This window comes from Medicago sativa, chromosome 3 (assembly GCF_051527215.1).
Source record: "Medicago sativa cultivar Bolivia chromosome 3, Bolivia_mono, whole genome shotgun sequence".
In the NCBI taxonomy this organism is placed as follows: domain Eukaryota; kingdom Viridiplantae; phylum Streptophyta; class Magnoliopsida; order Fabales; family Fabaceae; genus Medicago; species Medicago sativa.
This window is the reverse complement of record NC_140751.1, coordinates 70,905,600-70,976,442: the sequence shown is the minus strand read 5'-3', so window position 1 is coordinate 70,976,442 and position 70,843 is coordinate 70,905,600. Positions and strand designations below refer to the sequence as shown.

The 70,843-nt window shown below is 33.2% G+C and overlaps 8 protein-coding genes across 41 annotated transcripts in view; 3 read left to right on the top strand and 5 right to left on the bottom strand.

Moving 5' to 3' along the window:
• LOC146939777 ((S)-8-oxocitronellyl enol synthase CYC2-like) overlaps positions 1–1,012 on the bottom strand; it is a 1,275-nt gene extending 263 nt beyond the window's left edge. The window contains exons 1-2 of the mRNA XM_085753280.1: positions 774–1,012; positions 1–690 (exon numbers count right to left, since the gene is read on the bottom strand). The exon at positions 1–690 is cut by the window's left edge and continues 263 nt beyond it. Of these exons, the coding sequence (XP_085609406.1) occupies positions 262–690; positions 774–812 (468 nt within the window). The 5' untranslated portion in view covers positions 813–1,012 and the 3' untranslated portion in view covers positions 1–261. The remainder of the gene's footprint in view (positions 691–773) is intronic.
• Positions 1,013–13,840: 12,828 nt separating this feature from the next.
• LOC146939776 (tropinone reductase homolog At5g06060-like) lies at positions 13,841–16,842 on the bottom strand. The gene is made up of 5 exons (XM_085753279.1): positions 16,725–16,842; positions 16,419–16,626; positions 15,564–15,780; positions 15,351–15,457; positions 13,841–14,156 (listed from the first exon to the last, which is right to left on the bottom strand). Exons 1-5 carry the CDS (start codon positions 16,817–16,819, stop codon positions 13,962–13,964), a joined length of 822 nt encoding a protein of 273 aa, XP_085609405.1. The 5' UTR covers positions 16,820–16,842; the 3' UTR covers positions 13,841–13,961.
• Positions 16,843–23,463: 6,621 nt separating this feature from the next.
• On the bottom strand, positions 23,464–28,673 carry LOC146939775 (metal-nicotianamine transporter YSL3-like). Of its 31 annotated transcripts, none has more exons than XM_085753309.1 (14): positions 28,359–28,673; positions 28,160–28,232; positions 27,948–28,043; positions 27,803–27,855; positions 27,029–27,067; positions 26,803–26,917; positions 25,757–25,963; positions 25,494–25,668; positions 25,330–25,419; positions 24,910–24,966; positions 24,635–24,670; positions 24,313–24,520; positions 24,117–24,216; positions 23,464–23,947 (listed from the first exon to the last, which is right to left on the bottom strand). In XM_085753309.1, the coding sequence occupies exons 1-5, from the start codon at positions 28,382–28,384 to the stop codon at positions 27,049–27,051; spliced, it is 267 nt and encodes an 88-aa protein (XP_085609435.1). In that variant the 5' UTR covers positions 28,385–28,673; the 3' UTR covers positions 23,464–23,947; positions 24,117–24,216; positions 24,313–24,520; positions 24,635–24,670; positions 24,910–24,966; positions 25,330–25,419; positions 25,494–25,668; positions 25,757–25,963; positions 26,803–26,917; positions 27,029–27,048. The 31 variants fall into 31 exon arrangements, with proteins under 31 accessions (XP_085609435.1, XP_085609418.1, XP_085609412.1 ...); XM_085753292.1 differs by having other exon boundaries at positions 25,494–25,963; positions 26,803–26,849; positions 26,881–26,917; positions 27,803–27,867; positions 28,359–28,496; XM_085753286.1 differs by having other exon boundaries at positions 25,494–25,963; positions 26,803–26,849; positions 26,881–26,917; positions 28,160–28,181; positions 28,359–28,380.
• Positions 28,674–33,544: 4,871 nt separating this feature from the next.
• Positions 33,545–36,501, bottom strand: LOC146939774 (tropinone reductase homolog At5g06060-like). The gene is made up of 5 exons (XM_085753278.1): positions 36,156–36,501; positions 35,617–35,824; positions 34,656–34,872; positions 34,445–34,551; positions 33,545–33,895 (listed from the first exon to the last, which is right to left on the bottom strand). The coding sequence occupies exons 1-5, from the start codon at positions 36,257–36,259 to the stop codon at positions 33,701–33,703; spliced, it is 831 nt and encodes a 276-aa protein (XP_085609404.1). The 5' UTR covers positions 36,260–36,501; the 3' UTR covers positions 33,545–33,700.
• Positions 36,502–37,862: 1,361 nt separating this feature from the next.
• LOC146939773 (Tetratricopeptide repeat (TPR)-like superfamily protein) lies at positions 37,863–42,282 on the top strand. The gene is made up of 8 exons (XM_085753277.1): positions 37,863–37,996; positions 38,082–38,216; positions 38,490–38,585; positions 38,717–38,789; positions 38,891–38,952; positions 39,834–39,915; positions 41,897–41,957; positions 42,046–42,282. The coding sequence occupies exons 1-8, from the start codon at positions 37,883–37,885 to the stop codon at positions 42,095–42,097; spliced, it is 675 nt and encodes a 224-aa protein (XP_085609403.1). The 5' UTR covers positions 37,863–37,882; the 3' UTR covers positions 42,098–42,282.
• A 3,128-nt stretch (positions 42,283–45,410) lies between these two features.
• LOC146939772 (ARF guanine-nucleotide exchange factor GNOM-like) lies at positions 45,411–51,650 on the top strand. The gene is made up of 3 exons (XM_085753276.1): positions 45,411–45,725; positions 46,304–47,101; positions 47,515–51,650. Exons 2-3 carry the CDS (start codon positions 46,361–46,363, stop codon positions 51,193–51,195), a joined length of 4,422 nt encoding a protein of 1,473 aa, XP_085609402.1. The 5' UTR covers positions 45,411–45,725; positions 46,304–46,360; the 3' UTR covers positions 51,196–51,650.
• A 1,453-nt stretch (positions 51,651–53,103) lies between these two features.
• On the top strand, positions 53,104–60,493 carry LOC146939771 (ARF guanine-nucleotide exchange factor GNOM-like). Of its 4 annotated transcripts, none has more exons than XM_085753275.1 (4): positions 53,104–53,235; positions 53,610–53,683; positions 54,210–54,984; positions 56,283–60,493. In XM_085753275.1, exons 3-4 carry the CDS (start codon positions 54,244–54,246, stop codon positions 59,964–59,966), a joined length of 4,425 nt encoding a protein of 1,474 aa, XP_085609401.1. In that variant the 5' UTR covers positions 53,104–53,235; positions 53,610–53,683; positions 54,210–54,243; the 3' UTR covers positions 59,967–60,493. The 4 variants fall into 4 exon arrangements, with proteins under 4 accessions (XP_085609401.1, XP_085609398.1, XP_085609399.1 ...); XM_085753272.1 differs by having other exon boundaries at positions 53,596–53,683; XM_085753273.1 differs by having other exon boundaries at positions 53,324–53,683.
• Positions 60,494–61,602: 1,109 nt separating this feature from the next.
• On the bottom strand, positions 61,603–65,561 carry LOC146939770 (uncharacterized). The gene is made up of 5 exons (XM_085753271.1): positions 65,255–65,561; positions 64,987–65,120; positions 63,004–63,850; positions 62,379–62,909; positions 61,603–61,923 (listed from the first exon to the last, which is right to left on the bottom strand). Exons 3-5 carry the CDS (start codon positions 63,832–63,834, stop codon positions 61,816–61,818), a joined length of 1,470 nt encoding a protein of 489 aa, XP_085609397.1. The 5' UTR covers positions 63,835–63,850; positions 64,987–65,120; positions 65,255–65,561; the 3' UTR covers positions 61,603–61,815.
• Between the last annotated feature and the right edge of the window lie 5,282 nt (positions 65,562–70,843).

Below are 70,843 nucleotides of genomic sequence, written 5' to 3'. Positions count from 1 at the left end.
TTTGGCCCCCTGATCCATTTTTGACTTAGTCGTTGATGACGTGGCACCCAAACCCCTTATGTTTGGTGCCACATGGATATTATTTTTATTTTTTTATTTTTAAATCTTGCATGCTTTTTTAAATTGGGAGGAAATTGAAAAAATAGAACAAATTAAAAAAAAATGGAAAAAGAAAAAGAAACATCAACAAAGTAACCCCTTTCTTCTTCTTCTTCTTCCTATCGGAAAATTCCCCAAAACCCTTTCGAATTCAACTCCGATCTATCCATGGCCGACGAAGCTAAAGCCAAAGGCAACGCTGCATTCTCCTCCGGCGATTTCGCAACCGCCATCCGTCACTCCTCCGGTGAGGACATTTTTGAGCATAGCGCCATCGATTTCACAGTTTTCAGCTTCTCTGGGACGGCTGGCCCAACAGACGTAGAAGACATGTGTGACGTCGGTGAGGATGGAGAGTTTGGTGGTGGCGTCGTTTGGATCGGTTATGTCGTATTGGATGTATTCCACAGGGTGATCTGCATTCCAAGAAGGTCGTGGACGGCGAGCAACGCCGTAAACCTTCCATCTACCGCCTGGTGTGTCTGCTTGAGGTAGAATTTCAGCGAGGCTGTTGCCGACGATGCCGGTTACGCCGACAACTAAAGCTACGTTCTGGAAGCTTCTTGGTGCTTCATCTTCATCCAGTTTCTTCTGCAAAGTAATAACAGAAAATCAATATCAATAAATGAAACTAGAAAAAAGAAGAAGAAGAAGGGGAAATTGAGATAGTATACCTTGGCAGCACCAATAGCACCAGACCACCACCAGCTCATAGTTGAGATTCAGAGAAAAAAACATAGATAAGAAAGTGACAAAGAATTACACTGACGCTTTAATCCGTTTGGTGATGCTTTTTCTGGACCGGAGATGTGGGCCGATGGAGGTCGCTGATGAGGAGAAGGAAGTGAAGCAGAGGAAGGCTGAGGTGCAGAAGGGGTTTGGGTCAATGGAGGTCGCTGCTGAACTTGATGTCTTTTTCTTTTTCCTTTTTTTTTTTTAATTTGTTCTATTTTTTTTAATTTCCTCCCAATTTAAAAAAGCCTGCAAGATTTAAAAATAAAAAAATAAAAGTAACATCCATGTGGCACCAAACATAAGGGGTTTGGGTGCCACGTCATCAACGACTAAGTCAAAAATGGATCAGGGGGCCAAAACTGACAAAGATTCAATACTTAAGGGGCCGTTTTGTATTTAAATTAGTTAGATGGCTGTAACCGCAACTTTTGAAAAGTTAGGGGGCCAAAATTGCAATTAAGCCACTGAAATATGTAAATTTTTTTATTTATAACAATGTCAGGATAGTGTATGAAAAATTCAAAATCTAGAAGAAATGGGTCTCGTTCAACTTAAAGGCTTTGGTTAAGCAGCGCAAGACTTTACACGTACGTGTTTTTTCTTTTGGTGGTGTACACGTACGTGTTTTCTGAATTAGAGGAGAAATTTCTCGCAACACATCTTCAATTTTGTGCCGGAACTTTCAATTCAACTCTTTCGTGTACACGGTAGGCATTAGCCTTTAATATTCCAATTAGTCTCTTCTCTTTTATATTTCTTCTGCCTCATAAAACCCAAGCTCCACATCATGCAAATACACTCTCGTTATAACTTAAAAATTTCAAATATCATTTTCTTTCTACTTTGTTTGAATTACTCACCCATGCCCATGTTTTTTTTTTTTATATTGACTAATAATTTGAAACAATAAGAGTAACAATTGGTATTAATAGTGATATTGCAATTTACAAGTATAACGTCACTCAACCATCTCCCACCAAGACTGGAAGGAACGACACACGTACCTCAACAAAACAACCATGAGTTAGAGATTCTTTCACGATACAAAGTACCTTATGGTCTTCAACTCAACAATATATGAATATATGTAGTTGTAGCAACATACACCTAAATGTGTATTTATCAACTTTTTAGTAATAACTTGTTAAAACACTCGTACATAAAAATTAGTAGGTGTGTTCTAGCAAATCACACACACACACACACACACACACATATGTCATCTCCGTCACTTATTCTAAGATATTTGAGAATTTTTTCCTCCTTTTTTGTTAAGACCGCTTTGGTATTTTTATAAAGCGGGCGTGTAACAAAGCGCTGCTAAGCATTTTTGAATGACAAAATTATGGGTAATAGTCATTTTTCGATCTTGAATTTGTAACAATTAGTCACATTAATGTATCAAAATTATAAAATAGTTCATGAATCCTGATGTTAAAATGCTTCCGTTAACACCATGACATTAGAGCTCTTGGAGGGTCGAAATGTGGCGGGTTAACGCGTGGAGGGTTAAACAAAGGGAGTACACATGAAAGATGTAAACATTTCTTAATTGGAAATAGGAGTGTTTGTTTTCATCAGAGATTCGTATAACTAACGAAATGCAACATCATGAATTATTTTGTAATTTCGCAACATTGAAGGACTATTGTGATTACTCGTTACACATTCGAGGATGAAAATGTCTATCTACCCCAAAATTAATCATTGTAAATATAACATTCATCGACTTAGAAGATATAACATTGTTAGTTTTAAAGAGATCTAACATAGTTATACATGACCGTTTGTTGTTATGTAAGTACAAACACATTTCTAGTAAAAAAAAAAAAAGAAGGACATACCCATTTAACACCCTCACAAGAAAATAATTGGTTCAAAACTTAGACATGCAATAATCGTATGAAACTTTTTACTGTAAAAAAAATTACCATTTATTTAGGTCCCACAATGTTTGAGGGAGAGTTCATACATGAACACACACACTTCTATGTAGGTGTTTGGAATTACGTCAAGTATGCACTAAATGTACCGTATAATTGAAGCTCCAATTGGTAGCTTCACTCTAATCGTGCATTTAATTGGTTCTAAACGCGGAAACTAACGCACAATATTTCTTTTAAAAAATAAGGGTTAAATATATTTTTGGTCCCTTTAAATATGTCAACTTTTCGTTTTAGTCCCTCTAAAATTTTCCTTCAACATTTAGTCCTTATAAAATTTTCATTCACTACTTTTGGTTCCTATTTTTAATTTAATTTTTGTATTTTTTAATGAAATTGTGCAGAAATGTGTAAAATATTCTAAAATAATTTCCTAAAAAAAATTAGAATTTTTTAACAAAACACAAATTAAATATGAATTTTTAACCGTAAAAAATATAAAAATTCATATTAAATTCATGTTTTGTTAAAAAATTCTGAATTTTTTTTTGGAGTGATTCTTATAATATTTTAAATTTTTCTCAAAAATTTTATTAAATAATATGAATTCCACATATGAGTTTACTTTAAAAGAGGGATCAAAAGTGAAGATTGAAAATTTTATAGGTACTAAAAGTTGAAGGAAAATTTTAGAAGGACTAAAACGAAAAGTTGACATATTTATAGGGACCAAAAACATATTTAACCCAAAAAATAATGAGCGAGTGTTGTTACTACCAACAAATGGTTGATTTAGGCAAAAGATTATACTCTTACAATGTACGATGATTTGAAATTCAAATTCGATTGAAATCTGATATGTTAAATTCAATTCTCGATAGAAAGAGAGATTACTGTTTCGAGTCCCACATCGGATAAGAAATGACCTGACAATTTGTTTATAAGTGGGGGGCATTCTTCACATCACAAGTCGATTTTGTGGGGTTGTATTAAACACAACCACCATTTATAAGAATTACTTTTTTGACTGGAATTTCATGGTTTTTGTGGGATTGAGAACTAGGACTTTTATGGTGCGACTAACGTCCTCAAAACCGCTTCAAACAAAGTAGTAAAACATGTTTTAATAGTAAAACATGTTTTAAAAATCAACATATTTTTCTACCATGTACATTTGACATTTTTGACTTCTTAACAAGAGTGGCTTCTTTTGAGAAATTGATTACACAATTTCTGATACAAAAACTATTATATTTGCTTCTTTAACCAGTGCCCCGGATGCACCTTTTAACATTTCCCTTTATCTTTTATACAAAATTCAAAGCCCCATGCATAACCGTATCGTATCTGTTAGATCTATAAATAAATATTACGTCTGGGAAGATTATTTTTGCTACTCAAAGAAGTTTAACAATGCAGTTTGTTGTTGTTCCTTCATGAATAAATAAAACTTTAGAATATATGAAAACTATGAAGAAAAAAGTCTGTTACCCGAGTTTGGGACACACAGATCCAACCATATACGTGTCCATCTGGTCAGAACCCTCCCTATGGTACTTCTGAAACTCTGAAAAACAGTACAGATGACGTGACCGGAGGCTCTTGCCACGTGGTTCAGTCAGCGCTTGCATATGTTATTCACAATCTGAATTTTTCAGTATTTTCACCAAAACCAGCCACATTGATTCATGGCGTACAAAATTTCTGGGAATTTACGCTAATGAATAAGGGAAGAACGGATGATTTAAGATTATCAAACCTTGAAGATACGTCATTATATAACAATTCAATTTTAATAAATTAATTTAGTATAAGTAACTTTAGGTGTTTAACAATGAAAACTATAACTTCCTTAAAAAAAAAAAAAAATGAAAACTATAACTATTTTGTCTCTTTTTAAATATTTTTTGAACATTTGTTATTTTCTCGTATCTAACTTTTTTATTAACATGAGTAGAAAACTTTTCTCGTATCTAACTTTTTGTTAAAATTCATTGTCATGTTAAAATATACGAGGTTCTTTTTACGAATTTGGTGAAACTCAAATGCAATAAAGAGAACATGCTAACATTGATACGTTAACAACTCTTAAAAGACATTATATACATATAAAAAAATAAATTAAACCTTATTCATTACTATATAATTATAATGATCATTCCGTTTTATTCTCATGTGTCTGGATATGGCTCTAATGAATCACTATATCGTGCCCGTTTGGTTCAGCTTTGAATAGAATTGATTCTGATAGAATTGATTCTGACAGAATTGATTCTGACAGAATTGATTTATGTTTGGATACAATTATGTAGAATTGATTAAACAAAATGATTTATGTTTGGATGCAATTATGTAGAATTGCTTTTGAATGTATAATTACTAAAATAGACATAGCTAAAGGAGAATTGATAAAGAATGAGAATTGATAAAGGGCAATAAAGTAAAATAACATGTTGTAATAATAAAATATACAAACCTATACACGTTGTTCAAGGAGAATTGATTCTAGAAAAGCTAGAAGCTAGGATTTGTAGCTTCATGGAGAATTGCTTTTAGAGGATAAAAGCAATTCTGAAAAGCTGAACCAAACACGTTGTTTTTGGCTAGAATTGCTTTTGGCACTGTAGAGAATTGATTTTGGGCTAGAATTGCTTCTCAGAAGCCAAACCAACCAGGCCCATCATCTTTTAATTCATTGTCATACTTTCGGTGAGCTATATGACAACATGACAAAACTTGGATTAGTGTGCATTCAATGGATTATTTTATTCAGTTTGTTTACTCTTTGGGAGGCTTTAAACTCGGTCAATTGTTCTTGCAACTTATTAGGCCTTGTAGTGTTTGGGTGATATGGAATGAAAAGAATCACAAACTGTTCTTTAATAATGTTAAATCAATTATGCAGCTTCTGGACAAAAATCAAATTTACTTCTTTATAGTGGCTGAAGGCTAAAAATATATGTTTTCCTTTTGGTTACCATATGTGGTGGCAACAACCTCTTGCCTGTTTGGGCATTGGTTGACAGTCTTTTGTATTTGTTCATGATAATTTGTTTATGCACATCTTATACTAGAGAGTAGATCTTTCCCTTTGTGGTAACATATCTGATTTTTGTTTGTTAAAAAAATTATTATGATCGTAATTGACAAAAAATAATATATTTGTGAGCAAAACATAAATTGTAGAATTTCGTCGAAATCATGTATATTTTATCCCATATGTTAGAAACTGACAAAAGTACAATTAAAATATTTCAAAACAAGTATTCCGTCTATATGCAATAGCCAGCAAATTTAAAATTATTTTTAATAAATTATTGTCTGATGCTAGCTAATTCTATATCTTATATGCAATAGCCAGCAAATTTAAAATTATTTTTAATAAATTATTGTCTGATGCTAGCTAATTCTATATCTTCTCCCCCATTATGATCAGAAAAACATGGTAATTTCTAAGTTCGGTGGTATGGGAACTTCTTCATGAGAATAGAAGAGTAATTAGAAAAATAAAATTTATATTAAGTTAAATATATAATTAAAATAGTTTTTTTAAGGAAAAATATATAGTTAAAATAGTTAATTTTACTTATATTTAAACCATTAACATGGCTATTCTTTTGCTTATAGTGAAAGTGTACCTTGTTAGCTTTTGAGAATGAAATATTGAAATAGGTGAATGAATATTACAATTATACCTATTTAAGAGTACTTGGATAAAATGGTAAATAATCTCTTTTAATTTAATCAAAAAAATTGGGTTTGAATTCAACTCTGAAAATGCATCAATGTTAAATCTTTTGAAGAAGAATTTTGTCATCTACTGTTTTCCTACTCGTTTTGATGAATTAGTCTTTAAAGTTGCATGCAGTGATACACGTTTCACACAAAACAATATTATAACTACATGTTTGTCCCATGTAACTTGAATGACTAAAGCTTATGCGAACATTTGATATGCTATGGTGCAAGTCCAGACTTGCAATATTCCCTCCCTCAAGTACGCCAAACCACCTTTTGAGGTCACTTTTTAAGATTTTGGTGGGTCAAAGGCGAACCTATAATTTGAACCTAATTAGTATATAAAAAATTTGAATTTTCAAAGCATAAAAATAATTTGCTTGAAGATGATAATTTTTATTACGTTACAAAATAATCTAATAAAAACATCGCAGATCATACAATAAACATTGATTTTATTTTATTTAGGCCAAATACCATTTTTTATCCTTTAAGTTTGAGGAAAATATTAGGTTAGTATAAGTTTTTTAAGTTTCAAATAAGTCCTTTAAGTTGTTAATTTGATGCATCTGTTTGAAGTTTTTTAAGTTTTTAAGTTTAAAATAGGTCTTTAAAAAGGTAACAATGTATTAAATTAAAGGCTTAATTGCACTTTTGGCCCTTTATCTTTCCAAAACTTGCGGTTACAGCCCCCCAACTAATTTAAATACAAAACAGCCCCCTAAGTATTGAATCTTTGGCAGTTTTGGCCCCCCAAGGCCAAAAAAAAATAAAAAAAATGACACGTGGCACCTCATTTAGGGTGCCACGTCAGCGTTGGGGGCCAAAACTGCCAAAGATTCAATACTTAGAGGGCTATTTTGTATTTAAATTAGTTAGGGGGCTGTAACCGCAAGTTTTGGAAAGACAGGGGGCCAAAAGTGCAATTAAGCCTAAATTAAAACTTGAAGTACCTATTTGAAACTTAAAAAACTTAAAGAACTAACTCGGTATTTTTGTCAAACTTAAAGGACAAAAAAATGCATTTGGCCTTTTATTTAATATCCAAATGTTCATTCATACTCCCTCCATTCCAAAATATAAGCAAAAATGGGTCAACATAAGTCGATATGTGTGATACAAAATTTGGACTAAGTACATTAACTTTTATTGACCAATTTTTGCTTCTATTCTATGGACCAATTTTTGCTTCTATTCTATGATCATTTTTAAATGCGAAATCACTAATAATTACAACACATTTAATTTTGATAAAAGAGTACTATTTACATCAACATCTGACACCTCACTTTAGAATTTAAGTATTGTGTCCTCGTGAGCTTAGTTCAGTTGGTAGGAACAGTGTATAATATATACATGCAAGGTCCGGGGTTCAAACCCCGGCCACCACCAAAAGAATTTAAGTATCGTTTCTTGTTTTAAGCTTAATGGAGCCTTTTTTCTCTATTTATTTTAAGGCCCAAATTTTAAACTTGTTTTTTGGGCCTAGGACGGTAGTCCTCTTCGCTTTGTCTCAGATACGACCATGCTTTTGATATTTTGGGATCTTGGTCTCGATTCCCAAGTAATATGGAACTTTAAGGTATACCAGAACATGGATGTGCTTGAGTGTGATTCAGAACATTGATGGCAAGGATCCTTTATATATAACACTCACACTCTTCAATCAAATGTGACATCTTTTATGAATGACAAAGTGAACTTCAAATGACGCCAAAGTGAACTTCAGAAGGTGATGTGACATACTTGAGGTTGAAATAGAAACAAATAATTTCAGAAATATATATAGCTTCACCTTTAGCTCTAAATTTTGTAGATACGATCGTATTTCTAGAATACATGTCCGCGATTATCTATGAAATATCTCATACCTAATTGACAAAATAGTTTTGAAAAAATACAATAAAATTCATATGTTTTTTGAATATGTATAATCGGTATATACCCGATATTCGCCTCTTCAAATTTAGAGTATTCGGACTTCAAAGATTCTCAACATATATCCAATAATATATATATATTAATTGATCCTATATATAGTATGGTAGTATGTCCTATATTAAGAACAGTCATCGTAATTTGAATTTATGGCTACCAAGGACGTATAATAAACCTCCTTCTCTGTTTCTAGAGGCGTTGCATGGGAAGCCAGCTATTTGCAGACGTTTTCAAGTGGCAAAGTTTGCATATCAATCTCTCAATTCTCAACACAAGTCATGTGTTTCATTAATTTTTTTTTATGCAGAACACCTTTTTTTTATGCAGTCATCAAAGATATTTATACACACAATAGTATTTAATTAATTAATACAGCTAGCAAAGACAAATGAAAAGAAAAGGACAAAAAAATCTGATATGTCTATCAAATTAATTAACACGATACAATACATATATTATTCATGGTACTACATGCAATTTGAAGTACACACCCACTTGAAAATTGAAAGTAAGTATGGCAATGTGATGAATAGGTAGCATTGGAAAACTGCAGAAAAAAATACGTGGCATAGTTATTAGCTAAAAGTTTGATTCTGCATGACACGCGCAATGCATGCCATAGATAGATTTTGTGCTGTTTTCTGCAACAAAAATATATTGAGATTCAGTAGTAACCGTTCTATGAATCAAGTCAAACTTCAGCATATGGCAAGTCCACCACTATGCACCAAATTCATTCATCACTTACTCACTTTACTTCACAGACGCGTGCTTGCTTCCTGAATAAAGTAAGCATATATACTCAAAAATATCATGCAAAACCACTTACTATAAACAACAAAAACCAGGTTTCTATGCCTTGTGCCTTTTGTCAACAAAATTTATTTTGGAGACAAAATATTTTTAAGGAAATTCTACGGTGCAGTCACCCAAATGACTTTTCCAATAAAGTCAAAATTTTTAAATCAGTTTATTCAAAAACCGGCTTTAAAAGTTTAAATATAATAATGGAATTTATTAAAGGACCAACATGGAAATGTATTTTACAACCCTTTATATTATGTCCAAATTATCAAGATATTACACTAGTTAAAGCACAAATTAGATGGTGTGATACAACGGCTGAATATTTTTTAGACAAATATTTATATGAAAGCCATGAAAATGAAGATCATTTTTTATATAATGAATATAAAGGATTAGCTCAAGATTTAAGGAATAAACTTAAAGAATTAGCTAGATGAGTGAAGAAAATAATACACTCACAACCAGAGTTAAAACTTTGCTTGACGAAACCAAGAAATTAAATGAGAGATTTGAAAGACAAATTTCTTTTCTTGAAACCTTACCTCAAATCTATAAACAAAATAATTTGTTTACGAAAGATTATGAGCAAGGATTAGAAAGACCCCATGAAACTTGGGTAAATACGGAAAAAGATTTTCCGTGTTACAATAAAAATGAGAATCATAAACATCCTCATATATATCATTCTTTTAATCCTCAGTTAAACAATATTACTGATATGATTAATTATCTAATAAAAAATTGTTGTAATCAACGTCTTTCTCTTCAAAAAGGGGGGAAGAATAAGGAAAAGATTGAAGAAACAGAAAAACCATTGTTTAGAAGCCAAAGTCTTCGAATAACATCACCAAACAGAGATCAAAAGGATTTTAGTAAATCATTAAGTTCTCGAACTATATTTGAAGATGATGCTTCACCCTCATTCGAACCTCCTAGAAAGGATTTCGAAATCAATAAAGAAAGTGAGCTGAAAAAGCTACAAGATTCTATAAAAACCTTATCAATACAGGTTAATAACATAAATCAAAAACTATAATTAAATATGCCTGGTTTAACTCTTAAATCGGAATTAATACTGTTTAAAACTAGGTTGCAACACTTAGTAAGTGATATAGAATGGTATTATGATTTAATAACATTCAAACAAATAGTTTATAGAGCCCAAACTTTAATGAGATCTCATATAGATTTAATTGAAAATTTGGTAGAAGAAATGCAAGAAAATCTCACAGAGATTCAAATAAAAAGAGCAAAAATTCTTTTAGAACCTTTTTGGGGATTAGAAAGAATTGAACAACTTATAATCGAAGCTCGAGAAAAAGATAAAGCTCGAGAAAATTCCACTGGCAATTCTGCCGAAAATCTATAATGCCTGGACTAGGTCTTATAACAGAATTAAGACTCTTCAAGAAAAGGCTAGAAGACATAATCTCTGAAATAGAATTGTATTATGAAAGAATTGTTTTTAAACAAACTCTTTACAATTCTAGAGAATTTGTTATATATCATATAGAATATATTGAAGATCTATTAAGAGATACAGAAGATTTAGAAAATCTTACTCAGATACAAAAACAAAGAGCTAAAACACTCTTAAAACCTTTTCAAGGGTTATTTAAAATCGAACAAATGTTAAAAGAAGTTCGTGAAAATTCCGCTGAAAACTTTACTCCAAACCTGGTATCAGAGCAGGAAACACAATCCTAAGGGATAAACATGAAAATAAAAATAAAAAAGAAATTAAAAAATATTTTTTATATAAAACAAAAGCTTTTTAAAATCGTTTTTCCAAATAACCGATTTAAAAAGACATCCACGTGGCACTCTCCCATTAAGCCACATAAGCAACTTTTTCAAAAAAGTCACAAAAGTAACTTCACCATAGAAGCCCCCATATTTTTATTGTTTCCTAGAATCCATAATGTCGTGTCATAACATAACATATGCATACATTGACTGGTTTCAAAGCCGCCCTTGGTTTTGATAAATTTAAAGTATATTCTACTCCCTCCGTCCCGGTATAATTGACCTACTTTGGTTTTTCACACAGATTAAGAAAAGTGTATGAATGAAGGGGAAAGTGGAATATAATGTATTGGGAATGATAAAAGTAATATTATTTAGTGTTATATTGTATTGGAAATGATGAAAGTTGTATTGAAAATTGAAATGGGTCAGTTATTTTGGGACACTTTTTTTTAGAAAATGGGTCAGTTATTACGGGACGGAGGGAGTATATAGTACTCCCTCCGTCCCATATTACTTGACCTAGTTGACTCTGTCACGTATGCCAATGCACAATTTTAAACTTAAATTTCTTTAATAATCTGGTAGAAAAAATTACAAAAATTTGATATTTTGAAAATATTAATCGAGACGAATCTAACAACATCTTATATGCTATATTTTGTTTTTATATATTAGTAGAAAAATAGAGTCAAAACATGTTACATGAATAGTGCAAACATTCTAAATAGGTCAAGTAATATGGGACGGAGGGAGTACTATATATGAGACATGGTGGTGTCATCTTTCATTGACATTATAAGGTTGTTTATTATTATATATAATTCAAATATATATATATTATCCAAAATTAAAAAAACAATTTGTCTAGTACTTGCTGCTATAGTAGTGGAACTATCACTATATACCTTAAAATGTTGAAAGTCAGCACTAGTTTGAATGTGATTTCAAACCTACGTAAACATCGAACCACAGTAGCAATAATGGACCCTTGCTAGACTTTGAAAGAAATAATGCTAACTTGCGCATAAGTATACTATATATTTGTTGCTCGTTGGGGTTATGCTAAAATTTGTTAAGTGAGGTCTAATGACTTTGGTGGCATACTTTACCCATAATAATGTAGTGAAAAAGTTGTATGTGTATAACCAGGGGTGGATCTCGATTCATAATATTAGTGGGCAAACTATTTTGTCAAATAATTAAATAATACTAAATTTAATAAGAAGTTGTATTAAAAATAGTTGTAGCAACCAAAATTACATAAAAAATAATCTATTTTTTGTTTGTTGAAAATGAACTCAAATTATATAATTACTAATTGTTCTAAGAACATCTCTTTATATATAGGTTACAAGAGATGAATCAAATGCTCTAGTAGGATACCCGTGCATACGGACGAATGAGCGTGTTGCGCTATTTTTTTTGTTGAAAGCAAGTCTCAATTGTGTAGAAACTATAAAAAATAGATCTCTGTATTGATATATGAATAAAAATAATGACATATGTACGCATTGTACAAAAAATTATTCCTTATTAAAAATGAGTAAAAACATATACATTTGTAATATATAAGTTAAAATATAGACACATGTATAAATTAAACAAAAAATAGGTTCTTTTATTAATATATGAGTAAAAATATAGACACGTGTATAAATTATATGACCGTTCAAACCATACCTACCTTTATTGTAGCTGAACCCATGTTGGTAAGTGGGAGCTATTTTTTTTTTTTTTGTTACTTAAGCAATTTGCAAGTCGTGAGACATTCGCAGATATAATCTCGTGATATATAGCAACTCTCATTGAAATACGAGCAATACGATGTTTAACTAAATACTCTTTTCTTATGCTAGATTCAACCAAATAGGAGTACTTTATTTTTCAGAGTTTTCAACCAAATTCTTGATTCAATAAATGTATCATTTTTTATTACAAAAATTGGGTTAGTGTGTTAATTAACATTTCTATAATGTATCACTATCCTCTCCCATCATTTAATAATGAGCATATAGTGTAATCTCTTTATCCTTATTTATAAGAAGAGATCATCATTACCATCACCATTATCATCAACAACGACACCCTGATGGTGTTGACGTCATCATTTGTACAATCCTCCTCTAATAATTTTTTTTTATCTCCCTTAAGAGCCAAAGGAGGACATTACCACATCCTCCTCGGAAAAACCTAGAGATAGACCCTCGAACTAAGAACAAGCCCAAACCACATGTTATAATCAAGGAAAACACTGAGACCGATATATAAAAGATATTGTGGATGGTCTAAACAATTATGCTCAACATAATCAAGCAAGAATAATAGTGTTGAAAGGTTCTGGTCTTGTCTCTGACTTTACTCATGGAAGGACCGTTCTATATGATATCTTTAGCTGGAACATATGTAAAGGTCAATTATGATCGTATTGCCCTCAATTCATCCTTGAGCTAACATAACATGTTCCTCTTATTTACCTCTATGACAACGGTGGACATATTTGGTAGAATTGTTGTAGGAAAGGTTAATGTTGTTTGGATTAAATTGGTTAGTCACCATTAGTGTGGAAGTCTTCAGCTAATTGAAAAGGATCGCCAAGTATATTTTTGTGGTTTCGTCGACAATGTTGTTGCACATGAATCCAACAACAATAGTACTATTGTTAATGTGCCAAACATAGATATTGTAAGTGTCAATTCAACTCAGCAGAATTACCAAATATCTGCTCGCCATCTTCATAGTAATAATAACAGACATGTAGTGGAAACACTAATAGCTACTAGATAGCCAAAATACCATGTTTCCCTTTGTTGTTTTTCCGAGTCCTTTTTAAAGTTTGAATAAAATAAACTTAATTTCTTGTTTTTTTGTTTTATTAAAAGAGAGATTAGTAGTTGAGTTAAAGAGAGCTTATTGATTGCTTAATTTTATGTGTCTACAGTCATATACCAAGATGAAATTGAAAGAGATCATTCACAGTTAATACTTGACAATGAATCAAGAAGTGCATGAATATTATGTTATTCTCATACTGGGCTGAAATCCATCCACAGTTAATCCTCCATCAACACAAATAACTTGTCCGGTGATGTAAGACGCAGCTGGCAGACAAAGGAAAGCCACCAACGACGAAACTTCATGAGATTCTGCGATGCGTCCAAGAGGAGTTCGAGACAACATTTCATCCATATATTGCTTGTTGCGAAGCAGCTGTCACAATAGAAAACAATTAGCAACAAGCATAATTAGAAATGACAAAAAAGTGTAGCTATTTGGAAATTTATCAAAAATGTTGTATCATTAGGAATACAAAAGTTCAGCAGGAGTCTGTTTGTAGAAATTATCAAAATTCAGATGCCATAGCAACTTTAAGTCAAGTTGTTCATCTGCATTATAAATAGGGAAAAAGGTTTTGTACTACAAATCTAATAGCATGATTCATAACCAGACGCAGTGTATACAAAATTAGGTATGAACTCTCTGAAATATAAAACACTACACAAGTAATAATAGAGGATTGGAGGATGGTGAATACCCTCTTAGTACATCTGTTTGAGATATTTTCCTCAAAATGTTGAGCACAATCTTGATGACAGTATATGCTGTTGATTTTTTTTTATTACTAATATCAGATCGACAAGTAATAATAATGAATTCCAATGAGCTGAGACATGAAGACATACTGAATTTATGACCACACAAAAATCATAAATTGCCCGTTTATAAATTCATCATAAAATAGCAAGATATTTGTGAAACAGAGGCTTTAATTCAGTATTTTGAAGAAATAAACTTTGTTGGAGTTCAGTATTGTACTCTAAATGATTCAACAGATTAATATGCCATGTTTAGATTCAATCTAGAGCTCTGCTGTCAATGCGGAAATGCAGCGCGGCATGGCCAACTCAAAAATTGGCGTGGCGCGGGAGCGGGACGTGTAACGAGCGTTATTTCGGTGGTGCAGCCACTAATAAATTTAATACTAAATATCATACTATTCAAAAAGAAATACTAAAATACTCATGAAGTATTCATAATATGAAATAAAAGGGATAACAAAATCGAAAATCGCTAATACCAATTATATACAAATAGTACAAGTTATTGTTTTACTATTGATAGGTCCGCTTTTGACCGCTTTCCACTTCTGACATGCACCGACACGTCCTGGCGCGGTGGTCCTGATTTTTCCGCCACGCTCCGCTATAGCGGCTGGCGCAGCCGCTTTTGACAACAGAGATCTAGATTAACAAGTGTGCCAACTATATTATCTTTGACCTATTTTTCTCCAACATAAATCTCAGTAGGATCTCATTCATGTGATCCTATCATTGAATCCTTCACCCAAAAGGAATGCAACTAACTCCAAAATAAATGAATAAATAAAGGAAAAGAGAACATTACATGTTCAACAAGTGGTGTATTGGTGGTAGCAGGAACAACACAATTGCTCCTTATGCCATCTTTTGCCCATTCACAAGCCAAATTTTTTGTAAGCTGAGTGATTGCAGCTGAAAACATCATTGGTCAGTAAGCATTCAGTTTTCTTGATCACACAACCTTTTACTACAAGCAAGTTGAACAAGTAATTAGTATGGCTATAATGATAACTCCCACCTTTACTTGCTGCATAGACTGATCCAGTACCTAAGCTCACCACACCGGCAATAGAGGAAATGAATACAATGCTTCCCATTCCAGATGCCTTTAGAAGAGGATGTGTAAGTTGGCACAAATGATATGCAGAATCTAAATTAATTGCCATAATTTCTGAATATACTTCAGCAGTGTACTCAATGGTTGGTTTCCTAAAGTTTGCTCCAACATTGTTCACCTGTGATGAGATCAATCAAACATCATTATCTATGCCAAGATATAGACGGTATGAAACCTCTCTACAATGTACTATAATTCGCAGTAATACTATATGTTTACTTTGCAGCATTTCAAAAAATTTCAGTGTTGAATATTTTTCAATTAGTATGCATTGTCCGTGTAAATAGATTTTACACATACATCAAGTCATATGTCATCATGCAGATATTTGTACAAATGTTTTTCTTTAAAAAATGTAGAGTGTTGTTATGATACTATATGATTGGATATCTTTCTAAAATGCTTTTAGACTATGAAGCATTGATAATTGATATAAACGAATCAAGATTCTCTACCTTTGAATCGATCTCTCTCTTAACCGATCATTCTCTCTCCCATTAAAATAATGTGTTTTAATCATTCACTCCTAAAGACACCAAATAGTAAAGGCGGACGATTCATTTCCTAGTATAGACACTGATATCAGACACAACACACTGACACACATACACATAATAGTAATTCAAGAAAATGTAAATGATTGAATGCAACTACATGCGTATGTCATGTCAGACACCCGACACACCTTTCTAACGTTTAATGCCGGTAAATAGCTTTTAACTAACAATGTACAAAAATTAATCGAGCATAACTTACATAAATGTGAAGTTTACCATTGAAGATTGAGGCAACTTCTTGAATGAGCTTCTCCCTTTGTTCTCGAGATGACACATCACACACAGATCCAGAAACCAAAAAGCCTTTACTACGCCATTGATCCAAACAATTATTAAGCTCTGATTGGTTTCTGGAACAAGTGTGGACGGTGGCACCAAACCCACATAAATCCTCAACTATGGCATGTCTGAAATTGAACAACATGGTTAGACAAAATTAGAAACTTTGGAGCCATAATTCAAATTGAAAGAAAGGAACAAAATTGAGAAGAATGAAATAATTGACCCAATCCCACGAGTTCCACCCGTGACGAGAGCAGTCTTTCCTTTGAGGGACCATCTTGAGACTCCATTGGAACTGTACTCTTCAACTGCTGCCATTTCTATTTGTTTGCTTTTATCATAAATTCATTATCTACAAAACTCAATTTAAATATAACGACGAGGAGAGTATTTTTTACTTGGCGTGATAAAAATTGATTTTGAATGTAAAATTGATTCCGATCGCAAATGAGTCGAAGGTAAAGTAAATTGTGCACATTAGGAAAGTTTGTTATGAAGCCCGGATACTCCAAAATGGTGCCGTACCCGTGTCGGATACGTATCGGATACCGATACTCCGCGGATACTCCGGATACCGTATCCTAGAAGTATCGGAATTAATTATTTTAATTTAAAATATATATTTTATCGGATACTTAAAAGATACTCGACGGATACACACAGATACTTATAAGATACTTCACACAGACGTATCCAAAAAAAATGAAGTGTATAAAAATGAGATTGTGTTGTGAAAATTTAAGATACGAATCACTATAATTACTTTTCAATTAACAGATTAAATATTATGATTTTGGTGGATGAAAGTAACGAGGGAGGGGAGATTTAATCAATCAACATTAAACAAACTTTGTTTTGAGTTCTTTTCTTGATACATTTGTTGATATCCTAACATATGAATGAAAATAGAATATGATTTATACAAAAACTTTACATTTTTTATTTTGATCATATGTATTTTTTTTTTTTTGTAAATTGTAACTTTTATGATTATATAGTATGAGTAATCAATGTTTTTTTTAAGTATTTTACACGCATATAAATTTTAATATAAATATTTTGTTAACGTATCTTAGCCGTATCGTATCCTAAATTTTAAAAATTTCGCGTATTCGCGTACCCGTATCGTATCGTACCCGTATCGCACTACGTATCCGGGCTTCATTTTGTTCTAAGTTAGTTGGATTGCATGTTGACTCACATTTTTAATTCATACTTACACACATAAAAGTTGTAATATTTACTTTTGTGCTCCAAAAATGTAGCTCAAGTGATTATCATAGACACTTTTATTTGGGTTCAAATTCAAGACGTTAGAGTAAAGTGTGTGAATTCTAAGTTGTGTTTATCATTTCTTCTACACACAAAAAAATAAATATTCACTTTTGCTTTTTAATTTTTCTAATATAAGCTAAAAATATATCAAAATGAGGTAGAACAAAACATTGGAACAACAACCTAACCACGGTAAAAGATAAAAGCACATAATGAATACTAGGAGATTTAAGTTATTATTTAACATGGATTGATTAATATTTATAAAAAAAGGATGTTTAAATAAAAAAAATTGAAAAAACTAAAATAGAATATATTAAACACAACTTAGTCTCTCTAGCACAAGAAGTGTCAGAGAAGAACTAAAGATATATAAAGTATAAGTTACATCAAAATATCGAGAAAAAACTTTGCGTTTGAGCCACAAACCAGGCACGCTAAAAACTGAAACATAAACTCTAATTAAACACAGCTGAATAGGAACTCCCAGACAAAATAGGGGATTAAGCCACCAGATGTGATAGTTAAAAGCAAAGTTATGATGATTTGACATCAACCACTAAAAAGACCGGAGCTTAATTTTGTCTATAAGATGAATAATAGAATCTCCCCTTATGTTGAAAGACTCTAGCATTCCTATCTCGCCAAACAATCCAAACAGTAGAGAGTCAGATCAAATAAAAAGTAGAGCAAGTGTGTTTAGAGAAACCACCCAACGAAGGAAATTGAATGATATGATTGTGAATATGAGCCGGCTTAACTGAAAACAACCCTAGTCAGTTATAAATTTCATACCAAATCTTTCCATAAAATTCGCAAGTCAAAAACAAATGGTCAATATCCTCTTGAGAACCACAACCACCCGAGCAAGAAGTCGAATTTAGCTGAAGAACCTTTCTCTTGATTAAGTTGTCAGTAGTTGGAAGTCGGTTACGTAAAAGACGCCAAGCAAAGATGTTGACTTTTAAGGGAACCTCCTTGAGCCAAATGATTGAAGTGTGATCATTGTTTAAAGGTTGATCCCTTCATGTCAAAAAATTATAAGCACTAGAAATATTGTATTTTGTTGAGGCATGAAGTTGCAAAATCCACCTGTCATTCACTGCAGTCTGCAAAACAATTGGTAATAATAACGTACATCAATCACTCTCCAATTCTTTCTCCCAAGCCAATAGTCTCCTACGCCATTTTCAAGCCTCACCTCCCTCCCCCCAACCTAGCAAAAACATCTCCATAACAGTTGTTGATTTGTTATTAGAAAGCTAAAAAAGACGACTAAATCTATCCTGCATGAGACCTCACTCCAACCAAGGATCCCACCAAAAAAGAGTTCATACTCCATCCATCACCTCAAGCCTTAAGTCATCATCAAACCAGCTACCCACCCCCTCTCCATCGTCCCCTCTGATGCAGACAAATTATTTCACCACACCGAAGCTAATCTCCCCCCATCACCTATAGTTCCACCTTCCTCGCCATATCTTGCTGCTAAGACTGTATACCATAAACAACCTTTTTCCTCAACCTTCAACACCATTTGTCTATAAGAGACAAATTAAACTCCCTAATTCTCCTAAGCCCCAGATCGTCGTCCTCATGTTTGAGACAAATAATGTCCCAATTTATCCAAGATATTTTCCTAGAATCATCACCATCCCCCCAATAATGATACCTGCAAAATCCTTGAAGAATGAAAGGAAGTAGATGGGGGGAGAGGATATAATAGAGTTCAGAAGAACTAAACGGCCATCCAAAGATAAATTGCGACTCTTCCACCCAGACAATCTAGACTGAATGCGCTCGATTAGAGGTTTCCAAAATATTCAGTTTCTGGGAGACACCACCAATAGGAAGTCCCAAGTAAAAGAAGGGGACATGGCCAATTTTACCATTCAGGACCATAGAAGCCTCATTCAACCAGGAGTCCGACACATTAGCACCTACAAGTATGCTTTTATGAAAATTGACCTTGAGTCCTGAAATCACCTCAAAAGGCAGGATCAAAGCCTTTAAGGAACGAATATTTTCCCAGCCTTTATTTCCCAATAGCAAAGTGTCGTGAGCAAACTGCATGTGAGAAATACAGACATAATCAGTTTGATGGTAGCCTGAGAAAAGATCAGCACCGACTAAAGCATTCATCATGATATTGAACCCTCCTGCCGCAATTTAGAAGAGGAATGGCGAAAATGAATCACCTTGACAAATACCCCGTTTAAATAAAATTATTAAATTTCTTATTGATTATGGTATACCTTGAAACACCTGCATTATCTAATGCACGGGGCACATTGCAAATGCACGGGGCGCATAGTGCAAATTCTTTACATGCCCTAGGTAGGCGCATGATTTAGAAAATAATTCCCTACGCGCATTGCAAATGCCCTAGGTGCATTTTGTCTCTATTCCGGACCCAAATCTCCGATTTTCCGTCGTTTTTAGGTCTTCGTCTTCAAATAACTTGTCTCGGTACATTGGAAACAGAATTCCTCCCACTTGTAAGTCTTCTGAGGCCTCTTGAATCTTTATTCTTGTTTTTTGAATCTTCACAATTCTTCGGTTGTTCTTGATTTGCCAATTTGCATGATTTCTTCGTGAATTACTTCAAACCCCCCCTCAAATTGCTATGTTTCGGGAAAACTAGAATTACAGACTCAAGTATAGAAAACATTACAAAAGTCACGAAATCATAGGCAATCTTTCTAATACTCCTCCTTTTTGCTGCTATTTTCTACAAAAAAAATACTGAAAAACATGTTAAGAATAACGTAAGATGACCTGTCATCAATGAACTTGTTTGATTTCTTAAAAAAAAAACTATTTATTTGGTTTTAAGCTCCAATTTCGTTTTCAGCTTTGTTCCTCTTAAGGAATTTAACCAAATTTTCAAAGAAAAAATAACTTTAATAAATAATGATAAAATAGACCAGAAATATTGTGCTCATTTTCATCCTATTTTTTAATCATATGAAAAAACTTGTTTCCATTTTACTTTTTTCTTCTCGTTGATAGTTTTTTTTTTTTTTTGTCAGATTCTCGTTGATAGTTTAAAAAAATTAGTAATAACACGAAGAATTTTGACGTGATTCACGAAAGTGTTAACGAGTATGTATATTAAACAATGACATTGTAGTTGCTTATTTTTGACAGAAATCACGGAAAGATAGTATTGAAATCAAATGAGTCGCGTGATTGCTGGTGGTTCAACCTTTTGTGGGAATAATTATTTCCCTTAAAAAATAGTAGTAGTAACAAATTAAAATCTTTCACATTAAATAAAATAAAAAAATCTGGATTAGGAGTTTCTTAAAGTTAAAAAAAACTAGTACACCCATGCACCATAACCTTATGGTTGATTTCTCCCAAACTTTTGTAATTTTTACTTTATTTTTCTCCATAAAAAAGTTACAAAAGAAACAAAATTGGCGTAAATACAAATATTTTTTAATTTTTTTTTGGTCTATAAATATTTTTTAATCTATTCAATTTCAAGAATAAAACAAACACAAAATATAATAATGTGGACCTATAACTTATATATAATTTTGTCAAAAAAAAACTTATATATAATCTTTTTTTTTTACTCGTAGCTTACATAGAATCAAGTTTCATATATTTCATTGACCAAAAACTTACATATACTATTTTTTGTGTTTTTACAAATAAACAAAATATTGTGTACATTAGATTACCTTTGACTCATCAAAGCTAAAATTTATCAATATCATAATATACATATTGACCAAAAACGTACATATAATATTTTTTGTGTTTTTACAAATAAAAAAAATATTGTGTACATTAGACCACCTTTGACTCATCAAAGCTAAACTTTACCAATATCATAATATACATATTGACCAAAAACTTACATATAATCTTTTGTGTTTAAAAAAAATATTTTGTACATTAGATTACCTTTGACTCATCAAAGCTAAATTTTACCAATATCATAATATAATATATATAGCTTTGACCGTTCATTTTTTCCAATCTTAATAAAATAAAATAAAATTGGACGTCTAAATTGGTTAAATACATACATTTTTTGGAGCTAGTATGCTTATCATGTAGAATAATAATTAAAATTGAAATCTTCTAGAATGAAGAATACATTTTAGAATGTGAACAAGTTGTTATTGTTAATTATAAAATACACTTCAAATTTTTAAATTTTAATAATTTATATGATAACTTTCCTCAAAAATAATTTATATGATAACTAAAACAAAAACAAAACAAAAAAAGTCAATGGTGTTCAACCAAAGACCTGATTTAAAGAATATACCATTTTTTATTACAAAAATTGGAGGAACGTGTATCTAGACACATTTCTATAATACATGTCTTTCCTCTCCTCCTATTTAATTACCAATATATTTTTTTTGACAGAACTAGTTACAAACCCGTGCTTCGCACGGGGGTTAGCTACTTTTTTGACAAAATATTATATCGAACAGATAGATTGCGAAATGACAGATAATTATAAACCATAACACAATATTTAGAGTACTCCTGCATCTGGGGTTAGAAAATGAAATGTTCAAAACGGCTTATCACGAGTAACAAATGAAAACGTCAAGGACTTTTTTGTAGAGAGATACAAAGCAAGTTGCAGCGAAGACAACAATTGAGAAGGCTAAACGTGCATTGGAAAAGTAGTGGCTTTCAACAACTCAATAACTGTAAAGTTAATTTAGTAGAATAATTGTGAACTGTGTACTTGATCTGATCCACCACCCCTGCACTATGCATAGTCAATCTAACCTCGTGGGTACCCACTATACGGGTACTCGTGGGTATTCAGGTATCCATGGGTACCCATGGAGTTTTGAATTTGTTTATTTTTTGGTACAAATAAAAACTTTTTTTAATTACCAAAAAACCTCAACTTTTAAACATCCATATATAATCCGTTCAAAATTTCATAAATCATACATAATCCATAGGAAATTCATGATTCTTAGATAATTTATATGTTTTATGATGTGAATGAAGTGGAAACGGTCAACCTAATAAGATGAATTAAAAAAATTTAAAATAAAAATAAGTTATTATTGAGGATTTTTAGATGGGCGGTAAAATTTTCTTCAATAAGGTAACAACCTTTTAGTACAAAGGAATAATCCACTTAGCCAATGAAGGAAACAATTTACACCCAAATCATGGATTAACATGAAAAGATTCATAAGAATGTCACTTAATGATAGACGGCACAAAACACAAGATGATTACAAACAATCACAGATAAGAGCCTTAGGTCCTTGTCTTGAAAGGAATGGCTCAAATGACAGCAAGCTATTATGTGTCTTTTTTTTGTATACTCAAATGATTATCCCTCCTATCCATAATTTTATCAGTAATGTAGAGAAATGACGAAATGATGATTTTACATGAAGCAACTGATTAGATTAGTTTATTTAGACTCCAATAATTTCACAACAAAAAGAATGTTAAAACTTATTTTTAGACGTATTGAAGATTCATTTTGGACAATGATTCTTTAATTATTGAATTAAAAGAGACTTGAGTGAGAGAAAGAGTTCTCGTGGATTCTACATGGAAATGAAGAAGAAAAAATATTTGTTGGACAATGTCACTGTCGATAACTTGTTAACATTCATACCTTTTTTTAGACAAATTTAACACGTACATTTGTTGTAAAATAAAATAAAAATAAAACAGAATAAAAGAAAGAACAAAATATTAAATGGAATAATTCAACAGATCTAAATACTATCTATTAATGTTGCTCTAAAAAAAAGGACTATCTATTAATGTTGATTTACAAATATATCATCATGTCTAATTAAGAACTTAAGTCTATGGCACATAAAGTGAAGAAATCTCTTTTTATATCTAGCTTTTGGAAAGTGATTTCCTTCACCCTGCTTACTTTAAGCTGGTCAAGTATCTCGACCTCCTCTTCAGTCTTCAAAAAATTATAATAAAAAATAATCACCTCGCGTACCTTTTGGAACCCAAACCTTTAAAGCTCAGAAGCTCTTTCAGCACCTGCATAATCAGAGCATGAGCAAGGTCGCCAGGAGTAGTGACTTCATCGACATAAGCTGAGATATTGCAGGTAACATTGTTAAACAGATTCCTTTCCAAGGGAGGAGTATCCATTAGATTCCACATATCAATTAACTTAGAAGCTAATTCTTTGAGCTGCACATGTTGAAGAAAAAATATTATACCATTAGACTAAAAGCCAATCAGAAATGAATTCAAAATATTTGAGGTAAATTCACTTCCTAGTGTTATAAACATGAATATGTTGAGACAAAACCACAGAATGCAAAAAATTAGAAATAATTGAAAGCTTGCAGTTAACAACCTTGTGAAGTCTCTGCTTTTTAATGTCTTTCAGCATCAAGACTGTGTTAGCAAGCCTAGCAGTAGAACCATTCCAGCGTGGATGAATCTCAGCTATAGTACTGGAGGAGTCCATACCAAGAACAACACATATATCATGCACAACGTCCAACATATCTTCTCGGCTATGACACAAATGCAGTTTAATAGCAACTTACAAATTTGAGGTAAGTAACCATTGTTGCTAGTACTTCTTGCATAAGATGCAACAGTTCTAATTAAAGCTTGTACTTGACCTTCCATCCCCTATTCATGTGAATTGGATGCAACAATACCTCTCCTAAATAAGATGCAACAGTTCTAATTAAAGCTTGTACTTGACCTTCCATCCCCTATTCATGTGAATTGGATGCAACAATACCTCTCCTAAACAACATTCAACACATACAAATCAGGACATATGAGGTTTAGATAAATTAACTCATCAAAATTTAACAGACTCAAATCAATTCAAGTTAATATCCTTCAAAAACAACTTACCAAATGAGTACCAATCTGAATTTCTCCATAAAAAACCTGCAGAATCGTAAAAAAAAAAGGATATATATACAATGTGATAAAAAAAATCAGCCATCAACAGACTTATATAGGAAAGACAAAAACACAACAAATAAATGGAAGAAAAGCACCAAGACTGATTCAATTTCTCAAAGTGGACAACAATCATTCATTATAAGAACCAAAATCAGTACTCAAAGTGGACCAAATACTCCTAATCAGCATCAATAATTATCATATTACAGAAGAGAACTCACCCGTTGCAAATTTCTTGACCATGCACAATGATGAAGTTTATTTCTTTTACTCCTTTGCTTCAATTGATATCACCCAAAGGTTATGTAACAATGAAATGAGATATAGTTAGGCGCATTTTGAGGAAGCAAAATCGCTACTGCAGCAAGTTGTTAAAAAAATGTCAAACTTTGAAGATTGATTACGTGCAAATATCGCTTAGTGTAGGTATTACTTGTCAATCACGGAATGAAGTTAAGATTAAAAAACAATCACATTATTCTGGTTAAAAATCATAAGGTTGTCACATTATAAGGCCTCACTACACTATTTACTTGGAAAAAAAAATTCGACAACTTTGTAATATGACCTCACTACACTATTTAATTTGCTAAACATTGTTAAGAACAAAACAGAAAATTCAAAATGATATGCCAAATTACTTCTTTGATTTGAGGTGCTCTAGGTGGATGAATGTGAATATTGAACTTCTTTAGAATAGCAAAATCAGTCATGGAGGAGTTTGAAGTAGCCTGAGAAGTGTTACCAGAAAGTGCTACATTAGATGAGATTAGGGAAATGGCAGTTTTTCAATGGATGTATGTACCTTTGAATCTTGCAGAATTCCTAGCATCCAAATTGTAGCCAACATATTGACAATGGCTGCTTTGATAGCAATCTTGCATTGAGGACTCCATCTCGTGTCACAAATCTGCAAAACGTCCTTTATGCTATTGAAATGCAGGTTGAGATTGAGAGTAGCAAAAAGCCAGTTCCATATTCTGATAACATAAGTACAGTCAAAGAACAAATGAAAGGTTGTTTCAGTATGCTTCAAATAAAGATTACAGATGGAAGGAATATTACAACCTCTCTCCATTAGTTTCTCATTTGTAGGCATTTTATCATGCATCACTCTCCAAGCAATCAAAAATCTAGATGGAGGTATATCAATAATCCATATGGTCTTAGCCCAATGCAATTTCTGAGAATGATTATCTTTGAAAAGATAGGCATCTTTGAGGGAAAGGTCACCAGATGGAGTATTCATCTAAATGAGCTTATCTGGACTGGTTTCTGCAGGAATAACCATTGAATTTACCAGTTGAGATAGATTAGGAATGTTAAGTGAATAAATTAGAAGCATATGACATAACTGTATAATAAGATGCAACGTATGGATAAAAATAGCATGGCATATAATAGTTGTATTTTCAATATTAATTATCTCACTCTTCATCTCAAATAGAGACCGAAATAACAATATTTATCTCAAATAGAGACAGAAAATCTGCACAAAGAAGACTACATAGCTTCAAATCAATTGATGCACAACTTAATCACAACCTTTCATCAATTTATAAAGAAAAAATAGAAACTAAAATCAGGAATTTTCAAAGTCACAACCTGTCAGGCCTGAAATTATCTTAAAATATGTAAGAACATGTTGAGTTAAAAGGATAATAGAAGCTAGCTTAGCAACACTGAAATTGATCACCACTATTGGTGACAAAGGATGTCCAAGAGAGAACAATCACATTCAAAACAACATTTCATATTCCCTCCAAACAAAGGTTAGTTTCAAGGCGGCTGCCTAGCACTTCCACCTTATTTCATCTTCAATTGATCCACCAAGGTTGAAAACACTCATATTTAAGTATGATTTCTGCAAAATAGTCCAGAAAATTTTTCCATGCTAGAGGAGACAAAATGTGAGAGTTTAGGATCTTAAAATTATAAGTTATCTAGCATCATGGCCTACGGTTTTGTTAACTAATCATCCATATACTTGTATAATGACCTAAACCACTTGTCACCTTTAAAGTGACTCATTTTTTAGACTTATTATCAGAGCATAAATAGCTTTGTTAATATGCTTTTTTACTGCAAAAAGTGATAAAAGGTCATTTATTTACCTGCATTGTGATCCCTCTTTTTCATGCTGGCCTGAAAATTTAAGGCACTAAAATATATAATTTTGATAAAGTTGTATAGTCCATCACCAAGGATTAATGCAATGGAAATAAAAACCTGCATCATGAAAATAAAGAAAAGTTAAGACTTAAAATGGAAGAGAAAAAACATAACTCAAATCAAAGAAGTTCTAATAGAGTGTTCTTAAGTTTTTGTTTATTCAAAGACCTTATAACCATTAAGACTCTTCATGATGTTTCTTTGTCTCTGCAACATAACATACACATTGATGAGAAGATAGACATAAACTTGGAAAAACAGCTTCTTAAGCCGATTCATATAACTCAAGTTTTGGATTACCTAAAGTCAACCATGTACCTTAAAATTTTGTGACAGAACAGCTGTGTTTAAATAGCAACTGGGACATATAGGCAAATTATAAAATTATGAAATTAAACATGAAGAAACTACTGTATGTCCTCTTTCAAACGCAACTTGTCCCACTCGAAAAGGAATTTCCAAGCTTAAGATATTAACTTTCTAAGCTGACTGACGCAACATAACTTGTAAAATCGAACAGCTCAATTCATAAAATCACTATAAATCACATAACCAATATAAAAATATAAGACTTGACAGTATTAAAGTAGTAAAAGTAAGCTTTCCAATCTAATTGGTTTCGCAACCACCAGATTCATATTTATACAGGCATATATCAACTGTGTGTACAATTATAGGACATAACAAATTTTAGAGAATAGAGATACATTTGAACTTATACTCTTTGAAAAATGAAAGCATGAATTATATCACAGGTATGTTACAATCATAATTTGCACTTTTATATTATATAGTACTAATCATAATTAAGCATGCTCAACTGTTTTGCATACAAACAAAACATCATCAATTTTATCACAATCATAATTAAGCATGCTCAATAATCAAACCCTTTAAGAAAAAACAAATGCCAAATGTGTAAATGTGTAAATAATAGTAAACCTCATGTGTAAATGTTCTGACAGGTATGCCAAATGCCCTAGCCAATCCAAAATCTGCAAGCCTTACTGAATTAGTGCGGCGAACTATCAACAAATTTTGTGGTTTCAAACCTACTCAAAATCAAAGATGCCAAACAGGGACATACCTGCATTAATTGGCCATTTTTACCACCAATGGTTGTGACAATTATATGTCTGATTTCGGTACCATTTCCATCTACAATGCTAGCGGCTTTCATTTCCTGCATATAGATTTAGATCAGCAATTTTGACATAAATAGACTGCAAATTTATTCAACCAAAATGCTTATTCAAGATCAAAAACAAAAATTGCAGAAACAGTTTTATTGCAAAATACCTCAAACGCTTCAGTTTTTGACCTGCAAGCAAATGAAACCCATTTTTCAATTACTATATGAAACCCAGAAAACCTAAATTTGTGCATATAAACTAACCTTTCAATTTTGGAGTCTCAATTAGATCTAATAGCTATGTAATCACTTAATTAGGGTTATAGAAATGGGGAATTAGGGATTGAAAGAGAAGAAGAATGATACCTGGTCGGAGGGAAAGACTTATACATGCATGGCTTTAGATTGGAGACAATCGTCTCTCTCTTACTCTTCCTCACCGGCGCCGTCGTTTTTCGCCGCAGCTGTGACGGAGGAGAATGGATTCTCCTCCCTTTCCCGTTCCAATCCCGTTCCCCCTTCTTTCTCTTCTCCCGTTCCTGTTACCGTCTCTCTCTGACTCTTCCTCACCGGCGCCACAGTTGTGACGGAGGAGAATCGATTCTCCTCCCTTTCCCTTTCCTGTTCCCGTTCCCCCTTCTTTCTTTTCTCCCGTTCTGTTTCCCACTCCCCCCCCCCCCCTTTTTTTTTTTCTTCTCACATATATATAGGTAAGGGGAGTTCAATTTACCGATTTACTAAAATGCCCCTCAGAAGGGCAAAATGGTAAAACGCACGGACTACTATTTTCATATTTAGTTTAGTAGACTATTTAATCACCAATATAAAAAATTACAAATCATTTTTTTTTATTTCAACAAAGGTCTCTCACATTTTAGACAACTATAAATATCACATCACATTGTTTGTCTATTCCACACAAAATACACATCCTCAATAATGGCAGAGAATAAATGTGCCCCCTCACCTTTCTCCCCAAACCCTACAAATGAATCCTCTAACAACAACCATGTGAGAATTATTCCCATTGAAATCCCCGATGGGAAAGATATCATTGAAGTATTAACCAACTTTGCTCAAGCTTGTCAAGCTGAACTAATAGTGTTTCGGGGTTCCGGTCCTATCTCTGACATTACCCTGGTTCACCCGGTAACTCGTGCCCCAAATTTGCCCATGGAAGGACCGTTCCAGATGATATCTCTCACTGGAACACATATAAATTCCAATTGTGATCGTGTTCCCCCTGAATTCGTCACTAATCCAGCATGCTTGTCTTTTTCCATTTGCTTCTCTGGCGGTGATGGACAAATGTTTGGCGGAATCGTTGGCGGGAAGGTTCATGCTGCTGGTGTTGTTTGGGTTGAGGCTACCCTTTTCAACAAACTAGAGTTCTGTACCGAAATGCCCATGGATGAAACTCTTCAAGAAATCGAAGAGGATGACCCAATAAATGCTAATGGTGTCATCAACAATGTTGATCATGTTGCACATGAATCCAACAACAACAACATTGTTGCTGATATGCCAGACTTGGATTGTTCAGAAGACAATTCAAATCAACCAAATTAGATGGTAATGTCATGCAGTGGAACCACTCCTCTCACATATAGCTGCTAGATAACAAATATTGTTATGTATTTCCCTTTGTTGTTTTTTGAATAAAATAATAAGCTCATGCAGTTTGAATAAAATAAGATTTACTTTGCAGTACAAACATGGTTCATAAGAGAGGAAAAAAAAAAAAGAGGAAAAGATTATGTCACTACTATGCGCGCACATGCACATGAACTCATCAATTGAACAACTTGGATTCAATATTGCAATGCGATCTACCTAATTTCAATATTTTCTTTAAATCCATTGATAACTAGAGTTGTAATTGTTAAATTAATTAAAAAGCTATATTAGATTTAAATGAATTAATTGCGAATAATTAATAGAATCTAAAAAAAATAGCATTCATCATTTTAATTGAAACTTTTGTATTTTTCTCAAATTTTTCTAATATAATCACAAAGGGGACATGCAAAATAATATATATTTAACTTTATATGTTCTTATTAAAATCAATGTGTTTAGGTGAGTGTCAAATAAAACTAAGTGTTTCTTACAAAATTTAAAAGATATTTCCAATATTGGTATATATTCTATTTCTTCTTGTTTTTTTCTTTTGATAGTGGCTGGGATTTGAACCCGAGACCTTGCATTTTTTTCTTTTGATAGTGGCTGAGATTTGAACCCGAGACCTTGCATATATTATGCATTGTCCAAACCAACTGAGCTAAGCTCACGAAGACTTCTTCTTGTTTTTTTCATTATCATTTAAAAATCTCTCACATAAAATTAAAAAAAAAAAATTTGATTAGGAAATTTTCCAAGTTATAAAACATGTACACCCTAGACGTCCTCGTGAGCTTAGCTCAGTTGGTTTGGACAATGCATAATATATGCAAGGTCCGGGGTTCAAATCCCGGCCATCACCAAAAAAAAACATGTACACCCTAGGCTAAACCACGTTAGTAAAAAAAGAATTATACACCTGTACGCCTCGTGGTTTATATCTCCAAATTCTTTATTATTTTTCATCCTTATTTATCTTTAAATTTTTTGTTGTCAAAAAAGAAAAAAAAACTTGATGTAAAAAAACAAAATATGAAGTTTTTTTTTTTTTACTCTTTTGATTTACATATAAAAAAGAAACAAATTGAATCATCAATATTTAAATTTTAACAATATCATACTTACAATGTATATGAATTTTTTGTCAAAAAAAATGTATATGTAATTATGGGTTTGACCCTATTTTTTTTTGCAGTCATGATGAACATTTTTGGATGTCTAAAATGGTAAAATATATATAATTTTTGGATGTGTAAAATTTTATTACACTATCTTTTTTTTTTTTTTTCTTTTCAATAAGTTAGGAGAAAGGGCATCAAGGGAGCGCATAAATCCTGTAACACCAATACTAAATTTATTTAGAATATTTAGCATGTGTGTTAACTTAGTAATGGATACATTAAAATTACACTATAATTTCGGCCAAATGAATATATACATCAAATATTGTTGGGTGAACATAAGATAACTATTATCTTGGTTTGATGTTTAAATCCAATTCAAATAGATTGAAACATAAGTCACATGTTCAACTAAAGACTCTTTTCTTATAGTAGATTCAACAAAGACTTTATTTTCCGAGTTTTCAACCAAATACTTGATTTAAAGAATGTATCATTTTTTATTACAAAATTTGGATTAGCATGTTTAATAAACATTTCTATAATATATCACTTCCTCTCTCATCACTTAATAACGATCATATAGTGTAATCCCTTCATCCTTATTTATAAGAAGAGATCATAGTTACTATCACCATTGCCATCAACAACGACCCTTGATGGTGTTGACACCATCATCTGCATAATCATCCTCTAATAAACAGGCCCAAACCACATGTTATAATCAAGGAAAACACTGAGACCGGTATATAAAAGATATTGTGGATCGTCTAAGCAACTATGTTCAACATCAGCAAGCAAGAATAATAGTGTTGAAGGGTTCTGATCTTGTCTCTGACTTTACTCATGGAAGGACCGTTCCATATGATATCTCTAGCTGGAACATTTGTAAATGACAATTATGATTGTATTGCCCCCAACCCATTATTTGGTGGAATTGTTGTTGGAAAGGTTAATGTTGCTGATGTTGCTTGAATTACGGCTACTCTTTTCAAGAAACACGAGTTAAATTGGTTAGTCACCATCAATTGAAGTGTTATGCTAATTGAAAAGGATGACCAAATATATTTTGGTGGTCTCATCAACAATGTTGCTGCACATGAATCCAACAACAATAACATCATTATTAATGAGTCAAATGTAGATCTTGTAAGTGTCAATTCAACCTCAGCAGACTTACCAAATGTCCCCTCGCCATCTTCATAGTGATAATAATGACAAGTAGAGATGGACGAGATTATAAATTACTTAAGAAAGAAAATAAATTTTCAAATGCATAGCATATACAGGAAATTATAAGATATAATCAAAGTTAATATATATCTAAAATTTTAAGAAATATTAAACTTGAAACTTTCTAGAGAATGACTAGATTAAGGTGGTTTTAAGAAATATTAAACTTGAAACTTTTTAAACAAAAAAAATGCAAACTTACGAGGATGAAATGATGATGAAATTGTGAGTAGTGAATCGTTGGGTAGTGGATAAGAGTGAACAGACAAAATCACAGATAATGATTCAAAAATTCTAGACGAAATAACAATTAGGAATCATAAATTAGTTATCGTTTAAGGTTCTTTTGTAAATTGAAGATAAAACCTCGTTTTCTTTTTTGTTGTTACGAATTCTAGTTAAGAATTACAACAATTAAGCTTAAAACTCAAGTGTTCAAAAATTCACAAAAACAAATATAGAGATCAAAAAGTATAATAACATACTCGTGTTAGAAAAAATTAACTTGTTAGGATAGGTCCCTCATGGGTACTGTCACCTCAAGTTGAAGATGACATGACATGTTGGTAAGTAACTTGTTGATTCAGGGAGAGAGAAGATGGGATTTGGCAAAAATTCATTCATTGTTACTTTTACATATTTTCCAAGATATTATCTCAACACTTTTGTTGGCAACCATTGTTGAGGTTTAGTTTGGAACGGTGAGAAAAATGGCGGAGAATTGCGATGGATAACTGTCTGGGCGGCGAGTGGAATAATATTTGGCACCATAAAATTCCTCCACGGATTCGTAATTTCATGCGGCGTATTTGTAGGAGGGTTTTGCCAACTCGGCCATGGCTGGCTGAGAAATATGTGCAGTGTCCGCTGGGGTGCAAAGTTTGCGGGTTCCAAGTGGAGTCCGATTGGCATCTCTTCTTGCAATGTGCTAGAAGTGTTCAATGCTGGACAAAATCGGGTTTATGGCATATTGTCTGTGACAGGTTGCAACACTTCACTTCCGCGACAGATGTTTTATTGGATATTTTTTTCCCATGAAGTAGAGGATGTTGTTCGCAGAGTTATGATGCTTCTGGATGGTATTTGGGATAATCACAACAATCTAAATTGGAACCAGAAACAGTCCAGTTCGGGACAGTTTTGCAGTGCAGCCGTGATGAATTTGTCTGAGTGGTCTGTTGCTCGACCTAGGTGTAGACGTCCAGAGAACAGTAACGACGATAATCACTGCATAATTCAGTTGTGCCGTCTGTCTATAGGTGTTCTGAAATGTAATGTGGGTGCAAGCTTTAGTCGATCAGCTAACAAAGACAGGTTTCGGGTGCTGCGTTCGTGACTCATTCGGACAGTTTGTTACAGCTTTTGCTGGGTGGGAAGCTCCGAAACTGTTTGTTCATGAGTAGGAAGCTTTTGCATTACTCTCAGCTGTGAATTGATCTTTGACTATGGGACTTCAGAATGTTGCGTTATCCAGCACTGTTTAAATGATATGCGTTGAGTTTGTTTTGTTCAAACAAAAATAGTTTATGACTTCACAAGGATGAAATTAAAAAAAAAAAAAAAACAACTTACAAATAATTTGCATGTACCAAACATATATTTAGACCTTTATTTTTTGTAAGAACAATATTCATATTCTTAAAACAAAGAGAGAAAAATAAGGTGATCATTTGTCACAACATAGCTAGCCACCAGTATTTCAAGTGGGCATAAGCAGATAAGAATTGAACTATCTCATGTAATTCTCATGCTGGGTTGAAATCCAAACACAGTTAATCCCCCATCAACACAAATAACTTGTCCAGTGATGTAAGATGCAGCAGGTAAGCAAAGGAAAGTCACCAAAGAGGAGACCTCTTCGGGTTCGGCAATGCGTTTAAGAGGAGTTCGAGACATAATATCATCCACAAACTTTTGATTTTGAAATAACTACAAAAATTAAAAAAAAATATTGGATCAAACACATAGACAAGAGACATCCATTGTTGGTTTGAACAAAAAAGATTTGCTTGATAGAGTATGAAGAATGTCCATTGAACTTGAAGATAGGAATAGTCATGTATTTCCATGAATGAAAAAATGTAAATATTAGACACAATCAATTCAAAAACACTATATTTAAATTTATGCTATCCTAACAATTTACTGCTAGTCCATATAATCAATCATAAGCAGACATTACAGATGGTAATAATACTAAAGAAATTATATTTGAACATCAAAATACAGTTACTATATGCGACATCGTATATGTTTATCTCTATTTCTTTTTTATTTTCTACAACTTACACACATTTTAAAAATACACATAAAACTCAAAGGACACTCGTATTTGACATCAAATTTTGACGTCTAAATATAATTTTTTTGAGTATTATTATGTATCCATATTTATTGGTTCTATGTGGGATTCAATCAACCAAATAAGTAAGTTTCCTTCAAAAAAAAAAAAAGTAAGTTAGGGAGCAAGAAAATTACATGTTCTACAAGTGGGGTTCTGGTTGCCCATGGTACAACACAATTGCTCCTTATGTTGTCTATTGCCCATTCACAGGCCAAATTTTTTGTAAGCTGATTAATTGCAGCTGAAAATTCAATGGATGAAACACAATTGTCGTTTAATCGTAACATTTTATTAATCACATTTACATGAAAAAAAAAAAAAAGAACTAATGAGTGTAGCACTCACCTTTACTTGCTGCGTAGACAGATCCAGTACCTAAGCTAACCACACCTGCAACAGATGAAATGAACACAATGCTACCATTTCCAGATTCTTTTAGAAGAGGATATGCAAGTTGGCACAAATGGAATGATGAGTCTAAATTAATTGTCATTAGCTCTGAATATTCTTCAGCAGTGTACTCAATGGTTGGCTTTCTAAAGTTTGATCCCACGTTATTTACCTAAAGCATAAATTCATGCAAATATGTATGATTCATAGCAAAGTGATTCATTAATTTCTGCTGTAAATTTATCTCATCGCATAAGCATCATTTGCAGACTGCACCCATTGTTGAATGACATCCGACTCTAAACTAGACATATCAAAAGTTTTGGAGAAATATTAAATAACTAGATCCAAATGATGAATTCAGGAATCAACAAAAATCAGGAAGAAACGGTTTGTTGTTGACCTCAACTCTAAACATCGATCGACTAGCATAATTTCTATACAAAAATCTTAAGCGCAGATACATTGTTTAGTATTTAAAGTAAAACAGTGACTATTTGTAAGGCGAGAGATGTCATTGTTTAGTATTTATAACTCTTTCGTTATTGGACTTGATGTTTGGATAATTTCGTAGTTGACCGGAACAAATAGACTAACTTTCATACTATATTAGATTTTTATAACGAGTCTAACTTATTCTTACAAAATTAACTTGTAAGATAAAAAATATTACTTTTCATAAACTCTTATAAGATGTTATCTTTTCTCAATAGTGGCACAGACATATCCACTTTACCATTGTTATCACTCTTTTCTCAATACTACTACTACTACTACCACTCAAGCATTTACTATCTCCAACCCTATGTCATTCAAACTTCAGTTCAATAGTTTTCTGCATAGATCCATAAATAAACAGTCAACATTGTATGTTTTTCTTAGACCCTTTTATACGTTTGGCACAATGAGTACTTACAAAGATGTTGAGCTTGCCATTGAAAGTGGAAGCCACTTGTTGAATAAGGCTCTCTCTTTGGGGCCGAGAGCTTACATCACAGACCGATCCAGTAACCGAAAATCCTTTACTTTGCCATTCTTGTAAGCACTTATTGAGCTCTGATTCAGTCCTTGAACAAGTGTGTACAGTAGCACCAAATGCAACTAGATCATTCACTATGGCATGCCTAGAGAATGTGTCAAATGAATGGATGGATTAAAATCTATTCTTAATAAAAGTGTCATCTCTTTGAATAACTTACTGATAGATAATACTATAAAATGTTAGTAAAGCTCTTTAGTAACACGGATTTTACTTAACAATTGTTCGAATGTAACTAGATCTCAATTATGTTGTAGTGTTGGTCCGTGTGTAAAAACATTTAAACGACACTAATCTTAAAACGGAGGGAGTAAAAGATAATGAAGTATTTTTGGCTAGATCAAAATAAAATAATGATGCAGGGTGTTGAAGATAAGATAAATAATGAAATAAGAGAGAAGGGGAGTGATAAAAACCCGATTCCACGAGTGCCACCGGTTACAAGAGCTGTCATTCCAGTGAGAGACCATCTCTGTCCACCTCTGCTGCTATGTGTTTCTGCTGCTGCTGCTGCTGCCATTTTGTATTATTCACTCTCTTTTCTTCATTCAATCAAAACTTTGACGAATGCGTTTAGTTTTGATGGGTATCTTTGTTGGTCAACGAACAAACAAATCCAACTACTATTTTTTTCTTCTTCTAAATGGATGCACGTGCAGTACAACTGTACAAGAATATTTTAGTGGATATTTGGCACTGTATGCGGACCATATAGTTCTATCCTCATTTTTCACTTGCTTTTTCACTTTATACAATTTACATGAGTTACAAAAATACGGTCCCATAGGCTATTAAGTTTTTTTTTCCTCCTAAAATAATTAAAAAATTTGTTCGATATTTAAGATGTTTCATTTAAGCTATGTGTAATGCTATTGCTGCAGTCGGGGAAATGTTATTGGTGTTTTGGATTTATTGGAATAATAAAACCTAATTTTAGTTTTGTCTGTAAGTGAAAAGTGAGTGTGTCATATAACCGAATTTTGTGAGTGTCAAAAGGTGAGATGACCGAGCCCTTGATCGTTCAACACTTTTTGTATAGAATTCGAGCACTTGCGCCAAAAAAATATGATTTGTTGTCCCAATGATGAATCTAGAGACAAAATATCACTTTTGAGACCATAGTTTACCTTTGTTTGAGCCAAAAGTCACCATTTTAAGGGCAAGAACATGAGTTGAGACCAAATTTACAACTAGAAAAATATAGGAACCAAAAAGTTGATTTTAAAATAAATAGACCATTTTCATGAGTTTAATAAAATAGAGGGACCAAAATGCAATTAACTTAAGTTTTTTAAAAATATAAGTATTTTATATTTCAAATTGATCCCAAAAAAATTAACTCCTATTAAAAGGCTCTTAAATTCATTCATCTAAATATTTAGCTCATCAATTAATTATAGTCACTTTGGTTCCTGAATCTGCACCTCGCTGTCACATCACAAAAGTTTCTGACCTGAGATTAAATACAATGTACTTCCTGAATGTTAAATAATTATGTTAACTACTGATGTGACAAAAGTTTTATGCTAACACCTGTGTCACAGGGACTAAACTGAAAGTAGATAATTGTCACTTTGGTCCCTGAACCGAAAATTAATATCCCCGAAAATCAATATCCATGAACCGAAAATCAATATCCTCAAACTCGACCCAACGAAGTGTTGCTCTTCGCCAATAACTGGGTCATCTTCCTCAATGAAGTTGTTTTGTGGTTGATGGAGATTGTTAGGTCCGTGATTATGCATACTTACTATCAGTTAGATCCCTGACAGTAAACACTTACTGTCACTGAGGTTCCTGACAGTAAACACTTACAGACACACAACATTTGTCACACTTCTATGCAATGACTACTATACCAGCACCCTATATTTTTTTTTTGTATCTTTCTCTCCCTAAATGACATTATCCATTTATTTTTAACAATGATCTAAACTTTTTGTAAAAAACAATGATCTAATTTTTTTTTTTTTTTTATCTATTTCTTCCATTTAGCCGATGAAAGAATATAAATTTAGGAGCAAAATTAAGACTTTATTCAATTCTTAAAATGAAACATTATCCACAATAATTCCACATCCGCATGATAGATTGATATGTGTCATCATTGAGTTGCATCTTCTGTAGCTGTAACTATCCAACAATGGCTCTTTTTCCGAACGCCTCTTTGCCTTCAACTTCCAAACCTCATCACCATCTCTTAAGGTCAACACCTTCCTCTTCAACCTGCTCACCAACTCCTATCTCTCTGTTTCTGGTTCGTATACTATACTAACTATACAATTTTATATTCATGAATCATCTTTCAAGTTTAACAATTCTCACTCTACCACTCTTCACAGGGAAGCAATCCAAAGCAAACTCACCAAGCATCTCAGAAACTCACATTATCATTCGGTGAATCAGTGTCTAGTGCAGCTCTAGTTGCTCTTCTATCTGCTTCTCTCTTCTTCGTTGATCCTGCACTTGCATTCAAGGTATATACTTAATAACTATGTATCGCCAACACTTCAATATGAATGTTTATCTAGTGTCCGACAAGTGTCAATGTTTTGTCGATGTTCGTATATGTGCTAGTGCTTCGTGGTGTGTCCGTATTTTGTTTGGTGTCCGTGTTTGTGTTAGTGTTCGTACTTCGTAGATAACTAATAATAATGTAATTTAACAGTTTGTAGTATTTAGATGAGATTGTTAAAGTTTTGTTCTTTTTTGGTTAACAAATAATGGGTATGGTTTGGTGATGAATGAAGGGTGGAGGGCCATATGGTCAAGGAGTTACTAGGGGACAAGATCTTTCTGGGAAAGATTTCAGTGGCAAGACACTCATCAAGCAAGACTTCAAAACGGTGTAATTTTTTATTTCTTCAAGAAAAAAAGAAGAAAGTTTAAGTTGATTTGATGACGCGGATAGTCAAATTCGGTGTTTTAGATCAAAATGTAACATGTTATCTTATTCTTATTACTTGTTATATTACAGTCCATACTGCGTCAAGCCAATTTTAAAGGTGCAAAATTGTTAGGTGCTAGCTTCTTCGATGCTGATTTAACAGGTTTGGCCAACACCAAAAATGTATCACAATGAATGTAGTATACACACATGGTTTGTCATTTCCATTTACATTCAATATCTCCCCACCCGTTGTCATGTCAGGTGCTGATCTTTCGGATACTGATCTTAGAAGTGCAGACTTTTCCCTGGCAAATGTGACAAAGGTAAATCTTTTTTCATGCTCATTATGATAGGATCTGATGGGAATTTAATTTTATATAATTGCTGCTTATTACTAGTTAATAGATATCACCCTTAGTCCAATATAATTCAGTTTATTAACATGAGAACCTTTTCTTTGCTTTGTTGTTATCATCCTTGTTCAAAACTTTGCTTAATAGCAGTGATTGAAAGTAGGGAAATTGATAATAAACAGTTAAACACACAATTCCATTATTCAACAACCTAATAAACAGTTATACTTATATGTTCCTTTGTTATATTATTTGAAGAAGAGAAGTGATTAATTTCCCAAAAGAATGTTAAGAAATTAAATTAAAATGGCAAATTAGAAGATTCAAGGGATATATCTTATAAGAGAGCTAATGAAATGTCATATGTTTGCCCTGTCAAAAAAATCTTATAGAGAACGCATACAAATCTGTTCTATATACTATACTATTTAGTCCTACAAGTATTACCCCTCCGTCTCTAAATAATAGTCGTTTAAGGTTGATGCACGATTATTAAGGAAATGATTAATTGTGTTGATTTTGATGGTAAAATTAGTATCTTTTACTAAAACACCCTTATTAATTGTAGTTAGTGGAGTAGTTAAGTTGGATGAAGTTCAATAAATAAGGGTATTATAATGGAAAAAAATAATAAATGCTGCATTGGTATTCTAAAGTGACAATTATTTTGAGAAAAAGAAAAATGGGTAAAGAGACAATTATTGTGAGACGGAGGGAGTAATTTAGTTCAAGCTGAAAATGTGCCTCAAATCACTGTAATTAACAAATGTTTTCTTTTGCCCCCTCCAAAATAAAAAAGTTTTCTTCTGCCATTTCTCAATTTATTGTGTTGGCATTACTGCTTTCTGCAGGTAAATTTGAGCAATGCTAATTTGGAAGGTGCACTTGTAACGGGAAATACATCTTTTAAGGGATCAAATATTACAGGCGCCGGTATGTAGTAATATCACTAAATTATTCTATGCTACTATTGGAATTTTAGGGGGGAATATGGTTTTCAAAGAGTGTGTTTTTATCTCATATTAGCTTTCAAATCATTGAAGGTTATTGACATGACTGGTGATTAATTAACTAATTGATAGTTATGTTAATTAGTTAAAGGCAGATTATTGACATAGAACTGATTTTGGATTTCAACCGACTTATATAAAAATACTATAGGAGCATAGGGGTTAGAGAGAGAAGAGAGAATAGCATGCAACCAAAAGAAAGGAAAAGACATGGAAAGCGATTTCTTCGGGGGGAAAATTCTGAATTCATCATTACTGAAACAGAACCTAAATGTCTAGGAAAATCCTGTAAATCCTGATCTTAATAGAATTAGTAATTACCAAGTTTTATTCATTCTCATTCCAAGAACCAGAAATTTCATCAAATTAGGAAAGCCATATTCGGAATATGTTCGTTATGTAACTATATCAACAACACTCGTTAAAATAATGTGTGGATGCTTATTGCAAAGGTAACTGCAGAGTACTTTTGAGAATAGTGATTTCCCTTCATTTTGTTATTACCTTCCTTAACTAGTAAACTTGCAGTAAATTTTGGACATACCAGACATGCAACTCATGTTATATCAAGTCTAGTGCAACTATTAAAGTAATCCAGTTCCCCTTTAGTAAGGTTTTGAATTTGAGTGTTAGTAGTTAAAATAGATGGTAGGAGAGTTGTTCTGTTTCCCTCAAACAGGTCCACCGACCCAACTTGAATTAGATTTAATATGGCTTTTAGATTATTCTTTTTTGGTTCCACATGGCTTTTTGATATACCGAAGGTTATAGATCAGAATAAGATAGTCTAATGTAAAAATTCAAGCATAACGTTTAGGTGAGCAGGACCAAACTCATCCTTAAGAGTCGTCATGTCTCGATCCAATTTGACCTGCAAAGCTTCAGGATTGTTCGGGTCTAGGGCAAGTTATGGTCTATGGAATTGATCGGATCAAAATTTAAGGATGAGTTAGGGTTGGCTATAATCAGTCTCAACCCGTTACTTACTCACCTCTCACCCCTAATTGCTAGTTCTATTATGTTGTGATGAGGCTTTTTGAAAGAAAATATTAAAGGCGAAATATGTTAGTTTAGACAGTATTCTTGTAAAGTACTATTGTAAGAGTCATATTTTGAGCTTCAGTACATGGTAAAATATAAAAAAAATAAAAAATATCAATTTTTTACTTATAATTTTTAGTCATAATTGAACGATCACCTTATAATTTTTCTTCAATTGTCATCTGCTTAAATAGACTTGGTCTAAATTTGACCCGCAGAGCATTGAGTTTGTTCAGGTCTGGGGATTAGTTATAGTCTAAACTCTAAACAATTACTGAATCAAAATTTAGCATTGGGTAGGGAATAGGGACAAATTAACTAATCCCAGTTCGTCTTTCTCACGCGGTATAGTTTCCTCTTGTAAATGTACGATATCCTTGGACGCAGGGCAGAAGATAGTCATTTAGGAAACTCTATATCTAAGCTATTATGGACCTTTTCTACACATACCTAAACAACCTAACTCTACCATCTATTTTATGACACAAGCTAGTTAAATTTTCTCTTTAATAATTGTAAGATGCAAAATCAGAACGTTTTAAATTCTGCCACACTGAATTCACTTTCTGATGGCTAGCTTTTCTGGCAGCCAAGGCTGCCTAGGTTGATACAATACAACCCTGCTTGAGGAGAAGATACAACTTGATTTAAATGTTTTGTTATTTATTTATTGGAATTGTTCTTTATTATGATACTAATTAGAAGTAGAAAACTCACGTTTTAATTTAAGATCAATTAATTTCATTTCAAGATATTAGCACTACGAGTGAAGGTTTAGATTTTTTTTTCCTCAAGAATTTGATGTTAAAAAAATTATATGATGACTTAACAATGTTTTGTATAATTATCTTGCTCTGAGCCAGATTTCACTGATGTGGCACTAAGAGAAGATCAACGTGAATACCTCTGCAAAATTGCTGATGGGTATGATATATTATATGTCTAAATGATCTCATTTTTCTGTCTAAATATATACATGCTTCATCGCTAACGAAGTTGTTTCTGGTGACAGAGTGAACACAACAACTGGAAATGCCACACGTGATACATTGCTGTGCAATTAGCATTCCATTGCTGATAATCAAACTGTAACTTTTGAATTTATTAAAATGAACTCTTTCAATAAAGTCAAATATAATGTATTCTCTTTCCATTATGAAAGAAAATCAAATATTTTGTTGTATATTAGGTGTGTGTCATAGATTATTCTTTGATTCTTCTTAACATTGTCATCCCTTCTGGTGATTTGTTATTTTTTTAGTTGCTAATCGCCTATTTTACTATTATTGCTTATGAATATTTTATACTTTCTAAAATGAAAAATCCAATTCTCAAACTATGCATCAGTAAAATTTGCATTTTAATAAGGGTTAATTATGTTTCTAGTCCCTATAAAATAGCGACCTTGTAAGTTTAGTCCTTACTTAATTTTAATAGCATTTTTAGTCCCTAATTTTGTTTTTTTGCCCTGAGTATTAGTCCCTACTCAATTCAAATTTGTTTAATTTATGCTTAAACTCTTAAATTTTTGAACAATTTTTTGCAGACATGTTTAGAACATTACTAAAAGTTCCTCCGCAAAAAATTATCGCAAAATTTGATTTCTACATCCAGATTTTATTACTTTTTATCTTTAACTTTTGTCGTTTTAAAAAATTCATATTTAATTCATTTCATGTCTGAAAATTCTAAATTTTAGTAAACGAACCTTTCATAGTGTTCTAATCTTGCCTCAAAAAAATCGTTCAAAAATTTAAGAGTTTAAGGATAATTAATCAAACTTTGTTTTAGCAGGGACTAAAATTATAAGTAAATTTTTTTTATAGGGACTAAAAATGCTATTAAAATTAAGTAAGGACTAAACTTACAAGGTCGCTATTTTATAGGGACTAGAAACATAATTAACCCTTTTAATAATAAATCTTCGGGTTTTCTGCTAGGAATAAATTGGCCCAAAACCTATATCATTGAAGGTAGTGAGGCATGAGATGTAGAGAGAAAGAGGGTAACCGGAAAACAAAATAAAACAAAGATTTCATTACTTTGAAGTTCTTACATCATTGCTATATATAAAAGTCATTACAGTTAAGACCCTAACTAATGACTAATTATCATATAACAGAATAACTGTTTCAATTAGTGCAAGGCACTGGATTCCTTGAGATGATCACCACTGGTGCCCTTCATAACATACTTTGATACCCCCTCTCAAAGTCAAGGTGGTTGCAGAAAGGTAAAAACATTGAGTTTGGAGCGAAGCTCTTTAAATCGAGTTGATGGTGGTGACGTGTGAATGAATTCGCATGCTGGTCAACGACATCCACATGAAGGACAAGAAAGATTTAGAGACATTCCCTATTTCCAGACAAAATGAAATGTACAATTCCACGTGCTTTGTACAAGCATGCAAAACTGGATCATGAGAAAGTAGAAAAAGGAACATGTGGTTCTGTCATGACAGATTGTAGCCATTGAACTTTAACTGTGTGTGCGTCATGTTGTGGTATTCCGCCTCTGCACTTGAGCGCAATTGAGCGTGCCACCAATACTTGTTTCTTAGAACTCCAAGATACAATATTTGGTTCAAATTAGATACATGAGTTTCCGTTTGTTCACACTCTTCTGAGTCTCTACTTCAACATCTCCATGTGCTTCACCCTCAATTTGATTAGCTTATGAATTATTCAACAAAGCAAAGCTATATAGTGAATGCCCTTATGGCTTTTTTTTAACGAGAGAAAAGGGGAAAGCCTCAAACAAATAACAAAGAAAGGAATAAAACTCTTATCTATCAATATAGCACAGGAAGGAAAGCTAAAAATATGATTATTCTGATCTAGATCTAGACCAAATTTGACTAAAACATGAGCTTTTTGATTAGGCTCAGGATAAATATGGTAATATCAATATCATTGTACTTGAAACCTTTAGTAAGAGATATCTCCAGAGCCTTGTAATAACACACACAACTCTTGTTTGCATGCATACAAGAGAAACCAAAGAGGAAAATATCATGCCACGACACCCCCAGTCCACACATACATCCTTATTCTTATGGTTCAAAACTAAGACCATATCTCACTAATTTATAATGTGTACCGGTCATTTTGTAGTATATATGTTTAGATATACTATTTAAAATAGTATTTAAGTTTTTTATTTTTTATTTTTAAGGATAATAGTATTTAAGTTTATAACTCATTCCATTTTTTTATTAATTATTTTCTCATTCATACATACTATTTCACATAAATTCACAATTTCTTGTTATCATAATATTTGTACGAAGTTTCCACCGCCGCTTAGCAATGACTAATCTACATCGAAAAATATGTGAGACACGCAAGGTGAGTTACCATAAATTCGCATTCTACCATCGGTTGAATAAAACAAATATTCCAACTTGTATAATATTATATACAAAAATCATGTCAACATATCATAATGTTTCCTCTCAAAAAGTCATAATATTTGCATTATATTATTTCATTTAATAAATATTTGTTTAGGGGAATTTGATAAATATTTTAATATATATCAAAGTTATAATAAATTTAAAAGAATATGGAAATAAAAAGTGTATCTAAGTGGTTGTTTACTTGGATGCAAGTGATTAACTTGCTTAAGTTAAAATTGAATTGTTCAAAGAGTATTTTAGTTTTTTTTTTTTTTTTTTTTTTTTTTTAAAGATGATGGATCGGAGAAATTGAATAAGGAGGGATGTACACACATAAAACCCTTTTTTTTGGAAGAATGTAGAACTCATTTAAATACTCAAAAATTGAGAGTTCTGTTTTTTGAAGGAGTTGGAAGTTCTATTATGGATGCACTAAGGTCATTTTTCATATAAATCAAGGGACGAAAAAAAACATTGTGTCATTTTATATTTGTATACATATTAATTTCTAACTTTATCAAAAAAATTAAAATTTAATCATTTGATTTAGAGGAATGATATTCATACAATTATTTGTTGAGAATTTTTGTGACAACTTTTTTTTTCTCTTCTTATTGGTCAAAAACAATAAGGAAGAGGGAGAATAAGAATCATAATATGAGTATAAAAAAAAAATAGTTTAAAAGTTGTTCAAATATCATTTCTTTTAATTTATTTACTAAGTTATTTGATGTAATTTTTTATTGCGAAACCGAAGCATATATATTGATTTTTTTGTTTTTACCAATTTTTGTATACACTATTAAATTTGATTTAATTTTAATTTTTTTTTGTGACCGGGGCCTGAACCTCAGACCTTACATATATTATGCATTGCGTTAAACTCACGAGAATGATTTAATTTTAATATCAATATAATATAATGATATACATACCATTCTACAATATTTTATTTATTATTTGTTCCCTTTGTTTTATGTATCCCAGTGATTTACAAATAAATTTAGGAAGAAACAGAGTATATAGAAAATTGTAAGTTGCAGCGCTGGTATGTATGAATGAATATGAATATGATGATGACGATGTGTGAAGCAAAACAGAGCAACTTGTGAAAGAAAGGGTATAACACACACATTTCCAAATCCAAATAACAGAGAGATAAACAACGAAGAACGAAGAAGAAGATCCCGTCAAGTGCATCGTGTGAAGCTTCTCGTAAGAAACTGGCACATCATTTCCAATTCCAATGTAACTGAACCAGCTTCGATTTATGCCCCAAACCCATCACTTTCTCTGTAAGTTTTCGTCTTTGTCTCTGCTTTCATCTTCATTTTCTACATTTTTCTAGAATTTTAGTTTGATTCCAAAATGAGTTATACCCATTGGATTAGATCATCGTTATGGATTGTCAGGGAAATGGGGTTGATCAGAGGGATTCGATTCAATGTCAGATCTAACGAATTTATTTTCGCAATTTCATGCCATGTGCTTATAGATTCCATCTGAATTGACTTCTTTCATCAACCTGCTTCTAATGTGATCTGAAAAAGTTTTACTTTACAGATTAAATTTTTTAACTTTGAGTCAAACCAACCAAAACCCACATTCATTTGCTGGTGAAGAGTTAATGTTACTGTTTGTTAGTAATTATTTGTAAAATTCAGATATTATGCTTTGACTATCTTCTATTGATCTATGCTGAAGCATGAACATTTTGTGCATGCTAAGGTAAAGGCATGAAAATGATGTTTATTTTGATTCAATGTGAATAATTTTCCTTGTGATTCATGGTTAGTTAGAATTGTTGCTAGGTATTCTTGTGTTACTCATTATCACTGTACTTATTGGTATCTTTTTTCATTGCTTTTCCTAGGGCTTTTGTTCATCTCTGCATTCTTCTAGTAAATGTCAAGTCAATCCTTTTGTTAAAATGGGACATCTAAACATGCAAATGCCAGCTGTTGTCAATGGAATAGAGGATCAATCTCCGCAATTTGGTGTTGGATATCCTAACAAAACTACGATAGCATGCATGATCAATGCAGAAATTGGTTCTGTTTTGGCAGTCATGCGAAGAAATGTTAGATGGGGGGTTCATTATATGTCGGATGATGACCAATCAGAGCATTTCCTCGTTCAGTCTTTGAAGACATTGAGAAGACAGATTTTCTCATGGCAGAATCAATGGCATTCCATCAATCCTGCCTTGTATCTCCAACCTTTTCTTGATGTGATTCAATCAGATGAAACCGGTGCACCAATTACAGGTGTTGCTCTGTCGTCGGTTTATAAGATCTTAACTCTGGACGTGATTGATCAAAACACCGTCAATGTTGTCGATACCATGGACTTGGTGGTTGATGCTGTCACGAGTTGCAGATTTGAGGTGACTGATCCTGGATCAGAAGAAGTCGTATTAATGAAGATTTTACAAGTACTTCTAGCATGTGTCAAAAGCAAAGCATCTGTAATACTTAGTAACCAACATATTTGTACCATAGTGAATACCTGCTTCCGTATAGTTCATCAAGCAGGAACTAAAGGTGAGCTATTGCAGCGGATAGCTCGATATACAATGCATGAACTTGTTAGGTGTATATTCTCCCACCTTCAAGAGATTGACATTGCAGAGCCCACGTTGATAAATGGGAGCACCACTTCAAAACAAGAGGTATACGATATGTTTTACCTTTATCCGTCTTGATTGCATTATGCACTTTTTTATGTGATTATTTTGTTAAGTTATGGAGGAAAAATGGAGACTTTGGTGGGGGGGAGTTATTTTTACTGTTATTTGTTATTCATGGCTTACAAAATGTGAAATTTGTTGAAGGCGAAAGTTTCCTTAGTTTTTACTCTCTACTATATTACTGTCTATTATTTTATATGCAATTTCAATTTCCATTAATATATTATTCTCAACAAATTGTATGCCGCTTATCTTGAAGACTTAAATAAATGTAGTGTTTGAATAGCTTATTATATACCTGGCTCTTTAGTCTAAAATACAGCTTATAATTAAATAATGAACTTAAACCTCCCTTCCTTCTTTCCCCTCATTTATATGCACATTTTTTTCTGCAGACCTGTGAGCTAAATAACGAGCATGCTTCGGAAAGCAGGCAATTTGAAAATGGGAGCCTGAACTCTGCATATGATGGCCCACCATCGTCCACGGGGCTTGCTTCCAGTACTGCATATGTTGGTACAGTAACTGTAATGCCTGAAAACGCAACTACTGCTAGCAGTGATAAGGAGAGCGATCTACAAGAATTGCAGCTCATGACTGAACCATATGGAGTTCCTTGTATGGTGGAGATATTCCACTTCTTGTGTTCTTTGTTGAATGTTGTTGAGCATATGGGGATGAATCCTAGATCAAACACACTAACATTTGATGAAGATGTGCCTCTTTTTGCCTTAACTTTGATTAATTCAGCCATTGAGTTGGGAGGGCCTTCCTTTCGTCATCACCCTAGATTACTGAGTCTGATTCAAGATGAAGTATTCCATATTCTTATGCAATTTGGTTTGTCAATGAGCCCCCTTGTACTTTCTTTGGTGTGTAGCATTGTTCTCAATTTGTATCACCATCTTCGTACAGAACTCAAATTACAGCTAGAAGCATTTTTTTCTTGTGTGATTTTGAGGCTTGCACAAAGCAAATACGGGGCTTCATATCAGCAACAAGAGGTTTTGATGGAGGCACTTGTTGATTTGTGCAGGCAAAAGACATTCATGGTGGAGATGTATGTTAACTTTGATTGTGACATTTCTTGCAGTAATGTCTTTGAAGATATTGCTAATTTGTTGTCCAAAAGTGCTTTTCCGGTAAATAATCCATTATCTTCCATGCATATTCTTGCTTTGGATGGTCTTATTGCTGTAATGCAGGGAATGGCCGATAGGATAGGTAATGGATTTGTCAATTCAGAACATTCTCCTGTGAATTTTGAAGAGTACATACCGTTCTGGCTGGAGCAGTGTGAAAATTTTGGTGACCCAAATGATTGGGTTCCTTTTGTCCGCCGAAGAAAGTACTTCAAGCGAAGATTGATGATTGGAGCTGATCACTTCAATCATGATGCTAAGAAAGGCCTTGAGTTTCTCCAAGGAGCACATCTTTTGCCTGACAAACGTGATCCCCAAAGTGTTGCCTGCTTTTTCAGATTCACCGCTGGATTGGATAAGAATGTCATTGGTGATTTCTTAGGAAATCATGATGAATTCTGTGTTCAGGTTCTTCGTGAATTTGCTAGAACGTTTGATTTCCAAGATATGACCTTAGACACAGCCCTGCGCATATTTTTGGAGACTTTTAGGCTGCCTGGAGAATCACAGAAGATACATAGGGTGCTTGAAGCTTTCTCTGAGAGATATTATGAACAGTCACCGCATATCCTAGCTAATAAGGATGCTGCTCTTGTGTTGTCATACTCAATTATAATGCTTAATACGGATCAGCACAATGTGCAGGTCAAAAAGAAGATGACAGAAGCAGATTTTATCCGGAATAATAGACACATAAATGGCGGCAACGATCTACCTCGAGAATTCCTGTCAGAGATTTACCATTCAATTTGTAAGAATGAAATCCGCACAACCCCTGAATCAGGCTTTGGATCTCCTGGAATGACCCCAAGTCGGTGGATTTCTCTAATACACAAGTCAAAAACAACTGCTCCATACATCGTATCTGATTCCAGAGCATACCTAGATTATGATATGTTTGTTATATTGTCAGGCCCAACAATTGCTGCTGTTTCTGTGGTATTTGATAATGCTGAAAACGAAGAGGTATACCAAACATGTATAGATGGATTCTTAGCTATTGCAAAGATATCTGCTTACTATCATCTTGAAAATGTTCTTGATGATCTGATTGTCTGCCTCTGTAAGTTCTTCACCATTTTGGATCCATTATCAGTTGAGGAATCTGTCCTAGCCTTTGGTGATGACACAAAAGCACGAATGGTAACTGAGACTGTTTTCACTATTGCAAGTAGGTATGGTGATTACATCCGCACTGGGTGGAGGAATATTCTTGATTGTATCTTCAGATTGCACAACTTAGGCCTTCTTCCCACTCATTTGGCCAGTGATGCAGTTGATGAGTCAGAGCCTTCTACAAAAACTGGACGTGGGAAACTTAATTCAAATTCTTTCTCATCAACTCATCTTCAATCTATTAGTACTCCAAAGAGATCCTCGGGGTTATTGAGCAGGTTTAGTCAACTATTATCTCTTGCCACTGATGAGCCAAGAGCAATACCAACCGAAGAACAACTGGCTGCTCATCATCAAGCCGTACAAACAATTCAAAAGTGTCCCATCGACAGCATATTCACTGAAAGTAAATTCTTGCAGGCCGAATCCCTATTGCAGCTGGTAAGATCACTCATCAATGCTGGAGCTCAATCTCAGAAGGGGAGCAAAAAATCTCAGAATGAAGACACTTCTGTTTTCTGCCTGGAGTTGCTGGTAGCAATCACTCTGAATAACAGGGACAGGATTGGGCTTATATGGAAGGGTGTTTATGAGCACATATCCAATATTGTTAAATCAACCGTGATGCCATGTGCACTGGTAGAAAAGGCTGTTTTTGGACTTCTAAGGATTTGCCATCGCTTACTTCCTTATAAAGAGAACATGGCCGATGAACTTTTAAAGTCCCTGCAACTTATCTTGAAGCTTGATGCACTGGTCGCAGATGTATATTATGAGCAGATTACACAGGAAGTCAGTCGCCTTGTTAAGGCGAATGCATCTCGTATTAGATCTCATATAGGATGGCGGACGATCACATCGCTGCTTTCCGTAACTGCTAGACACTTGGAAGCATCCGAGGTTGGATTTGATACGCTGTCGTTCATTATGTCTGATGGAAATTACTTGCTCCCTGCTAATTATATTCTCTGCATAGATGCCGCAAGGCAGTTTGCCGAGTCTCGTGTAGGACTGGTGGATAGGTCCATAGGTTCACTAGACCTTATGGTAGGTTCTTTCAACTGTTTGCAAAAGTGGACTAGTGATGCAAAGCAAGCGGCGAAAGAAGAGGAAGTGGCCAAGATGTTGCAAGATATTGGGGAAATGTGGTTGAGGTTAGTACAAGGACTAAGGAAAGTATGCTTGGACCAAAGAGAGGAGGTTAGAAATCACGCGCTGTTATCTTTGCAGAAGTGCATGACAGAAGCTGGCAAGACTCATCTCCCAGGTGATTTGTGGTTACAGTGTTTTGATCAAGTGATCTTCACCTTGCTGGATGACCTGCTTGATATTTCTCAGGAACGCTCTCAAAAGGATTACCGGAACATAGAAGAAACACTAACTCTTGCCTTGAAGCTCTTATTCAAAGTTTTTCTCCAATTACTCCAAGAACTATCACAACTGGAAGAAGCCTTCTGCAAACTATGGGTGGGTGTGCTAAGCCACGCGGAAAAATACATGAAGGTGAAAGTTAGGGGAAAGAGAAGTGAAATACTTCAATTGCCTGTTCCTGAGCTTCTGAAGAACGCATTGGTTGTTATGAAATCAGGGGGCATACTAGTGGAGAGCAGTGGTTTAGCTGAAAGTAGTTTGTGGGAACTGACATGGCTACATATGAAGAATATAGCTCCCTCATTGCAGTCTGAGGTTTTCCAAGAGCATGATTCAGAACAGTTGCGGCAAAAGCAGATTGAAACAGTTGGAGATTTGGAAAATGATGCCCAAATTTCCGTTCCTTCAAATGAAACACTTGGCCAAGATGGTGCCGGTATTGGTTAATTCTTTCTTTATTGCCTACACTTCCTGAACTGCATTTTCTTTGTTCCAAAGAACCTAGCCACAATCATAGTCCACCCTTGATTCTTCAGAATTTAACATCTTTATTATTATGGCTGGAGCAGGTTGATCAAGTTAAGTATGAAGTGAAGTTGCCTTCATTTTGGTATTCCATTTTTGCCATATAATATGTAACCCCGGGGTATTCTTGTTACTATACTAGTGAGATTTTTTGTTGGAGATATGTTATATACATAGGCATAGCTTGAGCGATTATATTTCATTGTTGTTGGGTGCTTCTAATATACACACATCTTTCTCTTCACCCCTCATTTGTTAATTTCAAATTTTCCTCAAATCTAGCATTTCGTTTTATCATGTTAAATTGTACAGAACTTAAAATGGCTCAAAGTTGCTGCCTTAGCCACTATATGTAATAAGTCTTCAACTCAGGCTCACCAACTGTTTAATTTTGTCTTTTTTATTGCACATTCAATCTCTAACATTCATATTTTCAGCTTATCTTCATCAAACATTTGCTTATTTGAGTTTCTCAGTAAAATAATTAGGGAAATGTAATAAATTTGAGTTATCTCAACTTTTGACTTTTGACAAATGAAATACTATAATTTCTATTTACTATTACATTTTTAAAATATCTCAATAGTTTCAATTCATTATTCCTCATTAGTGACCATGCCTATACTTGATTTCTCTAGATACTAATTTTGCCGAATTGATTATAAAAGATTGTATATAATAAATAATTTACAATTGAGCTCTACTCCGATTAAAGACTAGCATTTAGAAGTTCAAGGCACTATTTTATGCTTAGAGAGACTTTATATTTATCAAGTATTGATATAGCAACATAGAATTCGTGCTAGTCCCCTTCAAAAATAGAATTCGTCCTGGTTGTTATAGTCCAGTGACTTGTTTGTGAAGATATTTTATGTGGAATCCTCGATCTTGAGTCTCCACATTTTTCCATCTTTGTATATGTTTTTATTTGAGTATGTGTATGTCAATAACAAAATAAAAATAAAAGTAAAAATTATTTTATAGATAAATAAGAATAAATAATTTAATTTACCCCTATGATTAAGTAGATTCATTAAAAAACAACAATGATTACGTAGATAGACTATAGAGGCAATAACCATTGTCTATTGAGAAATGTTATGTTGACAACTCCAACATCATATATTTATACCGTATAACTACTATTTTATTTTTTAATTAGTTATTTCTATTTCTCTGGGTCACGTCAATAGTTATAAATTATGTACTTTTATACAAGTTGGCAAATAATTGTTGTGTTTTGGATGTTCAAATAACACTGCTCTTGTATATTATAAGGTATCGAACAAAACTTGGAACTCAAATACTTCCTCTTGGACTTTAATGAGATGTTTGTGGAAATGCTAGTAGAGCAATTGACAATGACAACACACGAGGAAAAGAAAGAAGAATCCATCACAATTTTCTCACGATCCAATTTAGTTTCGACAAAAATAATAGTTAACGACTATTTGAAAATGTTGTATGTGGATCAAAATTCCATCATGTATTAAACCTATTATTACAAATGAAATACACTAAGTTACTCCTTTTAAAAAATTAATAGCAATTACAAGTCAAAAGACAAAATTACAAGTCTCCACATATATAGGAGGAAAAAAATAAAACAGATAATGTCAAAAGAAAAATAAAAGATAGTAGGATTTTATTTAATTTTTTTGACTAAATTAGGAAAGGAAAGAAAATAGATGAAAAGCAAGAAAAAGGAAAAACACAAACTTCTAACTCAGTAATAATCCCAACTCCTAAGCTGAATCCACCAACTTTACTTTTTCATTTTTTTTTTTTTTACTGTTAACATTAAAACCCTAAAAACAAGAAATATGCAATGTTCTATCATAAACAAGTTTCATTGAAGTCACACTGATCTCAACTCAACGGTTTGTTTAAACCAAAAATCTCACCGGAAAACCAGCCGGAGTTCTTCGTCGTGCGCCGGAAACTGTAACCAACTCCGTCCAGGTTCCTCTCTCTCTCTCTCTCTCTCTCTCTAGATTTTCCTTCCCTTCTTCTTTCTCGTGCGATTACAGCTTGATTTGCGTCGTTGCAGATCAGAGCTCGGCATCGCGATTCCGCAATTGCGCGCGCTAAATCGCTGCGATTCACAAACATAAGAGACTCTCTTTTGACTTATTCAATCAATGTTTGACTATAGTTATGAATTTAGTAGCAGAAAAAGTAAAGTAGTTTCAAAATCTAACTGCATTGCGATTCAATGATTTTACGTTTGTGTAAAAAAGTGTTTTACACTGATGATATATAGTTATTGTAGCAAGACGGTGAATTGTTATTGAATGTCTTTGTAAAATTTATTTGCACCAGATAATTGTGTTCAGGTAGATCAGAGCTCCACTTTGCACGGTGATTCTTCAACCATTGCGCGCTAAAGCTGTTGCGCCGTGTCTCATAGGTTTACTCTCTTAGTAGTACTTCATTTTATCATTTTAATAGTGTTTGTAGAAAATCATTTTTAACCTTAAAATGAAAAGCTGATCTTACTTTTTTCTAAAAACAAGGAACTTAAGAGTAGGAGGTTCGGATTTTTTTTTTTAAAAAAAAAGGATTTTTTAGCTAGTAAACAAATCGAGATTAGCTTCAGAAAAATCTCTAAAAGGAAATCTCTAGATTTTTTTAAAACAAAAACAATTACACCCTATATTACTTCTTAAAATCTTACTGCACTGTGGCAATATGACGATTCATGCTTTTACATTTGTGTAAAATTGTTACGCTGTGGATATATAGTTCTCTTGTAGCGAGATGGTGAATTATGATTGGACGACTTTGTTTTGTAGAATTTGTTTAGATTTGTCCATACATAGTTATAGTTATTAGATTCTTACAATGTTTGGTTAGTGGAAAACCTTGCTATTTATTGTCTTTTAAGTTTTATAGAAGACCTTTGTTCATAATCTCAGTATTTTAACCTCTACCAGATTCTTGCTCTACCGTACAAAGAATATTGAAAAAATGGGACGTCTAAAGCTGCAAACGGGTATCAATTCAATAGAGGAGGAGGAACCTGAAGAATGTGATGCTGCCTGTCCTAGCCGAACAACTTTATCGTGCATGATAAATTCAGAAATTGGTGCTGTTTTGGCTGTAATGAGAAGAAATGTAAGATGGGGAAGTCGTTATATGTCAGGCGATGATCATCTGGAACACACTCTTATTCAGTCTTTTAAGGCATTAAAGAGACAAATATTTTCATGGAACCACCATCAGTGGCAAGCTATTAACCCTACCCTGTATCTACAACCTTTTCTTGATGTGATTCGGTCTGATGAAACTGGTGCAGCAATTACAGGCGTTGCTTTGTCATCTGTTTACAAGATCTTGACGCTTGATGTCATTGATCATAATACTGTCAATGTTGAGGATGCCATTCACTTGGTGGTTGATGCTGTCACTAGCTGCAGATTTGAGGTTACTGATACTTCTTCGGAAGAAGTTGTTTTAATAAAGATACTACAAGTTCTCCTAGCGTGTATGAAAAGTAAAGCATCTGTTATGCTAAGTAACCAACATGTTTGCACCATAGTGAATACTTGTTTTCGTATAGTTCATCAAGCTGGAAACAAAGGTGAGTCATTGCAGCAGATATCACGGTACACGATGCATGAACTTGTTAGGTGTATTTTTTCTCACCTTCAAGACGTCGACAACACAGACCATGCATTGGTTAATGGAAGCTCTAATTTGAAACAAGAGGTATGAGGATAATGTTGCCTTTATTTCAAGGTTTTTTCCATTATTATTCTTTTAGCTGGTGCAAAGAAAAATAATAGAAAGGGAAATTAGGATGGGGTGGGGGGATGCTCTTATATTAATTATTGCTTCTGTTATGCAACACTTGGTCATACGTTATCAGTTTGGTTGTCTGTTCTTCTGACAGAATATTGCCAACCACCTATTCAAGTTGGGGTTAAATTCATTTTTTATCCCTATTGAATTGAAATTTTTGATATTCATCCCCACAAAAATTGTTTTCATTTTAGTTGCTGATGATTGACCGATGAGGACTAACAGCATTATTTTTGTTGAATATAGGGAAACAATTAATAATTTTGTATAGACTAAAATCAAATCTTACCAATCTATAGGAATCAGATTAAAAACTATTAACCCTTTATATTGTAATTTCGGTCATTATATTTTATGCAATAAAAATATACCAGGGATTTTTGGGAGTTTACCACTAGTTGTCTTTTACCTGCTGACCATCTGAACATCCAAGATGGACTTGACACACCTCTCTTTCCCTCTGTTCCCCCAGTCCCCAACAAGAAGAAAATATGTTAACTATGTTTACTGTTTTTCTCCGTATAGTTGGTATTAGGAAAGAGCTCTTCTTTGTGAAGAATTATTGATCATGACACTTAGATAGTCAAATGTTCAGACATTGATAGGGAACTGTTAATTGTTTTGCCTAAACATTACAGTTTTGGCTGTGGGGGGACAAATAAAAGACTGAGAAGAGGGATAAAAATGGAGTATAAATTTTTTTGTATAAATAAAAAACATTTTTAATATTTAAAATTAAAAATAGCAATGTATTAAATTTTTATGGCAATTATAGTTCATTAATTTTTATTAAAACTAAAAAAAAATAATTAAACTATATACATATAATAAATTATTTAGAAAAAATGGATTTGTAAAAAACCAGGAAATAAAATATTTAAAATGATATTTCATATTATTTCTATATTAATATGGTATTATAACTTACAGCAAACACATGAATATGTAGTAGAAAATACAACTAGAAGAAATCACCTACCTAGTTTATAATGTGAATCACTTATGAATGTTGATATTGTTTTAAAATTATTATAGTATTATAACCTATAATCTTCCATAAAAAAAAACTGATAAGAATGTTTGTGGAGGGGGCATTCAGCCACACTTGCTTCCCTCTGTGTCAATCTCTGTTTGGGTTGTCACTTGTCAGGAACTTAATATTTACGATATATCTGAATATTTGTATCTGTTGTTTGTTCCTGCAGACTGGAGGAGGCTTAAATAATGAGTATGCTTTTGGAAGTAGAAAGTTGGAGAATGGCAGCATGAGTTCTGAATATGATAATCAGCCGCTACCCTCAAACTTTGCTTCTAATGCTGCAAGTGTTGTGACAGTAACTATGATGGATGAAAACACAGCGATAGCTCTTACTGGCAAGGAGAGTGCATCATATGACGTGCATCTCATGACTGAACCATATGGTGTTCCTTGCATGGTGGAAATATTTCACTTTTTGTGTTCTTTGCTGAATGTTATTGAGAATATGGAACTTGGTCCTAGATCAAACACTATAGCATTTGATGAAGATGTACCCCTTTTTGCTTTAACTTTAATCAATTCAGCTATAGAACTTGGAGGGCCCTCCATTCACCGTCATCCAAGATTGTTAAGCTTGATCCAGGATGAGCTTTTTCATAATCTGATGCAATTTGGTTTGTCAATGAGTCCACTTATACTTTCAATGGTGTGTAGCATTGTTCTCAATCTTTATCACCATCTTCGTACAGAACTCAAATTACAGCTAGAAGCATTTTTTACTTGTGTCATTTTGAGACTTGCACAAAGCAGATATGGGGCTTCATATCAGCAGCAAGAGGTAGCCATGGAAGCCCTGGTTGACTTCTGCAGGCAAAAGACATTTATGGTTGATATGTATGCTAACTTTGATAGCGACATAACTTGCAGTAATGTCTTCGAAGACCTTGCTAATTTGCTGTCAAGAAGTGCATTTCCTGTGAACTGTCCATTATCTGCCATGCATATTCTTGCTTTGGATGGTCTTATTGCTGTGATACAGGGAATGGCTGAAAGGATAGCCAATGGATCTGCAAACTCAGAATATTCTCCAGTGAATCTTGAAGAGTATATTCCATTCTGGATGGTTAAATGTGAAAATTATGGCGATCCAAATCATTGGGTTGCTTTCACTCGCCGCAGAAAGTACATAAAAAGAAGATTGATGATTGGTGCTGACCACTTCAATCGTGATCCTAAGAAAGGTTTGGAGTTTCTCCAGGGAACACATCTTTTGCCTGACAAACTTGATCCCCAAAGTGTTGCCTGCTTTTTCAGATACACTGCTGGGTTGGATAAGAACCTTGTTGGTGATTTTCTTGGAAATCATGATGAATTTTGTGTTCAGGTTCTTCATGAATTTGCCGGAACATTTGATTTCCAGGATATGAACTTAGACACAGCCCTTCGTCTATTTCTGGAGACTTTCAGGCTGCCTGGAGAGTCACAAAAGATACATAGGGTGCTTGAAGCTTTCTCTGAGAGATACTATGAACAGTCACCACATATCCTAGCTAACAAGGATGCTGCTCTTGTGTTATCATACTCAATGATAATGCTTAATACAGACCAGCACAATGTGCAGGTTAAAAAGAAGATGACAGAGGAGGACTTTATCAGGAATAATAGGCATATAAATGGTGGCAGTGATCTTCCTCGAGAATTCCTAACAGAGATTTATCATTCAATTTGTAAGAATGAAATTCGCACAACCCCTGAACAAGGTGTTGGGTTTCCTGAAATGACACCAAGTCGATGGATTGATTTAATGCATAAGTCAAAGAAAACTGCCCCCTTTATTGTATCTGGTTCCAAGGCCTACCTTGATCATGATATGTTTGCCATAATGTCAGGCCCAACTATTGCTGCCATCTCTGTTGTATTCGATCATGCCGAACATGAAGATGTGTACCAAACATGTATGGACGGATTCTTAGCTATTGCTAAGATTTCTGCCTGCCATCATCTTGAAGACGTTCTTGATGATCTGGTAGTGTCGCTCTGTAAGTTCACTACACTTTTAAACCCATCATTGGTTGAGGAACCAGTCCTTGCCTTTGGAGATGACATGAAAGCAAGAATGGCAACTGTAACAGTGTTCACTATTGCAAATAGGTATGGTGATTACATACGCACAGGTTGGAGAAATATTCTTGATTGCATCTTAAGATTGCACAAGCTAGGTCTTCTTCCTGCCCGTGTTGCCAGTGATGCAGCTGATGAGTCGGAGCTTTCTGCTGAAACTGTGCATGGCAAGCCTATTGTGAATTCTTTATCTTCAGCTCATATGCAATCTATTGGCACGCCAAGGAGATCCTCAGGATTGATGGGTAGGTTTAGTCAACTCTTATCTCTTGACACTGAGGAGCCAAGATCACAACCTACTGAACAACAGCTTGCTGCTCATCAGCGCACTCTTCAAACAATACAGAAGTGTCACATTGACAGCATATTTACAGAGAGTAAATTTCTGCAAGCTAAATCTCTTGAACAGCTTGCAAAGGCACTTATTTGGGCCGCAGGTCGACCTCAAAAAGTTAACAGCACGCCGGAGGATGAAGATACTGCTGTTTTCTGCCTGGAGTTGCTGATTGCAATCACTTTGAATAACAGGGATAGGATAGGGATTCTTTGGCCGGGTGTATATGACCACATATCCAATATCGTTCAGTCAACTGTAATGCCCTGTGCCTTAGTAGAGAAGGCTGTTTTTGGACTCCTGCGGATTTGCCAGCGATTGCTCCCCTACAAGGAAAACATTGCTGATGAACTTTTGAGATCTTTGCAACTCGTCTTAAAGCTTGATGCGCGGGTCGCTGATGCTTACTGTGAACAGATTACTCAGGAAGTCAGCCGCCTTGTGAAGGCAAATGCTTCTCACATAAGATCCCAATTAGGATGGCGTGCAATTACATCACTACTTTCCATCACTGCTAGGCACATAGAAGCATCTGAGGCTGGGTTTGATGCACTTCTTTTCATTATGTCTGATGGTGCCCACTTGCTTCCAGCTAATTATGTTCTCTGTGTAGATACTGCAAGGCAGTTTGCCGAGTCTCGTGTTGGCCAAGCCGAGCGATCTGTGCGGGCACTAGATCTCATGACAGGGTCTGTCAATTGCTTGGCCCAGTGGACTAGCGAGGGTAAGGAAGCAATGGAGGATGAGCAAATGACTAAGTTGTCTAAGGATATTGGAGACATGTGGTTGATACTAGGACAAGGTCTAAGGAAAGTGTGTTTAGACCAGAGAGAGGAGGTTAGAAATCATGCTTTATTATCTTTGCAGAAGTGCTTGACAGGAGCAGATGACATTTATCTCCCATACGGTAAGTGGTTGGACTGTTTCGATCTTGTGATCTTCACTGTGCTTGATGATCTTCTCGAGATTTCACAGGGACACTCTCAGAAGGACTACCGCAATATGGAAGGCACCCTTATCTTAGCAGTGAAGCTCTTGTCCAAAGTTTTCCTTCAATCACTCCCAGTTTTATCACAGTTAACTACCTTCTGCAAGCTATGGTTAGGTGTACTGACCAGAATGGAAAAATATATGAAGGTGAAGGTTAGGGGGAAAAGAAGTGAGAAGCTTCAAGAAACAGTACCCGACCTGCTTAAAAACTCGTTGCTTGCTATGAAAATGAGGGGTATACTGGCCCAGAGGAGTGCATTGGGTGGTGATAGTCTTTGGGAATTAACTTGGCTTCATGTGAATAACATATCACCTTCATTGCAACTTGAGGTATTCCCTGAGCAAGATTCTGAACATTCACAGTACAAACAGGGTGAATCAGTAGGAGGTTTGTTACCTGACGAAAAAGTTTCTGTCCCTTCAAGTGAAATCCCCAACCTTGAAGATGCTGACATTGTTGGTTAATGAGATTCAATGTTGTTTCCACTTGAATGGGTTTTTATGTTCATACTCGTACACATGACCCCTGAAGCTAAAATACTGATTATTCAGAAGAATCATGTTCACTTGTTAATTTTGTTTTGCTAATGATAGATGCAATTACAACAGGAATTCTCAGGCGAAGATTTTATGTCTGTCTAATGTCTAAAATCACATCTCCACATGTTTGTATGTCATTTCCACTTTTTCCCGCCTTACACAGAAGCTTCTCATTCTTAAGAGTTAGTTAAATCAGGTTTGTTAGTTTGTTGTCAAGGAGTTAATTGTGTTGTAACGAAAATCACATTTTCATCTGTCTGTCTGGCATTTCCACTTTATCCTGCCTTCCATAGAAGCGTCATGTTATTAAAAGTTAGTTGAATCAGGTTTGTTAGGTTATTGTTAAGTAGTCAATTGAGTTGTAACCGTGAGAGTACTACCTGATTTGAGACACTGTATATGTATATAAAAGAGTTCATCATATTGAAATAAAACAATTGTAGCATTTTTCAGTTTCCTGATTCGAATCTGAACACTTTTCTTGCATAAATATGTATTACAGTTATAGCTTCAGATAGATTTCAGCTCTCTAGCGGGAACTATTCGCCTCGCTTTCTATCCACGATGCTGCATCAAGGATAGTTAGCCATAAATTTCCAATAATATTTTGTACAGAACCTGAATTCTCTCTAACTGCATGGGTATGACTAGTAGCTCTTATTTTGCTGGCTTTCATATATTTGCCAAGTGTGATAAACCCTGACGCGCTAATGCATTGTTTTTTAAGTATATTAATTGTTATGTTTGTGTCTATGTGATGTATTTAATATTCAGTAGTTACATACATATTTGTATTTTCCTGTTTTGGTACCAAAATTTGGTCTAGGCATGTCATTATGCGTTATGGCATTATCCTGATTGTATTACGTGGACTAGCATATTTCCTTTGCGGAAAATTAGTTCACCTGTCATACCAAAAATAAATTAGTTCACCTGTAGTAGTTGGATGGTAAACAACAGATAATATACAATGTCATTCTTAACTAATAACAGACCTTCTAACTTTCCATAAAAAAGGCCTTGTAAATACTCTTTCTTCCTTCTTTATTTATAAGACAATTAGATTACTCTATTGTTCATAAATATAAGAAATATAGTATACATTTTGAGCGTATTAAATATTGAAATGTCTTTTATACCAACCATTTTTTCACTGTTATTTTTCCTAGAAATGTATATTTTAATACAAATTGATTTCATTCATCAACTCTTGAATGGGTTTGTTTGTCTTTGTGATTTACTCCCTCCGGTCCTATTTATAAGAGAAATTTGAGTCAACAAAGGTTGATGTATTTAGTTAAAAATTTAGTCCAAATACATTAACTTTTGTTTAATATGAATAGAATCAAAGTATCTTTGTGTTAAAGTTTACAGTTGAAATATTAGCAAAGCTCGACCCTATAGGTGTACCATAATTATTAATAAAATCACTAATTGACAAATACCATTTTCATTTTGTGGAATGCAAATAGTAATTGTATGTGCCGCGAAAGAAAGACAAAATTTAGATGCTCGTTTAATGTTTTCAACACTCAATTTAGATCGTTTCACAGGAGGGAGATTATCAAATTCTCTGTTTACCAAGCTCTTAATTCAATTATCACTTCAAAACAGAAGTGGAAAACTTCCTAAGACATTTATTTATTAAAAGTTGAGATTATATGAATACTCTGACAATTATATATGTACATAGCTGAAAATGTCAGAGTACAATCCTACAAGACTCACTTAACTTCTATAGTAATCTATACCGAACAACAAAAACAACTAATCTCTAAATAGTAATTGTTTCTTGAGGTCTGCACTTCCTTATTCTGATATGCACACTTCCATCCTTTATGCTTCCTCCATCCATAAAGTTGCAGCATTGCCTACGTGGTACCTGATTTAAAACAGTCAAATCAAATTATCAATTTTAAAGTCATACTTAAACTCAAAATGCTATAGGAATTTCAATATTATTCAAGTACATTAGCTTTAATGAATAAGAATTTCAAAATCTAATGATGTTTTGTTTTTATTTTGTGGCTGTTTGTATCAACTTAATTCAGTTTATCTACTGGCATAAACACGTGAGACTATTTGAGAGAGAGCTTATGAAAAACAACTTATGACATGTTCATAAGTTGTTTTCAACTTAGTTCCAGAAACTCTTCATATCTTATCAAAATAATTTATAGCTTGTATGTAAACAAATTGACTATATTTTATCTTTTCTTGTAGATATAGCTTATATATAAGCGCTTATGTTATAAGCGCTAATTTAGCTGTTTGTCCAAAAAGGAACTTCGTGTGTGTGTATGGTTGAAAGTGAGAGAGAGGGAGAGAGGGTAGTACATTCTTCCAATATTCTGGATCCAGCTTCAAGGCAGAAACTTTAATTCTCTGCACTTCTCCATCTGCTCTCTTGCACTTCTTTCCTTCCTTGTCAACATGTCTCTTATAGGTAGTGACACTTCCAGTCCTCGCCTTGCTAACCTGATCCAGGAAAAATATAGATGGCTGCTGGCATACGTCAGGGTTCATCCATCGAGTATTGAACGTGAAAGGACCATCACTCGAACTTCGCCATGTTTTAAACGTCTGCAATGGCATCTGCAAATCCGCTGTTATCAACAATGATGTATAGATTTGTATTGTGTAGCCCCAAGAAATAGATATTGACCATCTTCGCCTATGATCGTAACAAACGCTTTGCTGCACTATCCTTGCAGGGTCAAGGTCGTATGCACTGATGAGTTTCTTTAATGAAGACATTTGACTTTGGTCCGGAAACACCGGGTGCAATTGATCAAGGTGATGGAGTGACACAAGCGGTGCCAGAGGGTGCGCGGCTAAAAGACCATATGGATTCCCTCTAATGTCAAGCTGAAAGAAAATAGACCATAAAACAGTAAATTTCCCATAGAATATAGAATAAAGAAAAGTGTGTAGTGTAATTAATGTGTATGTTTTGTTATACCTGATGGAATCCTCTTTCTCTAGTAAGAGATACTCCTAATTCGTTTACACAGGCCCAAACTCTTTGATCAGAACCATAATAATAATAGTATCTATGAAGACAAGAATCCATAATATTGGCTAGTCTAGCTGCTAATGCATAACTGATTGCAATACCACCACCACCAAAAGCCATATCATAAGAATGCATAACATCTTGTTCCACACTCTCAGAATTCCCACCAACATAATACAATTGATTGTGATCATATTTTCCCAACACAGTAACTAAATTCTCGGGGAAAAACACCGTATCATCATCTCCCATTACAAACCACCTAACATTTGGCAAACCAAGTCTAAAGCTTTCGTAAACTATCCGCGATATCCGAACTGCAGATGCAGAGTGCAAGTACCTGAACTTAGTCCATCCCTGTGAGATTTTATATGGAATTAGCATATCGTCCGGCTTCAAATTCTTTGGTTTCTTGTCGAACCAGACAAAACCTCTGCAAGCAGTTGGATTCCACCAAAGCTTGCTGTAGTTGCTACGGCTATGCCACATTTTCGATGAACCAGCGATGCCGAATACAATATGTGAGATGTTTGTAGGTATTGTATCAATGGCAATGACTGAAACATTCTGTATAACATGTAAATGCTCCGGTAATGGAAACCATCGGTCTGGTTTAGCGAATGTTGAATGGATAGCAAGTGATATCGATGCTATAAGGCAGATAATTATGCCAACTCTTATTGAGAATGAAACCAAGTCACCTATTTTTTCTGGTATATAAGGTAATCTTGTTATTTTAAGATGATCATGACAAGATTCCATCCGGTCTTGATTCATCTTTTTCTTCTTCACCCTGTTACATTTGAAAATTGAAATAAAAGAATCAGCAAGAATTCAGATAAATGATTACAACTAAAGATCATAGAGCATTTCAATTACTAAAAATGACAATAAGAATCAATGAAAGGGTGTATTTGATCTTGCATTCTTGATTTGCAGAAGAATCTTTAACAGTGAAACTGCCGCAACTAATCGGTGGATGCACCACCCAACTTTCTTATTGACCAAGGAAACCTAGAAGCTATACACCTTAAATTGTGCTTTTGTAAAAGATCTAAACCACTAGCCACAATAAGCCAAACTCAGATACCTTTTGTTTTTGGTATAACAAACTCAGATACCTTTAGTCAATCATTTAACTCTATGTAGTGGTTATATATGATGTATATAAAACATTGAAATACTCTCTTTAATATTGGACCTATTGTATCTCAAAATGGCTCAACTATAGAGTGAAAGGGTGTCCTTCTAAAACAAAAAATTATTATCAAATTACTTTGTTTTATAATTTCAATTTGTAATTATCCCTACTACCATGAGAGTGCTTCTTCTCTTCACATGAAGTTTTGAACCATAAATGAATGTTTGGATCTTAATATTTATAATAAGTATTACATGTCTTTTATTTAAAAAATGGCCTGAGATTTTACATTGTTTATTGTTTTATCTTCAGCACTAAACACCAATTTTTTAATAAGTTAGATCAATGTATAGATTGTTTTCTGCTCTAATCACTTAAATTGTACTTCAAAACTAGTCAATTTAATTTTGACCAAAGTCAAAAAATTAGAAAATAAAAAATATTTTTGGCTTGTTGATTAAATAAAAATAAATGAACATAAATTCCAGCAAAAGCTGGGATTTACAGAATTTAACAGAATGTGCATAGACAAACAGAATCAAGTTAAACTAATCAATTCAAGGTATACATGCCAAAACAAGAAGAAGAAAAAATCCATTTATTAAACATCACATAAAACTCATCAAGTTATTAAATTTCACCATAAAAAACTAACACTTAAAATGGAAAAAAAAAAAAAAAAAGTATGAGAGAGAGAGAGAGAGAGAGAAACACAACTAAATTTCCAACAATCACGGAAAACAACAGAAACACAAAATTCTTCAAGCAACAAGCATGTTACATCGTACCTTGGCAACAATCTTAATATGAATTCTTCCTTTTTGTTTTGTTTTATTATACGATGATGATGACGACGACGACGATTCTGCTACTCCTATTTGCATACAAGCTATGATATTTCTTATTGCAACCTCCTCTGCCTCTGCAATGAAACAAAACATCAAAATTTTGTTACAAAATTTCCACAAAAAGAAAAACATAAAGGTATAAACTTTAACGTAAAAAAATGAAAATAACAATGACCCAGATGAAAAACATGAACAAGAAGATGATTACCTTGATGAAGATTAAGAATAGAAAAAAAGGGTCTATGATCAGAATATTCCATCTGCAGAATTAGGTAAATTCTGCATTTTTCAGAAATATTTTTTCCTCTTCCTCCTTTTTTTTTTTATTTTATTTTTTTAATTTTTTTTCTTTGTGAAACCCTTAAAATGATCCTGAGTCATCATTGGCCGTTTAAATTTGGTGCATATAAAGGAGAACCTTGCACGTTCCAACACAGTCTGTGGTGAGAAGAGAATTGAACAATTTTGTTGGGTCCTTGTAGGGTACACTTTTTATTATGGAACATTATGGTCATGTCCTATGTTGGTATGGCATTTCATATATACATATACAGTATCATGAAATTCCAAGAAATATATAATATTATAGTAAGATCAAAGGAAATTTCTTTGAAAAGTTTGTTTGTTTGTCTCTATTTTTTCTTTATTTATGTATAATATATTGAATAAGTTAATGGCTTTATGTCGACCACTTATAATAAAGGGTTTATATATTCCAACAGATGGAAGTGCTTTGTTGTATCAGTGGTCCTAATCATGTCCAAATGTCAAATTATATTAGGTCATTTAGCCTACTTTTTTAATTTTTACAACTCCCATCATGTCCAAATGTCAATATACATTAGGTCATTTAGCCAACCTTTTTAATTTCCACAGCATCCATCGTGCTATATATACTCCATGTAAATCAAGACAAATTTTAAAATGCAATTTTTTTGGTGTAAATTTAGGTATATGTGTGGAAAACTTTGAAAATTAATTTCTCAAAATAATTGAAGTGAGTTTAAAGGATTGATCTCTAAAATATATATAATATTTCAGATAAACTGATAAGCGATGAAACGTGAACAAATGTTTACTTTTTGTGTCAAACAATGTTGATTTTTAAACAGGGTTTTACTAACGAGCATCATAAGAGCACACTTTAATCATTCTCAATTAAAAAGTTACGCATTGAAAAAGTTTAATGTTTCAATTTTCGATGCATTAAATACATATGTTTTCATTAAAACTTAATATCTAAAGTTCTTAAAGAGTGTCCTTAAAACACTTCTTAGCATTTTCCATTTAAATATCATCATTTTATTTGTAATATTAAATGTGTGATTCTTGACGAGTTTTCAAGATCTTTAAAAAAAAGTTTTTAAGATGAATAAAATCTATACTTCCAATAAAAGGGATGCATAACCTTTTTGGTATAACCTATTTTTATTATCACTAAATTTTCCTCAGACAATTTTATTCTTAAATCCATTAATTAAAATCTGGTTGATATAAATATGCATTTGTTTAATTCATATAAAAAGGAGGAAAATTATCTTAAGTAGAACAATTTACACTTAAAAGGGAAACATATGCGGATTTTTTTAAGGGACTGCAGAAAAATTATAATGAGATATGATGATATAGATACACCGGTAAGTATTATAAAAAAAGTGGATAGACATGCACGTAATGTTTGTCTTTCTGTTAGTTATATAGAAATGTATAAACTGCAAAAATATCTCTATAATTTTCACGTTGTTATATAAAAAAATAGATTACAAGAGACGCACCTTCTCATATAAGATCCGAAAACATGTCAATTTCAATGATAACAATTGATATATTATTGTGGATGGTACATGATTTCTAATTTACTTACTTGTTTGGTTTGGCGGTGGGGTAACCAAACACACGTCTCAAAACATGTCTACCGTGGAAATGAAGAAGCTAGAAAACTAAGCTTCTAGCTCAACGTGATTTTTGACCGCTAATTTGAAAAAGTAAACGTCGTTCCAAACATAGGCTTAAACTATTCAAATTCATACCGTGTGATTAATTTCAACCAAAAAAATGCTGATTAGTAGTCGAAAGAATTTTCAACAACCATGAAAGTACACAGAGCTTCGGTTGGCGTTTGAATTTTGAAATATCATCACTCATGACTTGCATTTTAAAATAAAAGAAAAATATCATCACTGAGATTGTCTTTGATTGGATGAATTAATTAACGTCAAAAGATATGTGTTTAGAGTTTAGTGGCCCTAAAAATAAGGTGGGTGGTCCAACCAAGGAAAGAAAGATATGAGAATGGGACCAGTAATGGTGATACTTGGAGACAATTCATTGGCTGACTGGCTGCTACCACCTAATAAGTGTTGGATCTCCAGTCCAGTGAGTCCATCACGCACGACACGACTTGGAAGTCCACAGGTAAACCTTCGCCAATCATTCAAACCTTGTACTATATCCTTATTGAGTCTCATCGCTGTATATGAGATCCATTCTTAAAGCATAGTAAGATTTACATAGATTTTGTCTAATAAAAAGGGTATTTAAAAAAAATGTTATTAGCACTCCTCGATTTTTTGTGTTAACCCTTTGATTTTTAAGAGAATGGGTCCCTGAAAATTCCAAGTTCGATCGAGATGCAGGTAAAATTTAATAAAGAATTGTACCACTCAAAAATCAAACTCAGATTATTCACATCAATTCGTCATTTTATAAAGCTCGTTAACCACTTCAACATAATTGATCGGTTAACGCTCCTCAATATTTTTTTTTTAGGAACGCTCCTCAATGTTTAGAAACACACAAGGAAATACTTTTCATAAAATGTTAAAATCAATTTTCTTTAATTTTTAAAAGATGTACTCCTCTCTACCAAATCATTTGTTTTATAAAAAAAATTGTAAAAAAATATAAGTCATTTGCAATATCAATGAAACATTAATTTTACTTTTTTTTATAATACTCTTAACTATTTATTACTCTCTTTTTCGATTCTTTGATTTATTTTTCTCATACAATTAATGAAGGGTAATTTTGAAAAATATCTTACTCATTCCATCAATTGGTCCAATCTTCATTCCACAATCATTCTCCATCAGATAGAGTCTATATGAACAGCCAAAGGGAAGTGTTTTAACAACCAAATATATGCTATGTTGCTTGAAACCTAACACTATAGGAACACAAAAGGGAAGTGTTTTAACAAAGGGTAATTTACTTTCGATATGTAAAGTTGTAGCGCCGAACTTTGCTTTAAAGTATCGTTATTGAGCCCAAAAATGAGTGTTGTTACGCCTTTAACATGATGGATGAGGTAACACTCCCTAAGACCAATTGGTTTTGCTAGGAAGTCGGTTAGTAAGAGATACAGCTCTATGAATCGCAGGGCAGCGAGAAGCTAGAAATGGCTGCAACTCTGTGAGGCATAGACGATATATAGAAATACAACTCTATGAATCTCAGTTAGTTTAAGAGGTTAATAAACGACCATAACACTGAGAGTCACAAAGGTTGTATCCAGTTATAGCTCTGTACCTCGCATTAATGTTTTATCATAACTGAACCTTGTTTAAACCACACTTTCTATCTTGAGGTTTTCTAAAACCTTTCCCAAACTTAACCTTTTATTTCTACCGTTGTGACAAATGTTTTATTTTATTTTCTTACAAACAAATGATCTGTTGAAAAGCTACACGAAGTTATAGCTCCACAATCTATGTGGGATCGAGATTTTTTTATACTATAACTTGGACAATGCATACTTGCACTCAGTCTTTCCATCTTAAAATATTCATAGTGTTTTGAGAGACACCACGTAACATCATGCTTATTTGGTACAATTGAAAATTAAACAACATAAATAGTAGTAGACATTTTTTTATCGAACGACTATACACTTTCAATGTAATTGAATGAAATTTCCCTAAAAAAAACGTAATTGAATGAAATGATTATGGTCGGTATGACTTGGCTTTGAATATGTACATTAAATTGTTAGTGTTATCTTTTAGAAATATGAAGCATGTTTAATTTCATGGCTCAAATATGGAAATTATACCCCACACCCTTACAATTATACTCTCACCCTAAAATTTTACCTAAAATACCTATTATACCCTCTAATTGTTATTTGTCAAATCCTTTCAGCTTTGTATGGGTGTGAAACTTTTTCGGAAAACCTCTATCTCCCTTTCCGTAAAAACAATTTCATCTTCTAGGAAAAATCTTTGCAAGGTTTCCAACCTTCTTCTTCTTTCCATGGTTGCCGGTTTCTTCAATTTTTCCATTTCTTGTTCCAATTATTTTCCCAATTAATATCAATTATATTCAAATTCCACTGCTTCTTGTTTTATCAATTATATTCCAATTCAAGTCCTTCGAGTTTCAATTATATCCAATTGATAGCAGTTTCAACGTTATCACAGAGGAAATTGCTTCTTGTTTCAAATGGATGTCGATTATGTCAGTTTTCAATCGATTAAAAAAGATGAACATACTTTTGTTTCAAATTGATAATCCAATTCCACTGATATTTTTCAAATCTATATCAATTGTACTACTTTCACCACAATTTTATTTTTCCGGTTAAATCACATGGAGGATTCAATTCAAGTGAAATAATACGATATAAAATCCAGTGAAAATGTTTTCCGATATAATTTTCAGAAATGTAGTTTTCCGTAATTATTTCAATCGGAATTGTTTTTCAATGCTTTCCGAAAGAACAAAAACGTATTGGACGTTGATTCACATGGATTCATAAATGTTGAAAAATAAAGGATATTATTGGAATTTTTAATAATATGTAGGGGTGAAGGTACAAGTGATGGGGTACAGGGTAAAATTTCCCTCAAATATTTGTCTAGTGTTCTTGGTGTAGTAATGACAAACATTTGCTCCATACTTTTTTTACATAAATATCAAAAACAAAAATTTGTCTTGTACTTTTTTATATTTATCGGTGGAAATTTAGTCCCATATTTTTTATAGTAAACAACGACAAATGTTTGTCATATATTTTTTATGTATCAACAACAAATATGTATCACATATAATAAAAAAAAACACTTATTTTAAATAATTTTTTAGTGACATACATTTATCCCATATGGTTTTTAATGAATCAATGAAATATTGTTGTAATTGAATATATATATATATATATATATATATATATATATATATATATATATATATATATATATATCCTTATTTATTAATTTTGTTACGTCTGCAGCAACTTAACCTAATTTTTTCCTGCTCATTTGCTTTATTAGGTTTGCAATTATTTAACCTAACAAATTCCATCTAAAAAAATGCATTGCACACCAATTTCATTCCTATCCTCTTGCCTTTTTTTAAGAAAATATTTTCTACCATATCAATGATCAAGTATGATCCTTCTATTTTATACTTTTTTTTGGTCAAAAATTTTATACTTTTTTTTTTGGATTTTTTTTAATTTCATACCTTTTTTTTTTACATCCTTATTTATTAATTTTATACTTTTTTTTTACAATAATTAATGTTAATATTCCCGAAGTCCAATAACTTTAAACCAAATATTCTCATACTTCTTTATTTTCATACGTCTTTAAAATTTTATTTTATGGCAAAGTATTATACCTTTTAACGTATTATTTTATTTATGATGCAGATTATGAATATTATTTTCTACCACTATAAGCCAAGTATTGATAGCTTATTTAGGTGCGAAACTAAAGTCAATTAATATTTGTTGGTTAAAGGATTTTAACCATTAATATGTTATGTTGTTTAATGAATTTTATTTATGAATTTAAAT

Coding starts and splice junctions, on each gene's coding strand:
- LOC146939776 (XM_085753279.1), bottom strand. CDS start 16,819: ATGGCAGCAGTTGAAGAGTACAGTTCCAATGGAGTCTCAAGATGGTCC. Junction 15,781..16,418: donor ATGGTAAACTTCACATTTAT/GTAAGTTATGCT, acceptor ATCTCATCACAG/GTGAACAATGTTGGAGCAAA. Junction 14,157..15,350: donor ATACACCACTTGTTGAACAT/GTAATGTTCTCT, acceptor CTATTGTGACAG/CTGCTTCGCAACAAGCAATA.
- LOC146939775 (XM_085753292.1), bottom strand. CDS start 25,937: ATGAATACTCCATCTGGTGACCTTTCCCTCAAAGATGCCTATCTTTTC. Junction 24,967..25,329: donor GAGCACCTCAAATCAAAGAA/GTAATTTGGCAT, acceptor TATCAATTGAAG/CAAAGGAGTAAAAGAAATAA. Junction 24,671..24,909: donor GGTCAAGAAATTTGCAACGG/GTGAGTTCTCTT, acceptor ACGATTCTGCAG/GTTTTTTATGGAGAAATTCA.
- LOC146939774 (XM_085753278.1), bottom strand. CDS start 36,259: ATGGCAGCAGCAGCAGCAGCAGAAACACATAGCAGCAGAGGTGGACAG. Junction 34,552..34,655: donor TGTCTACGCAGCAAGTAAAG/GTGAGTGCTACA, acceptor TTGAATTTTCAG/CTGCAATTAATCAGCTTACA. Junction 33,896..34,444: donor GAACCCCACTTGTAGAACAT/GTAATTTTCTTG, acceptor TAATTTTTGTAG/TTATTTCAAAATCAAAAGTT.
- LOC146939773 (XM_085753277.1), top strand. CDS start 37,883: ATGGCTCTTTTTCCGAACGCCTCTTTGCCTTCAACTTCCAAACCTCAT. Junction 37,997..38,081: donor CTCCTATCTCTCTGTTTCTG/GTTCGTATACTA, acceptor CACTCTTCACAG/GGAAGCAATCCAAAGCAAAC. Junction 38,217..38,489: donor ATCCTGCACTTGCATTCAAG/GTATATACTTAA, acceptor TGATGAATGAAG/GGTGGAGGGCCATATGGTCA.
- LOC146939772 (XM_085753276.1), top strand. CDS start 46,361: ATGGGACATCTAAACATGCAAATGCCAGCTGTTGTCAATGGAATAGAG. Junction 47,102..47,514: donor GCACCACTTCAAAACAAGAG/GTATACGATATG, acceptor TTTTTTCTGCAG/ACCTGTGAGCTAAATAACGA.
- LOC146939771 (XM_085753274.1), top strand. CDS start 54,244: ATGGGACGTCTAAAGCTGCAAACGGGTATCAATTCAATAGAGGAGGAG. Junction 54,985..56,282: donor GCTCTAATTTGAAACAAGAG/GTATGAGGATAA, acceptor TTGTTCCTGCAG/ACTGGAGGAGGCTTAAATAA.
- LOC146939770 (XM_085753271.1), bottom strand. CDS start 63,834: ATGAATCAAGACCGGATGGAATCTTGTCATGATCATCTTAAAATAACA. Junction 62,910..63,003: donor GAGAAAGAGGATTCCATCAG/GTATAACAAAAC, acceptor ATTTTCTTTCAG/CTTGACATTAGAGGGAATCC. Junction 61,924..62,378: donor ATCCAGAATATTGGAAGAAT/GTACTACCCTCT, acceptor GTTTTAAATCAG/GTACCACGTAGGCAATGCTG.